Source organism: Suncus etruscus, chromosome 14 (assembly GCF_024139225.1).
Source record: "Suncus etruscus isolate mSunEtr1 chromosome 14, mSunEtr1.pri.cur, whole genome shotgun sequence".
NCBI classification, from domain to species: Eukaryota; Metazoa; Chordata; class Mammalia; order Eulipotyphla; family Soricidae; genus Suncus; species Suncus etruscus.
Genome location: NC_064861.1, coordinates 31,348,400 through 31,419,060, shown reverse-complemented (window position 1 = coordinate 31,419,060; position 70,661 = coordinate 31,348,400). Strand labels below are relative to the sequence as shown.

Here is a 70,661-nt window from a genome sequence, read left to right as displayed (position 1 = left end):
GCCACACCCAGTGGCACTCTGGGGTTACTCCTGGCTCTGAGCTCAGAAATCAGTCCTGGAAGGCTTGGAGGAGTTTATGGGATGTGGGGATTGAACCCAGGCCTATCCTGGGTCAGTCATGTGCAAAGCAAACACTCTAACCACTGTGCTATCACTACGGGCCCTAAGTTTAAAAAAAAAATTTACTCTAAGTTTGGGGGCTAGTTTTGGGAGAAACCCCCAAGGAAGATTATAAAGAAAGGAAAAATGAAAGAAAAGAAAAGGAAAGAAAGAAAGAAAGAAAGAAAGAAAGAAAGAAAGAAAGAAAGAAAGAAAGAAAGAAAGAAAGAAAGAAAGAAAGAAAGAAAAGAAAGAAAGAAAGAAAGAAAGAAAGAAAGAAAGAAAGAAAGAAAGAGAAAAGAGAGAGAAAGAAAGAAAGAAAAGAAAGAAAGAAAGAAAAGAAAGAAAGAAAGAAAGAAAAGAAAGAAAGAAAGAAAGAAAGAAAGAAAGAAAGAAAGAAAGAAAGAAAGAAAGAAAGAAAGAAAGAAAGAAAGAAAGAAAAGAAAGAAAGAAAGAAAGAAAGAAAGGAAAGAAAGAAAGAAAGAAAGAAAGAAAGAAAGAAAGAAAGAAAGAAAGAAAAGAAAGAAAGAAAGAGGGCCCGGAGAGATATTTGCCTTGCAAACAGCCGATCCAGACCAAAGATGTTGGTTCGTCCCGGTGTCCCATATGGTCCCCCATGCCTGCCAGGAGCTATTTCTGAGCAGACAGCCAGGAGTAAACCCTGAGCACCGCCGGGTGTGATCCAAAAACAAAACAAAAAAAAAAAAAAAAAAAAAAGAAAGAAGGAAGGAAGGAAGGAAGGAAGGAAGGGAAGGAAGGAAGGAAGGAAGGAAGGAAGGGAAGGAAGGAAGGAAGGAAGGAAGGAAGGAAGGAAGACTTCAAACTTTCCTCCCTTCATTTTATTTGTTTATTTAACTTCTAGGGCTTATTCTGGGTAGCTAATAGAGTCAGTGTCTTGGGCCCAGCAGAGATTTTGACTATCAGTATATCATCAACAGTGTCCAACTGGTGTTTTAGTGGGTCATGTGATATTGGGGGTTGAACCCAGAGTGTCAGACATATGCAGCACATGATCTACCATTGATCTACCCAACCCTCTCTTTCATTTATTCTTTTTGTTTGTTTGTTTGTTTAGGGCTCACATCTGGCAACTCTCAGGGTTTCCTCCTGGTTCTGCACTCAGAAGTCCCTCCTGGCAGGCTCCGGGGCCCATATGGGGAGTTGGGATTCGAATTGTGGTTTGTCCTGGGCAGCTGCGTGCAAGGCAGGGACCTTACCCCTTAGCCCATTTCCACTCTTCATTTATTCATTTTTTAATTAATTTATTGGCAGGAGGGGTGGCTGGACCATAGCTAGGGCTATTCATGGCTTGGTGCCTCAGGTATATAAAACATGTATTCAGGTTCTTTGAGCTATTTGCCTGCCTCCTCCTGTTTTGCATTATTTTTATCAAACAGTTAAAAAAAATTAGGGGCCGGTGAGGTGGCGCTAGAGGTAAGGTGTCTGCCTTGCAAGCGCTAGCCAAGGAAGGACCGATGTTCGATCCCCCCAAGCCAGGGGGCAATTTTCTGAGTGCTTAGCCAGGAGTAGCCCCTGAACATCAAAACGGGTGTGGCCCAAAAAACCAAAAAAAAAAAACCAAAAAAAAAAAACCCGAAAAAAAAAAAAACCACCAAACAAAAAATTAGAGAAAAAAATTATAGTTTGAGCCTATGGGACTTGAGTCTATGGAATTTGCAGTCTACAACCATTTTAGGACTCAGGCACTGACAGGGATAGAACCAGGCTCTCATACACAAAAGGCAAGTGTTTTACCTCTGAGTCATCTCCTCAACCATTTCTCCTGCTTTAATTTTCTCATTACTTGGGTGGTTTGGGGGGTCACAACTGGCAGTATTCAGGGACTACACTCCTGGGCTATGTCTCAGGGAACTGTGTGGGAACACTGAACTGGAGTCACTGGGGGGCAGGGGTTTGGGGCCACGTAGCAGTCAGTGCTCAGGGGACCATATGGGGTGTCAGGGATCGAACATGGTCAGCCATGTAAGGCACAAGTGCCCTGCCCACAGTTCTATTGCTCTGGCTCCTGTAATCATTTCAAAGGTCTAGTACCTTTCCCAGCGTGGTCAAATCAGAGGTTGTGTGTCTGCTGTTGCACATGTCACCAGTCCCTTCACAATGCACTCATGGACAGATACAGTTCAGTGAGACCAGTTTCCAGAGAACAAACTGTTTCCAGAGACAGCACCGTCTGCCTCTAAGCAGTGTGTAGGCTTTGCCCTGAAAACACAGGCTCCACAGCAAAAGCTCCTGAAGGAGCCGACAGCCCAGCCTCCAGGCGGCAGGCAGCAAGCCTGGACAGGATGCCCGACAGCCCTCGGGCGGGCAGGAAGAGACGCCACTTCGAACCTCTCCCGTTGTAATTTACTAAATCCATCAGGGGTTCCTTTGAGTCGTTTTCTGGAAATGCCACATTTCAAGGGTCTCCCTGTTAGTAAAGGTCAGCAAGTTCACACAGGCTTTTCATGTTAAAGGAACTTGAAAGAAAAGGAAAGGAAATGTATATTTTTGGCCTTAGCCTTGATTAAGTGGGCTCAGGCCATGAGAACATTTGGATGATTTACATGACGTTACATGAAGAGCCAATTAGCCTAACAACTTCCGAAAAATATTTAGCTCAAGAGCACCCATTTATTAGGGTGCTTGGAATGTGCCAGGTGTCGTGCTAAGCTCTGTCTTAGGAGCCTCGATCCACAGGCTTGGGCAAGAGACCCATTTTACCTCTAAGGAAGCTGAGGCTCAGACAGGGTCATGATTGGTGTAGGGTCCTTCGGCTGCAAAGTGGCAGGGAGGGCAGGGATGCAAACAGCTTCAACCACACAAGAATCGACTTGCTCTCACCATCAACTAAGAAGTCTGGCTCTCCTCTATCATCTTAGGACATTACTTTTCTATCTGGCTTATTTTCTTAAAGGAAAACTAGGGACAACATACCAAACTTTGGGGCTACTCCTAGCACAGTGCTTGGGGACCATGTGATATAGGGGGACTGAATTTGGAGCTCCAGCATGCGAAATATGTGCTCAGATCTTCCTTAAGCTATTTCCCTTAGCTCCCCATCTCATTAATTTGCCTGGTGAAGCCTCTCCTCTTGTTAAATCTCCAAGTGAGGGGAACAAAGAATTGGGTACTGCAGGGCCCGGAGAGATTAGCACAGCGGCGTTTTGCCTTGCAAGCAGCCAATGCAGGACCAAAGGTGGTTTGTTCAAATCCCGGTGTCCCATATGGGTCCCCCGTTGCCTGGCAGGAGCTATTTCTGAGCAGACAGCCAGGAGTAATCCCTGAGTACTGCCGGGTGAGACCCAAAAACCAAAACCAAAAAACCAAAAAAACAAAAAAAAAAAAAAAAAAAAAAAAAAAGAATTGGGTACTGTACTTGCCTTGCACCCCATATGGTCCCCTGAGCCAGGCAGCAGTAATATCTGCATGCACAGTAAGCACAGCCAGGTGTGGCCCTTGAACCAAAACCAACCAAATAAACAAAAAACTTCAACTGGTTTTTCTGCAGTTGGCCCTTGGCCCAAATTCCCCTGCTTTCCTCTACAGGGGTGGGGTGGTAGGGTGGTGGGTGGGGAGGAGCAGTCACAGCAGATTTGAATCACAGTTCCTACAGAAGAATTCCAGGGTTTACTGTCTTGGTGGCAGTCAGTCTAGAGTAGCCCAAGGAAAAGGTGGGACTGACTGAGGTCTCAGTCATTCTAGAACAGTGGTTCTCAAAGAGTGGGGCACGTCCCCCCCCCCCGGGGGGGGGGGGCTCGAGGCTCCTAAAAGGGGGGGGACATGTTCGACCTCAGCAAACATTGTCATAACAAACTAAGCCCCGTGTTTATGTCTCTGTATGTCTCTGGAGCTGAGAGTTGCTGTGTCCTGCTTCAAACCCCGCTTCAAAAAGCTATGCATTGCAAAACATGCTCATTGTAGCCATTCATCCAGACATCACCTCTAATTAAAAAAATCAGCTCAAATTTATTTTATATATTTTTTGTTTTGTAGGTTAAAGTTTTTCTTAAATAAAAATACTATTTACAGTCGTGCAGGGGGGTGCGAAAAATGTTTTCTTCTTCCTAGGGGGGCATGGCAGAAAATAATTGAGAAGCACTGCTCTAGAAGATGTTCTGGCCTTCTATCCAGCACAAGTTAGCTAAGTAGGACTAGAGCCTCTACACTTACCATGAGCAACCCAGAAAGTCAGGACTAATGACAACTCAATGATCACAGAGCAGATAAGGATTTCTCTCTGGGATGTCAGGGGCCAGAACAGAACACCAGAACACAGCAGTCAGAAATAGGTCTGATCTGGTACCCTGAAACTTGTTTTCAGCCCAAGATAATGGAAAACTTATTCAATTCCTCTGAGCTTCAGTGTTTTCATTCACAAATGTGGGGAAAGCCCTTATTATGTCATAAGGTTGGTATGATAAAGATGAAGTAGAATCATGTGCATGAAACTGTTGACATGATGCCTGGCATTTATCTAGTCAACAAGACGGAGCACCTGTGAAGATGATGATGACAAGAGAAGGTACCATTGCAGAGCTGTACCTGCTTCTCAGAAGAAACACAAGCTCCTTTTCTGCTCTGGCTCTTCCAGGCCCAAATGAAATCTCCACTTCCAGGAGATTTCCTGGAAGCAACCTGATCACTTAAGACGTTCCTCTCATTAAATCTGAATACCTTGTGCCCATATGCCTTATAGAGACTAACCCAGCAGCAAATTCAACTCAAGTGATTCCTCCATGTTTCAAGCAGCAATGCTTCCCGGAGGCCTGCTTCTCTACCTCTTCTCCAAAGCCAAACCCACAGCAATGTCCATAGTAAATGCTCCCTCAGCAGACCTTAAGGCTGATTTCAGGGGCTGTGGATGTCAGGACTCAGATCTTTTTTTTTTTTTTTTGGCCACACCCGGCAGTGCTCAGGGGTTACTCCTGGCTGTCTGCTCAGAAAATAGCTCCTGGCAGGCATGGGAAACCATATGGGACACGGGGATTCGAACCAACCACCTTTGGTCCTGGATTGGCTGCTTGCAAAGCAAACGCCACTGTGCTATCTCTCCGGGCCCAGGACTCAGATCTTCTTTTCCTCCCTTATTCTCCCCTTTCTAGTTGCCTTTTTCCCTACTTTATTCATCCTTCCTCTACTTCTATCAAGCAGGATAAGAGCTTAGAATCAGCAGTGGTTCTAGATTTTGGATTTAGATTACTATAAGATATCTAAAGAAACATGGAGATGACAGATTTGAGGGATCAAGGTTTTTTTTTTTGCCAATAAAAACATATTATAAAAAAATTATAGGGCCTGGCAAATGGCTCAAAATTCAGAAGTGACAGGGCCAGAGCGATAGCATAGTGATAAGGCGTTTGCCTGGCATGCAGCCAGTACAGGTTGAACCCTGGTTCGAATCCCAGCATCCCATATGGTCCCCAAGCCTGCCAGGAGTGAATTCTGAGCACAGAGCAAGGAGTCACCTTTGAGTGCTGCTGGGTGTGATCCAAAAACAAACAAACAAAAAGAAAAAATCAGAAGTGAAGGTTTTGCAAATTGAAGCCTCCGGTTTGATCTCGGACATGACATGGTCCCCTAAGTACTATTGGGAGAGATGCCAGAGCTCTAAGACAGGAGTAGCCAGGAGTAGCCCCTGAGCATCTCCTGGTGTCTCCCAAAATATATACCAGAAAAATCTATTTTCCTGGAAGGGAGCTACAGCATAGTGGTAGGGCATTTGCCTTGCACACTACATGGCAAACCCAGGTTCAACCCAGGTTTGATCCTTGACATCCTATATTATATTGGTACTCTAAGCCCTCCAGGAGTGATTCCTGAGGACAGAGACAGGAGTAAGCCCTGAGCAATACCAGGTGTGGCCTAAAAAACTAAACCAAAACCAAACCAAAAATCCTAATTTCCAGCTGAGAATGCCATAATTGTAAAGGGCCTGTCTTGAGAGTATGAACACTAAGTAGAATTACACCCACTATCATCACAGGGACCCTGGCACCCAAGACCCTCACACTAGTAAAATCACAGGGTCTTGGGGCAGAGTGATAGCTCAGCGGTAGGGGTTTGCGTTTGCCTTGCATGTGGCTGCTCAGGACAGACCTGGGTTCAATCCCTGATGTCCCATATGATCCTCTGAGCGCATAGCCAGGAGTAACCCCTGAGCGTCACTGGGTGTGGCCCAAAAACCAAAAAAAAACAACAAAAAACCCAACCCCAAAACCACAGGGTCTTGTACACCTACTACAATCATATAATCACAGGGACCCTGACAATTAGTATAAACATAAGGACCTTCACACCAGCACAAAGGGTCTTATACACCCAGTAAAGTGCCCTTGGTGAGCCCTCACATACAACTATATGTGACCTGTGTCAACACAGCAACAACAAAGGAAAGAGAAGAGAAAAAAATCTATTCTCACCATCATTTTTCTAAAGAAAGGCTGTTTTCACAGCAACAAAGCAGAAAGTTCCTAATATTTGATCAAAAGTTCCTAAAATCTGGGGCTGGAGTGATAGCATAGCAGCAAGGCATTGCCTTGCAAAGAGGAGGCCAACCCAGATGGACCCGGGTTTGATTTCTGGCATTCCCCTATGGTCCCTGGAGCCTGCCAGGAGCGATTTCTGAATGCAGAGCCAGAAGTAACACCTGAGCACCGCCGGATGCCCCCTCCGCCTAAAAGTTCCTGATGTCTGATTTTTAGCTGAAAAATGTAACTGTGGATCCGAGATAATTCATTGGGTAGGACGTTTGTCTTGTATGTAGCTATTCTGGGTTTGATCTCTAGGATCCTAACCTGAGCACAATCCAATATGGTCCCCCCACCCACCCACCCCCCAAAAAAAGGAAAATAAAGAAGAAAAAAAAGAAAAAGGAGAGAAAAGAAAGATGTAGGTTTGATGAGACAAACCCACAATTTCATGGCTATCCTATGTTTCCTGCTTTCTCCAGGAACTGCAGAAACTTCCACCTCATCTGGACCTCCTAGATCTTGGGACCAGTCTTGGAAGAGACATGGAATAAGCAGAAATCACCTTCAAAGACAAGGAGGACCTCCTCCCCTCTTAAACCTCTGGGTTAGGCAGATTCAGTATTTCTGTTCCGCTTTACTAAGGGTACCTCATCCCAAAACTGGTTTCCACAATCTCATAGGCCTGCGATGGGTGGGTCGGGGTGGGGTAGGGGGAGAGAGGCAGGGGTCCTTTCTTTCTCTCTCTCTCTCTTCTCTAGTAGGGACATTGGCTTTCTTGGAGTCCCTCCCCCCCTCACCCCACTTCTATCAGGGAAGGGATGAGGTGAGAGCTAGAGCAAGTCGTCCATTGCAAAGCAGACATGGGAGTCCTAACAGGCAAGTCCCTCTTCCTCCCCCACTTCCATGGGACCAGCTGAACTCTGGTGCCCAAGCTCCTCCAGCTCCCTGGACTGGCTGGGTAAAGGCGCAGAGGTGGGGGGGCCGCCGGCGCCCCGCTGGCCCGGGAGCAGATAGGGATCTGAATGCCGAGAAGGACCGCCCCGACTCTTTGATCCGCAGCCAGCCAGGCCCAGCCTGGACACGGAGGGGCGCGCGGCCCTCTTCCGCCTGGCTTTGGAGAGGCTGCAGGGGTCCTGGGGGGGCTTCTGAGCCAGGGAGGCGTCCCTGGCACACCCTGTGCCCCAGTGGCTCTCGGGGGGGGGGGGGAGGTCGGCCCACAATTCGGCCCAGAGACCTGCCCAGGGCTGCGGTCGGCTTCCCGGGAGCCCAGTCTTTCCTGGAGGCGGGGGTTTGGTTTGGTTGGGGGGGGGGGCTGAATCCAGTCCAGGCCTATGGTGGAGCAACACGTGGGCGCAATCCGGTGCCTGGAAGATGCTATGCTTTTGCATCCCCTTTCCTTGCTGTTCCACCCTGCCACTGGGGTCTTGCAGGGGCGCCGGGCTCGGGGGAGCCAAAGAGCTGGGCCTGAATGGAACTGAGCCTTGGGATGACCAATCCCCACCCTTCGGAATCTCCCTCTCCCACCTACTACTAAAGACTCGGAACTGCGCTGCAGAGTCCTGGAGGGGGGCCCATGACGTACAGGTTAAGGATGCACGTAGGAGGCAGCGGGGTGGGGTGGGGGCGGGCTTCCTCCTAATCTTGTTACTGTTTTCCTCATTCTCTCAACCAGGCCCAGGGTTGGGTCAGCCCACAGATGTGTGATGCCTGAACCCCACATACAACGGGCACTCCAAAAAAATAAAAAATTGCGTATGCTTGAGTGCTTTATAAAAGTCTTTAGAGGACGTCCCAGGATGGCACAGAACTGGACAAGGGGAATGAGACTCCGAATCTTTTCTGGAAGGGTGTGGGAATAAACCCAGAGGGTGCTCAGGCATGGAGGCCTGGCTCTGCACTCTGGAATCACTCCTGGTGGGTTTGGGGTCTGCCAAGGGATCCAGCCAGCCTAGGCCGGCCACATTGCAAGAAGGCAAGCATCCTACCTGCTGCACTATGGCACTATATGGCTCCGCTCCCAACTCTGAATAAGAGTCTCAACTCTCCCAAACTGTTTGTGAAAGCCCGGCTTGGAGCAACCCTCCCCAATGTCCCTCACCTCCCCAGTTGTAGCAGCAAAGGACTTTAGTGGGCCTACAGGCCACACTCGATTGACACTTTGACAGCTGCTGGGAAAACCTGGGTGGGAGCAGAAATTTCTAGTCGTTGGTAAAAATCGTAAAAGACCCAGGGACGGAGAGAGAGAAAGGAGGTAAAAAGTTTGCCTGGCATGCAGAAGGGTCGGTGGTTCAAATCCCAGCATCCCATAGAGTCCCCCTGATCCTCTTGCTAGGGCAATTTCTGAGCCTAGCTAGAGCCAGGAGGAATCCCTGAGCGCTGTCGGGTGTGACCCCCCAAAGCCAAAACCCCAAAGAAGAAGAAAGACCGGGGTCAGCCGCCTCCCTGAGGGCGGTCGCCTGTCGGATGAGTAATGCAGGGCTTTGGAGCTCTGGGGAAACCTCGTTTGGGTCACGCGAGCCCCTTTAAGAGCGGGTCCCTAGGGCGCGGCGCGGCCTCCCCGGGAGGGCGTGGCCAAGGAGACCACGCCCAACCGGGGCCACGCCCCGCGCCTCGCCACGCCCCCCCGGACGCTCGGCCGGCGGCGCCTTTGATGTTCCGAGCGAGCCGCCGGCCCCCGGAGCCGCTCATCCCGCGCCGCGCCCGCTCCCCGCGCCCCGCGCCGCAGCCCGCCAGGCGGAGTCCGCCCGCCCGCCGGAGCGGCTCGGAGGTCCGCACGCCGGCTCGCCCTCCGCGCCCCGCGCCCCGGCACCATGCCGCAGCTGGACGCGGGCGGGGGCGGCGCGGGCGGCGGCGCCGACCTGGAGCGCGACCGCGCCCCACGACCACGACCTCGGCGCGCCCGACGAGCTGCTGGCCTTCCAGGACGAGGGCGAGGAGCCGCACGCCAAGAGCCGCGGCAGCGCCGCCGGCCCCGAGCGCGACCCTGGCCGAGCTCAAGTCCTCGCTCGTGCACGAGTCCGAGGGGCGCCGGCGGGCGCGGCCGGGGGGCCCCGGGGGGCGGCCGAGGTGAGCGGGCCCGGGCCCCGACCCCCGCGCCTCCCGCTCCGACGCGTCGCGGCCCGGCCCGTCCGTCCCGCGCCAGGCTCCCCCGCTGCTGTCCTGGCGCCCCTCTGTCTCTCCTCTCAGTGTCTCTGTCTCTGTGTCTCCCTCTCTGTCTCTGCCTCTCCTCTGTCTTTCTGTGTCCTCTGTCTTTTTATCTCTCTGTCTCTCCTCTCTCCTCTGTGTCTCTATCTCTCCTCTGTTCTCTGTCTCTCCTCTCTGTCTCTTTCTCTCCCCACTCTTTCTGGCTCTCTGTCTCTCCTCTCTCTGTCTCTGTGTCTCCTCTGTGTCTCTTCCTCTCTCCCCTCTCTCTGTCCTTCTGGCTCTCTGCCTGTCTCTCTCTTCTGTCTCTGTCTCTGCCTGTCTCTCTCCTCTCTGTCTCTGTCTCCTCTCTGTCTTTCTGTGTCTCTGTCCTGTCTGTCTCTCTGTCTCTCCTCTCTGTGTCTCTCCTCTGTCTCTTTCTCTCCCCACTCTTTCTGGCTCTCTGTCTCTCCTCTCTCTGTCTCTGTGTCTCCTCTGTGTCTCTTCCTCTCTCCCCTCTCTCTGTCCTTCTGGCTCTCTGCCTGTCTCTCTCTTCTGTCTCTGTCTCTGCCTGTCTCTCTCCTCTCTCTCTGTCTCTGTCTCCTCTCTGTCTTTCTGTGTCTCTGTCCTGTCTGTCTCTCTGTCTCTCCTCTCTGTGTCTCTCCTCTGTCTCTTTCTCTCCCCACTCTTTCTGGCTCTCTGTCTCTGTATCTCCTCTCTGTCTCTTTCTCTCCCCACTCTTTCTGGCTCTCTGTCTCTGTATCTCTCTGTCTCTTTCTCTCCCCACTCTTTCTGGCTCTCTGTCTCTGTATCTCTCTGTCTCTTTCTCTCCCCACTCTTTCTGGCTCTCTGTCTCTGTCTCTCCTCACTGTCTCTCTCTCCCCACTCTTTCTGGCTCTCTGTCTCTGTCTCCTCTCTCTGTCTCTCCTCTGTGTCTCTCTCTTGTCTCTTCCTCTCTCCCCTCTCTCTGTCCTTCTGGCTCTCTGCCTCTGTCTCTCTCTTCTCTCTGTCTCTGTCTCTCCTCTCTGTGTCTCTGTGTCTTTCTGTCTGTCTCTCTCTGTCTCTCCCCTCCCTCTGTCTCTGTCTGTCTCTATCTCTTTCTCCGTGTCTCTCTCACTCTCTGTCCCTGCCTCTGCCCACAGGCTCTCGGGCGGGAACACCCTTCGCAGCGCCTTTTCCCGGACAAGCTTCCCGAGTCCCTGGAGGATGGTGAGTCCGGTTCCCCCTGCTATGCTATGCTAAGGCCGGGTGGGAGAAGGTGTGTGCGCCTGGGGGGCCCCGTGTGGGGTCTCTGCTCAGGAATGGAGGCCGCCGAGGGGTGCCGCCCCCTCATGCAGCCCCGGGAGGCGCTCAAATCCGGGGTGGGAGAGAGTGGGGGGCGGGTTTCCCGGGCGCTTCCGAGTCACTTCCGGTGCCCTGACCTTTATAGGGGTAAACAGACCCCCAGCGCAGCCGCCTCCCTCTGGCCCAGGTGATTGGCGAATCCCCCTGGTTCGGGTGGGGGGAGCCGCAGCGCCCTAGCCTCGCTGGACCTGCAGAAATCAATCAGAGCCTCCCAAGGCAAGGGCAGAACCTGGGGTCCTGCTTGCAGACCACTGTTACTGCAGACAGGCACTCCCTGCCAGCCCCTTCTTCAAGGCAGCAGCTAACTCGAAGGGCACCTCCTGGCAAGGACGTACTTTTTTTTCTCTTGGGTCCCCCAAGCTGCCTGGGCTGGCGAGGCTGACCCAGCTGTGGTTTTTCTAGGCCTGAAGGTTCCAGAGTGTGCCAGCGGCATGTACAAAGACACCGTCTACTCTGCCTTCAACCTGCTCATGCACTACCCACCCGCCTCGGGAGCTGCGCAGCACCCGCAGTCGCAGCCCCCACTGGTAAGTGGCCCCACACGCCAGCCCACCTGTCCCCCCCTCCTAGACCAGGTATGTGAAGCATTGGCAGGAAGGGGCTTTTGCCCAGAACAAACAGGGGCATGAGATTTGGATGCTGGTTTCCTGGAGAGGTAGGGTGAGGGGTGTTTCTGAACACCAAGGAAAACTTCTGCTAAAAGGAGACACCCTTGAGTCTCTCCCACAAATTCTTGACCTTTGTCTTTCTGCTAGTTCTCACGCAGGTGCCAGCCACTGACCTGGTGCCACAAGACCGGGCTGGGTTCTTAGGAATCAATGAGCAGAGTCTGATGGTATGGGATGGCCCTTGCTGTGAGCTTTTCCCTTTATCTTCTCCCACCAAGTCCCATGCCTTAGTGCTGGGAGGCTTGGACAGAAAAGCTTTAGATCTGGGGCCGGAGAGATAGCATGCAGGTAAGACGTTTGCCTTGCATGCAGAAGGTTTGTGGTTTGAATCCTGGCATCCCATATGGTCTCCTGAGCCTGCCAGGAGCAATTTCTGAGTGTAGAGGCAGGAGTGTAACCCCTGAGTGCTGCCGGGTGTGACCCAAAAACAAAAAACAAAAAAAAAGAAAGGAAAGCTTTAGATCTGGTTGTGCTGTAGAAACAAGTTCCAGTTTCCATGCGTGTGTTGGCACGAGCACGCCCGTGCCAGAGAAAGACCCTAAATACCCTGTGTGGAAAGAGGGGCTTTCTAAGCCCTGGTGGTGTCTTCAGCCCCTAGAAAGGTGTGTGGAGGAGTTTCAAAGCAGTCACGAGGATAAGAGGCAGGTTTCAGGAATTCGCAGATTCAGTGCTTAAGCACCCGAGGTCTGAAAAGATTGTATGTTCTTCCCCAGGCTGCTCTGCCTACTGCAGATGGTCTCCGTGGAAAGAAGAGCGAGTCTGAAGGCTGTAGTGCAAGAAAGCAGTGCTGAAAAATAAAAAAACACAGATAAGGGCATCAGAACCTTCATTGTTGGCCTGAGTGAGGTTAAATTAGGATGAGGTGAGGTTAGAGCAAGCTCAAGCACATGTGGGTTAGGGGACTATTGGGAGCAGATGAAGGCCTCTGCAGGTGGCAGGGGTACCCAGAGGAAAGGGGGGGGGGGCTGTCAAGCTGTCTCAGTCCAGGAGCAGGGAAGTGGATTCTGAGAGTCGTCATGCCGAAGCTAGTGGAGGTAAGAAGACAGAATGAGACTTCTGTGTAGAATCTCAGACAGAAAACCTGCTAGCTGGTTGACTGTAGAAAACAAGAGCCTTCCCTTTGGACCCCGCATCCTCCAGTGTGCAGGGAACATTGATTGGGCTGTGTGTGACAGACTGTCAGAGTCCTCCATCTCTGTGGTGTTTGCTTCCTCCTGTGTCTGGGCTGCACTTCAGTTCTCCCCCACGAAGCCTTTGCTGTGCACGAACAGGTCCTTAGCAAAGACGCTTTGTGTGCCCCATGAGAGGTTTACACTTAGATTTGGGGCTATGTTGACTGGACCCGTCACACTAGACACTGGCATAGCCCGAGACGGGTGATAATCCTGACCAGACTTCAGGGGTCCCAGCATGGCAGGCCTCCCTCCCATCTTTTGAGGTAGGAGAGACTGTGTCCCTCCCACCTCTGAGGCTTCAAAGATGCAGGAGAGGCCCTCTCTCTGAGTTCCCTGTCCAATTCAGACAGGCAGCCAGAGTGCTAGGGCTGGTGGGAGGGCCGCGTTCCTCAAGGGTGTGGTGAGGGGACCATTTGGTGCCCTTTTGCTCACAGTGGTGTGTTCTGGGTAGGCAGCTGGCTACCTCCCCCAGTGGGGAGTGGGGAGGGGCACAGTCTCTCCTGTGGCCCGATCATCCATGTTTCTTTTAATGCTTCTACAGATGTGTGGCTATGGAAACATATCCTTATACACACACACTTGCCCCCGGCTCCCGTTGTTCTTCAGTTTTAGAAACACAAGATATGTGTAGGCTCCAGTCCTGGCCCTCTGTGTCCTTATGACAGTTCCCTGGGACTGGGGACAAAGACAAACAGATGTAGGCCTCAGTTGGGATGACAGTGGGTCTGGAAGGGTCATGTGAAAATAGAGAAACCTATTTTGTTTGTTTGGGGGCTCTTCTGGGAGACCCAAGCTTCCTGCAGGCAGCACATGTGCTCAGCCAGTTGGGCCAGTTGGGCTCAAAGGAGACTGTCCCAAGCTGTCTTGATCTTTTCAAATAGCAGGTGAGGGTAGTTTCTTGTGTTACTTAAAGAGATGTCAATAGGGTAGTTGCTAGTTACACATAAACTAGAGCTGGAGATTTTTTTGGGGGTGGGGATGATTTTCTGGGGCGGGGGCATACCTGGTGGTTCTCAGGGCTTTCTCCTGATGGGACCCGGGGCCTTATGTGTTGTCTGGGATTGACCCATTTTTTTTGTTTTGTTTTGTTTTGATTTGTTTTTGGCTACACCCAGCAGTGCTCAGAGGTTACTCCTGGCAACCTCGGAGTACCATATAGGATGCCGGGGATTGAACCTGGGTCCATCTGGGTTGGCTGCATGCAAGACAAATGCCTTACCATTATGCTATTGCTCTGGCCTCTGACCCAGGGTTTACTGCCAAGATTGCATGCAAGGCAAACGTTTACCTGCTGTTCTCACCTTTGGTCTTGGAATGGGTACCCTCTCCAGGCTGGGGCCCGAAGGAAAGTGGCCTGTGCAGATTTTTTTCTTAAGCCCACTGCAGGGCCATGGCACCAGCTGCCCAACACTGTTTGTGGGCCACATCCCAGGACCTCATGCCCTTCATAGGAATAGCCCTGCCAGAGACCCCACTATTCAAGTGGGAATGGGATACCCATGTCGGGGACCTCAAAACACTATTCTTTTTTTTTTTTTTTTTTCCTTTTTTTGGTTTTTCGGGCCACACCATTTGATGCTCAGGGGTTACTCCTGGCTAAGCGCTCAGAAATTGCCCCTGGCTTGGGGGGACCATATGGGATGCCGGGGGATCGAACCGTGGTCCTGATCCTTGGCTAGCGCTTGCAAGGCAGACACCTTACCTCTAGCGCCACCTCGCCGGCCCCAAAACAGTATTCTTGAGCCCTGCCACGAAGAGAGACTAAGGAGCTAACCTCCAAGCCAGGTTGCACACACCACCGGAGATTTTGTTCCCCAATACCTGCTTTCTGGTCCTGGCTCCTCATGAGCTGTTGTTGGAAAGGGTATACCTAATGGAACTCTTGCATGCCTGGTGTCTGTCAGATGGTGCTGTTGGCTAGTGAGCCACTGCAGTTTAGTTCTATTGTTTTCTCTGCTCTGAGGTTTTAGGGGAGTTTTAGGTGCAGGGACATAGAGCTGCTCCTGGGCCAGATTAAGGGTAGTCTGAAACAAGTGGGATGTCCTCCTTCAAGAAGTACGTCCTTATTGTGTTGTCCCTACTGTCAGGTCAAGCCCTCATCTCCAGAAGGACCAAAGTCACAATGCTCTTGTTGTTTCTTCTATGGGCATCATCCAGGGCCTATGGACTTGATGACTGTGTGTTAGATGAACTTTCCAGAGAAGGTTCCTGGAGACAGAAGGGAGAGTGGTGTTGGCAGGGCCAAAGGAAGAGAGGGGTGACTGTTAGCGGAGATGGCATTTGGGGGCTGATGAGTAGATGCTGGATTTGGATCTTGGTAATAGTTGCACTGCCCTGTGAAAATACTGAAAGCCCCTGACTGTACAATTTAAAATGGTGAATTTTATGGTATGTGGATTACATTTTAAGGGAGAGCAGAGCAGAACCATGTGAGATCAGGGCCATGCCAGGGGATAGGCATCAGCCTGTTGTGAGGATCCGGGGTGAGGCAGTCTCCATGGCCTGAAGTATTTGTGCCGACTCTGTGGTAAGAGGGTGAGGTGTGAAGGCGGCATGTAAACCTCTATCAGAGGGAGGAAGTGCCGCTGTCCAAGCAGAGATGCTCTGTCCCCTGCACCCCTTTACGTAGGTCTGGTTGGGGAGGGCGAGTCTGTGGCAGTGTGCAGGAGGGATCCATGTCTGGCACCCAGGCAGCCTAGCGGCAGCTCCAGCCAAGACGGGCCTGTCTAGAAAGCACTGAGGAGATTGGTGCGGAGGGTATGGGCTCCCTGCAGATGAATGGAGGTGACAGCAGGCCCCAGACAGCCCAGGCATGTCTTTCCATCCCTCACCAAGACCATAGGGGCAGCCCCTCAGGCTCCTGTGTTCACCACTGTCAGTTCAGGTGTTCCATCGTGACCAGTGGGGTCCTCAGAAACATCCATCAGGTTGCATCTCTTTTGCTCCAGCTTCCCATTGCTTTTGACACTGAGTCCGAGTCCCTGGGCAGCCCCATCTCACCTGTAGCAATTCCTCCTGCCCCTGCATAGCAGCTCAGTGTCTCTGCAGGGGTCAGTGTCCATCAGCGGGAGTGCACGGCCCAGTTCTTCACAGCTGCTAGCCTTTCCTCCTCTCACGAGCCCCTGCAGTCTCCCATCCAGGGGAGACCCTTTTTGCAACTGGTCACTTCTCAGGGCCATAGCAGGGAGGGGTGTGCTTGGGAGTGTGGTCCCCTCTCCCCTGCTGTCCTGCTCCTCTGGGGTGGAGGTCCCCTGCTTGCTCCTATCTGTGAGGCTGTGTCTTTCTTTTGGGCCCCCAGGGCTTGGAGGGGTTAAATTCTGGAGGTCAGCCCTGGGCAGAGGGCCTCCAATGCCCCCCCTGCACCCCCGTCACTGTCCACACTTAGTCTCATGTCTTTGGAAGAGAGCCCGGTGGGAGCCATGGCTGTGTTCTCTATCCTGAGCACGAAGGTTCTGCCGGAAATAGCAGAGGCGTTGCCCACCACCCCTGCTGGGGCTTGGTTTAGCTAACTGGTAAGAAAGAAAGGGAAGGAGCCTGTGTGCCTTCACACCACCCTCCATCTCTTCTCCCTGCACCCCCTGTGTGGGTGTCTGTGTGCAGCAGCCTTGTATGGTGTCCTTTTTCAGCCCATGTGCTTATGGTCAGTAGTGACCCAGTCATGTGACTTTAGATGGCCCCCCCAGGGGCCCCCTTTTTCTGGATGCTGTTGTCATTTTCCTGGGTTGTCCTATTCTTGGGGTTCTAAGGGATTAAAAGGCAGGAAGAAACAGCCCTTTGCACGGCCAGCCCTTTGCTTCCACCTTGCCTGGGGCACCTGAGCAGAGCCATGTGGGGTTTCCTCTCTTCGGGGTTTTTATTTTGGTTTGAGCCCACATCCGGCAGGGCTTGTGGAACCATGTTGGGGTGTCAGGGATAAGTTGGGGATCCTATGTATGAGCCCCTTGAGCCTCAGCTCTGGAGCTCTTACTCTTGCCTCTGAGAGCTTCACTGTGCCACACCGTCCTACCCGGGAACAGGATTGTATATGGCATGCTCTGGAAGGTAGGGCCCTCCTGAGGGCCTTTCCCTTGAGGTTCCTGAAACCCCCAGCACTCAGGACCTGCAGCTGGAGGATCTACTGCCCACCTGGTGGGCCCTGGGCCCAGCTGCCTGCAGGGGTTCACAGCCCCCAATGATAAGTAAGGGCTCTACCCACTCTCTGTAGGGGGCTGGGAAGGGGGTATGTTTGCCGGTGGGGGGGGGGAGGAGGCTTAGCACAGTGGGAAGCTAGTGAGGTCTGGCTGGATTGGGATGAGCACCAGCCAAGGTTGGGGCCCTGCCGAGCTGCTGCCTCCCTGCGCCGCCTCAGCTCTGTGACCCAAAGCCTTAGTACTCTCACCCCCTCATACCCTGCGCCTGTGCTTCCTGCCACACAAACACTGCAGGCAGGAAACAGGTGTTTGTTGGCAGGTCGTACCCTCCCCCATGGTACAGAGCCCCCCACCCCACCCCCGCCCCGCCCCCGCTGAGGGTGGCGCATGGCCCAGGACCCTTCCAGGAAGGGAAGGGGGCAGTACTGAGTTAGATCCCCTCAACCAAGACAGCAGACCTGCCACTCCTTACAGTGGGCCACATATTGTATTTGTATCTGTTTTGTTTCTTCATTGCAAAATAAGATATATGCAGTGTGCAGAAGAATTTATTCATAAATTTTGTTTTTACTATAGTCAGACCCTCCAATGGTCTGAGGGACAGTGAGCTGGCCCCCTGTTTAAAAAGTTTGAGGACCCCTGCATCACTTAACCTCACTGAGCCTCCGTTTCCCGTCCAAATCCAGGGAATGGGGATTCCCAGCCATCTCCTTACTACGGAATGGGACCAGGGGGAACTCTGGCTCGAAGCTTGAGTCTCACAGAAGAGTTGCTCTGGGTGGCAGGGGTGGGCCACTTCTGAACCAAGAGTCTCCCTCCCTCCACAACCCACTGTGCATCGCTGCTCTCCTCAGCCCCTGGTTGGCCATTGCATCAGTTGTGAGGAGAATGTGCGGTTCTTCCCCCTTGTTGACCTTAGCCTAGCACAGAGCTGATGTTACCCCTCTCCCCACCAAGAGTGCAGTCCTGACAGTATAGAGACTTGGGGGTACCAGGAAGACACCAAGAAGGGAGACCTGCAGGGCCTCCATGAAGGTTCCTGACTGAAGGGCTCTGTGTGGGTGAGTGAGGTACTAGGGAGCAGCTTGAGCTGAGGAGGGGGACGGTAGTGTAGATTGGCACTGGAGAGGCGGGAAGGAGGGCCTGGCTGTGGCCTGTGTGCCTGCCCAGCCCAGGCTCTGGAGCCTGGGAGTGGCTGGTGGGCACAGGCCTTGTGCTGGCACTTGGAGGGCTGGGTGGTGCCCGAGGCAGATGGTTTGAGTTGGATGTGGAAGGCAGGCAGAGCTAGCAGCTGAGCAGGGCGGGGATGCTGCAGGAGTGTGGGGAGGGCCGAGGGCACGGGTGGTTGAGACACTGGAGACCCCAGTGTGACAGGGTAGGAGCTCCCTTTGCAGTCTCCCATGCCCCTTCAATGGCAGACCATCCTAGGTCAGCTCCCAGGGCCTTGGGCCCTTTGCCGAGGGATACAGTCCCAAGGTTGGGTCCTGGGTCTGTGGTGACCCAGCCAGGGCCTGGCGACAGGTTTGCTCACAAGAGCCTCAAGAAAACCACTGGATTCTTGCTTGCGGGAATTTGGTGTTGTAGCCCGCAGGCCCCTGCTTCAGGGCTCTGGGTCTCAGACCCCTGTGTTGGGGTGATTGACCTGTGGTTGGGGGTGCAGACTTCATGTGTACTGGAAAGACACCTGGGGGTTCTCCATCCTCATTGATAAAGTATCACTGGGAGTAACCTTCGCCCCCTTGAGTACCACTTGGAGGTACTCTCACCCCCCATAAAAAGCCCCACCAAAAATGTGTGACCAGCATCAGCTGCGGCCTACACAGCTGCAGCTGGTTTGTCCTGGTCAGACCCACCCTCCACCCTTCCTGGCCTGCTGGAAGCCGAGGCCCTGGCTGGGCGTGGGCCACCACAGGGGTGTGAGCTGGGCTGCGGCCCTAGGCTATGCCAGCAGACTCTGCAGGACACTGCCTGACTCTGCACTGCAGAGCAGCAGTCTCGCCACCAAGTATCCCTCCTCCGCACTCCTCAAGCCACCCATGCCTTATCTGGCACTTGGCTGTCTTCACGTGGGGCCTGTGCAGCCAAGGTAGTAGCATGCAGGCAGGCAGGCAGGACTCGGGGCAGTGCTTTGGGGTGGTCAGGGCTAGCGCTTCTGCAACTCCTCTTGGCTGGCCTTCTGATGCTGGAGGCAGAACCTCCCTTCCAGAACACCCAGTCTGGCCCCTCTCCTGGCTGTGACCTGGAACAACTCTAGATCTTGAAGGTTCCTTCTTTAAGGACATGTGGAGCTTAAGGGTCATGGGTGTAGGAAGCCTCTGGGTGGGCTCCGCTGAGCTCAGCAGGGACAGCTCTGGGGCCAGGTGCCCCTTTAGGGCCAGAAGCTTTGCAGGGAGGGCGGGTCAGGTGAGGGGTGTCCAGGCTGAGGTGATTCTGACTAACTCTGACCTGGCAGTGGTGGCAATGGGCCCAGCAACCCCTCTCACCCCCCCCCCCCCCCCCCCCGGCCTGCCGGGCCACCATCTGAAACGCATTACTGATGCTTTGTAAACTCCACATCATTTGGCCACATGAAAGACAGGGATCTAAAAATAGCCACTCCCCAAGGACTCCCCGCACTGGCAGGGCTCGGCTGACCTCTTGCACGCACGCCCACTACTAGGCTACTTCCCTTGCCAGGGAGCCCCGGCTGGCAGGCCCCACCTGCTATGTGGGCAGCCATCACGGAGCCATTTTATCTGGACACTGAACTCATCAAGCCAGTCCAAGTTCCAGGCCCTGAGGCCTCACCTCAGGCAGACTGTCTGGAAGAGCGAGGAGGAAGCACTCGAGGGCTGGTCGGTGGCCCCAGGACCCCTTCTCAGTTTTCATGTCCAGAATGTACATGGGCAAGCAGAACCATCTTACACATGAGGGGTGGGGGGCTAGCGTACCAGGACAGGGGCTTGCTTGACTGCACTGATGGTGGACATGAGGGCCAATGGCTGATAGGCTGGTTTAGGAAGAGTGGAGGCCTCCTCGGTCCCAGGATACCCAGTGGAGAGGCCACCCCAGCAGGAAGGCTGGGCGGCCAGGGGCCCTGGGCGGCCTGGCTGACTCTCTGCTCAACTATCTGTGGGTTCCCACTCCCTATAGTCTCTGTGACCAACTGCTAACCACTCTTTTCCCTAAAAATAAACACGCTTATGGGATTGGGGGAAGCTTTGTAGCTATCAAAGGAAATAATAGGGTGTTTAAGAAAATTGCATTGCGTTTTAAATATCCAGCATGAAAGTCATTAAGTTTGAAGTTTCATTCAAATCAGATGGCTCTGTGGCCAGCCTGGTGGCCAAGCAGGCAGAGGTGGGTGGGCGCTGGGGAGAGGCAGCTGGTGGAGGGATCTGTGGTGGCAGTGAGGTCTCTGCTCTTCACCGTGGGTCCCTGGGCAAGCCCATATGGGTGGGGCTGGGATGGCTAGTCCACAGGCGTGGGGACAGAGGAGACCACCCTCGGGGTTGAGGGACATGTGAAAGTGGGGCTTGGGGCAGCGGTTTGGAGTAGTGAGGTCTGGAGGGGTCCTGAGGGCCCCACAGGTGCTCAGTAGGTTGTGGAGTAACGGCGTTCAGAGATGTTCTCGAGTGCAGTGTCTCCAGGGCTTTCCATCCCATGTCAGACGTGACGAAAAGCTGAGCAGCTGCTGGGAAACTGAGGCCGAGACTTTAGAATGTGCTAATACTTGTATAATTAGGGTTTGGGCTAAGTTATTTGACTCGACTGTCTTTAAGGCTTGGGCCTAAAGCATGTGGAGGCAGTAAAGCAGTGTCATCCTCACTCCTGCCGGGTTCAGGAACTGGCCCGTCGGATGCTCTGGCACTGAAGCAGACTTAGGCTGTGTGGCTGTGTGTGTGTTACCCATGTTCCAGGCCAAGGCTGGGTGGGGCTCTCAAGCCCTGGTAGGAAGAAGCCCGGGCCTCAGAAATAAATGTGATCTGGAGCCAGAGTGATAGCACAGCGGTAGGGTGTTTGCCTTGCATGCAGCTGACCCGGAATGGACCCAGGTTCGATTCCCAGCATCCCTTATGGTCCCCTGAGCCTGCCAGGAGCAGTTTCTGAGCGCAGAGCCAGGAGTTACTCCTGAGCGCTGCCAGGTGTGGCCAAAATAACAAAAATATATTTAAAAAAAGAGTGATATGGAAAAGGGTTGCTGCTACCTTTTTTTTTTTTTTTTTTTTTGAGCCACACCAAGTAGTGCTCAAACTTACTCCTAGCTCTACACTCAGGGATCTCTCCTGGTGGTGCTTGGAGGATGGACTATATTGGGTACTGGGGATGGAACCCAGTACCAACCCAGGTTGGCCCATGCAAGGCAATGTGAGGCAAGCACCTACTGTACATCATTCCAGCACCAGGAAAAGGGTTTCTAAGGAATATTTCTGTGGAACCATCAGTGGGTGAGTCCTTTTCTCTGGGCCCTGGAGTTATGACACCTTTCTTGGGATCTGGTTGGGTTGGAGGGTTCCCAGGCTCTGATCTCAGGAAGGGTCTGGACTGAGTATCCCATGTCCATCTTCTGGACAGGACAGATTTCTCCTTCCTTCTTTCCTTCCTTCCTTCCTTCCTTCCTTCCTTCCTTCCTTCCTTCCTTCCTTCCTTCCTTCCTTCCTTCCTTCCTTCCTTCCTTCCTTCCTTCCTTCCCCCTTCCTCCCTCCCTTCTTCCTCCCCCTTCTTCCCTCCCTCCCTCCCCTCCCTTCTTCCTCCCTCCCTCCCTTCTTCCTCCCTCCCTTCTTCCTCCCTCCCTCCCTCCCTCCCTCCCTCCCTCTCTCTCTCTCTCTCTCTCTCTCTCTCTTTCTTTCTTTCTTTCTTTCTTTCTTTCTTTCTTTCTTTCTTTCTTTCTTTCTTTCTTTCTTTCTTTCTTTCTTTCTTTCTTTCTCTCTCTCTCTCTCTTTCCTTTCTTTTTTCTTTCCTTCCTTCTTTCTCTTCTGTTCGCTCTTATTTCTTTTCTTTCTTCTTCCTTCATCCTTTTTCTCTCTTTTCTTTCATCTCTCCTTTTTCTTTTTCTTTTTCCTTTTTTTGGTTTTTGGGCCACACCCAGTGACACTCAGGGTTACTCCTGGCTTTGTGCTCAGAAATCGCTCCTGGCTTGGGGGGGATGAGATGCTGGGGATGAACCGAGGTCCATCTTAGGCTAGTGTAGGCAAGGCAGACGCCTTACCACTTGCGCCATTGCTCCAGCCCCTCACTCCTTTTTCTTAATAAATTCAAAAAATGGGGAGTTGGACACACAGTATAGTGGGTAGGGTGTTTTCCTTGCATGTAGCCGATTGGAGTCAATCCCTGGCATCCCATATGGTTCCCTGAGCCCTCTAGGAGTGATCCCTGAGTGTAGAGCTGGGAGTGTGAGCACTACCAAATATGGCCTCCTCCAAAACCAAAAATATGTTCACAAACACAAACATTTGCTGGTTTAGTTATGACCTCCAACTCTGTGAGAGGTAGAGAAAACTGTACCTTGAAAGTACTGGAGAGGGATGAAAGGAGATCCCTGTCTGTCCCCATGTGGACACTTTCTGCAACTTGTCCCCTTACCCTACCCTATCCCCATTAATTGCTCCAAGGCTCTGCACTGCCACTTGGTGTGTTTCTCAGCTGTGGGGAAAATTATGCCCATCGAGCAGCAGCCCTGCCCCCCAAAACCAATGCTTTGGGGCTGGGTACAGGCTGAGTAGCTGTCATCTCCTTCTCACATCTGTTTCTCTCCCCTAAACTGCTAGGCCAAGTGCATATCCCCAGAACCTTTACTCTTGAGCTGGAATGGGAGGGCTGGGACCTGAGGGAGCTCCTGTGGCAGAAATTGGCAGCTGAATGGAGCAACTGACTGGGACCGCCTGATTCTGAGGAACAGACAGAACCAGACAGAACACCACATTAAGGCCTGACTGAGATCTGAGTCTCCTTCCCACCTGTAGGCCATGGTGACCACTAGCCACCACCTCTGGACCTGCCCTAGCTCCTCCTCCTGGTCCCAGTGTGGGATGCTCATGGCTGTCGTGGAGAAGGATCTCTCTGTCCCTGTCCCTTCCTTACCAACCAGGACAGCACAGACCCTTTGCACAGGCAAGGCAGATGCTGAGTCAGGGTGGTGGTCAGCTGGTTCAGAAAATGGTGGGAGGGGCAGGGGTTCTGGGAGCCCATATGCCCCTCTCCTTGCTAGCTGTATTCATACCTCTGGTCAGGGGTTGGATCCAAACGCAGTTCTGCAGAAGCTTGGTGTGAACTTGTTGAAGTCCGTTCTAATAGTGCTACTTTCCCTTCTGCCTAGCTTTAGGCAGGGAGATCAGATCTCCTCCATGGGAGGACCAAGGTACCCAGCCACTGTCCCCATTCTCCTGCCTCTACTCAAAGCCATTTACCCAGCTCCTCAGGGAACCCTCTGAACCTCTAATATGGTTGCCTCCTCCTCTTAGGGTGAGTCCCCAATGGAGTAGTCTCCTAGAAGGCCTGATGCTAGCACAGGGCTTGGGGTACCTGCTCCAGGTGGCAGCTGTGGCCCCAGTGTTAGAGCATTGGCCAGCTGCTCTAGGAAGCTCATATTTTCTTCTAAAAACATCCTGTCCTGAGGGGTGTTAACCACAGAGAGGAGGAAGGAAAATGCAGGTGCATGAATGCCCAACACCCCGGGAGGCCATGGTTGCATCCCTATGAGCCCTTATTTGATGGCAGCCCAGGAATGCTGTTACAGAACCTGCAAGGATCCAGGACCCCCATGGCATTTGCCCAACCTATTGGCCCCTGGTTTGTTGCCACAGTTCTGGCCTCTGCTCTGCAATGAGCGCTGGGTGCAGATCAATCCTCTCAGGAACACTGTCCTGGGCAGTGGTTCCTGGAAGGAATAGGCATGAACCCTGCTGGGAATGTAGGTCTGCAGAGGTGGGGTCTGTGGGAGTCTGCTGAGAACTTGGGGGCCCTGCCTCCTCCAGGAAAGCTCACTTTCCTGATCCTGGAGCTTTAGGAAGTGACCCACCCAGCTCCTGTCAGACTTCATAGCACTGCAGTGCGGTGGGCACTGGACAGTGAACACCTCCTTCAGAACACAGTCTGGGGTTCCAGGGATACCTGTTGGGCCTGGGAACAAGGATACCAGCCTGGAGGCACAGGCCTGGCAGCGTGGAGAGAAGGGAGGCAGGGAGGGCCCCCAGAGCAGGTAAGCTGACTTTGAGCCCAGGCTGCAGTTCTTCTGTCCAGAGGAAGGGACCCGTTTTTTTCTCACTAGCACAAAGACTGTGAATTGTGATTCCCAAAGAATTTCTGGCCAGTGGTGATAACAGGATGGCAGCAGTCTGGGCTCTGAGCTGTGCCCAGTCCATCTTAGCTACCACTGCCACCTTCTCAAATCCCGGCTCATACTGCATCTCACTCCCCACAGCATCCATTTACAGACCCATTGGAGGACCTAGTTTTCATTCGGTCCATAGAAACCATCTTATGGGCCTGGAGAGATAGCACAGCGGCGTTTGCCTTGCAAGCAGCCGATCCAGGACCAAAGGTGGTCGGTTCGAATCCCGGTGTCCCATATGGTCCCCCGTGCCTGCCAGGAGCTATTTCTGAGCAGACAGCCAGGAGTCACCCCTGAGCACCACCGGGTGTGGCCCAAAAACAAAACAAAACAAAACAAAAAAAAGAAACCATCTCAGATGTTAGGAAGGGCCGTTCAGTGTCCTTCATTGTTCTCCATGAGGTCCCTAGGGCCTTAAGGTCTGCACCCTTCTATGTTACCAGCTGTGTGACCTTGGGCAAGTGTGAGAACCTCTCTGCTTCAGTATCCTTAACTGTCAAACCTCGATCATTCTAGTCTTATTATTTTTTTCTAGTCTTATTATTATTTGGGGGGGGGGGGGCTCTTCCAGTGGTGCTCAGGGATTACTCCTGATTACACCTCAGGGGTGGCAGGGATTAAACCCTGGTTGGCCGCGTGCAAGGCAAACACCCTTCCCGATGTCCTCTCTCCAGGCCTGATGATTCTCCTAGAACAGGTTTGCATTAGAAATGATAAGGATCCTATCTGTACGGCATTCTGGAGAATGTTGCTCAGCTCCTGGCACACAGGAAGAGCTCAGCTAGCAACTGTGAGCAGAGAGACACACACAGACAGACTGTGGGGGTGTGAAGCAGCGTGCTTGCGCCTCACACGAGGCCCCCTGCCCCCAGGTTTGAGACCAGAGGAAGCAGCAACTTTCTTCGCTGGGAAAGTGTTGTGGGGTTCAGGCACTTGGGGGTTTTCGGAGTCAACCGTCAGAGGCGAGGGAGTTTCTCTGTGCTGGTGGCTGCGGTCTGTAGGGAGAAGGCCACTAGGCTGTATTTTCACCTGAGCCTGCAGGAAGTGGGGGGAGAAGGGAGGGGTGGAGGAGGCAGCACAGCCAGGCCTGGGCGTGACTTAGGAACAGAGGTGACCTAGCTCAGTAGTGGTCCTTCTCACCACTCGGGGCCCTTCCTGGCTCCAGGCTACTCCCCCAAAGTTCCCCCAGAGGAGGAACTTCAGCTGTGGGCTCAGAAACCACCCCAGAAGCATGAGGACTGCTTTGGGGAGCAGTGCTGGGACTATAACAGACACAGCCCCAGCCGGAGGGCCTGAACTCCAGACCCTTCTGTGGGGCTGCAGGCTGGGGGGCAAAGACCTGGGTTCTGCAGCTTTCCCCAGCAGAATGTGATGCTGCTGAGCCTATGGCTGGTTTGCACAGTCCACTGAGTCCTCAGAGGTAAGGAAGAGGATGTGGACCTCAAGAGGTTCAGGCAGGGCCTAGTGGAGACAGTGAGCCTGGCCTACAGACACGTATTGTCATCATCAGGGAGGAGAGGAGGGAAGCTGTAGACATTGGACTCCCCCCAGAACACCATGGCCCAAGCACCCCCCACCGTACTGTCTGTACCGCCTGGCCCTGGATGGCCTTGTGCCGGGTCTGTGGAGCGGGACGTTCCACTAGCTGCTACAGGGGCCTGGCAGACAGTCCCCACCCTTGCTCCCACCAGCAGGAGGGGGCTGGTGTAAGTAAAGACAGCGAGTGTGAACATGGGAAGGACAAAGACCCTCCATGCCCTGCCCTCAGCCACTAATAGCCCCCTTTCCCCAACCCCATCCATGCTCACAGCACTTCTGTAGCTTTTCTGCAGACTCCTATTTACTGAGGCTTTTCCCAATTCTTAGGGAAGTACTGATGGACAGAAGAGGACTCTTCTGTCACTGGCAACCCCCCTGCGCCTTTTTTTTTTTTTGGTGGTTTTTGGGTCACACCCAGCAGTGCTCGGAATATTCCTGGCTCCAGGCTCAGAAATGCTCCTGGCAGGCATGGGGGACCATATGGGACGCCAGGATTCGAACCGATGACCTCCTGCATGAAAGGCAAACACCTTACCTCCATGCTATCTCTCCGGCTCCCCCTGCACCTTTTCTATTGCACACATGCATGCACATGCACACACACATACATGTAGGCTTTACTAAGCCACACCTCTTCATCATGGCCAGGATGAATGGAGGCCCCTTAGTTGAGGGGTGTGGGGAGGGGGTGAGTGGACACTCCCGGACTTCCTAGACCCTTAGACCAGCTCTGCTGCTGAGACCACACAGTGCCAAACCTGGTCAAGTTTACTGTGCTGAGCTGCATATCAGAGCCAGGGCCCGCAAGCCTGGCTGCTCAATGCTGCAGCTCAGACAGGTCCTCAGTCACCAGGGCGCTGGCAGGGAGTTTGTTCCGCCTGCTTAGCCAGGCCTTCAGGCCTTTGTCCCCTTAGGTGGTGAACAGTGAAGGGTGGCAGGTTTCTGGAGGAAATAGGCCCTGTGTCTAGTCTCATGGTCATAGGTCATGGATGGGCTGTGCTGATTGACTCCCACTTTCCTGTAGCCTGTTGGGAGAAAAAGTACACAGAGGTGCCTAGGAAGTGCTATATCTGCATAGGTTCTGTGTCTCCACCCCCTAGCTCATGGGTGAAGTGGAATTTCTGCATCTGTGGCTTTGAGGTGTACAGGGCCAGGAGCCCTACTTGACAAGGGATATACCAGCCAGGATCTTATAGTGAAAAGGCCAGCAAGGCTGGGGCTTTCTCTCCAACTTGCTTTCTATCAGGGCAGACTTGATAATCGTTGCTGTGGGGTTTGGGGAGACGGCTCAAAGGTGGAGCGTATGCTGTGCAATGCAAGCAAGTGTCCATTGGGACCAAACCCCAGGCTGGGAGTAGCCCCTAAACAGTGGCGATTGTATCCCTAAAACAAATTATCCTTAGAATAAACAGGCAGAGGGCCTGGAGAGATAGCACAGAGGTGTTTGCCTTGCAAGCAGCCGATCCAGGACCAAAGGTGGTTGGTTCGAATCCCGGTGTCCCATATGGTCCCCCGTGCCTGCCAGGAGCTATTTCTGAGCAGACAGCCAGGAGTAACCCCTGAGCACAGCCGGGTGTGACCCAAAAACCAAAAAAAAAAAAAAAAAAAAAGAATAAACAGGCAGACTGGAGGCCACTAGTTGCAGCACCCCTGGGAGATCCTGTACATGCTGAGGAAGGAGGAAAGAGAGGGAGAAGTGATTTGATTCTAAATTCATCTTGAGAGTAGAGCCACAGGAGTTTGCTGATGAGTAGACGATGGTTGTGAGAAGTCAGGCTCTTGGGGTGACTGACTCCGAGATGTTTGGTCCTTGGAAAGCTAGAATTGTCCTTGTCTAGGAAGGGATGCTATTGGGAGCCAAAAAAGTCTTAGATGTCTAGCAAGTGAGCTACCTAGGAGAAGTGGCGGCTGCAGACAGAATGTCGGGTGACTGGAGGAAGATCTTAAAGGCCAGGAGCTCATGTGAGAGCACCCTGAAGAAGGGAGAGCAAACAGGGATTAGGTTAGGAAGAGGCCGAAAAGGTCAGGGACCTGTGACGTAGGAGGAAATCAGTGACTGATATTCTGGAAGCTGGGGGAAGAAACTATTGCATGGAGGAGGGAGAAATCAATTGTCTGATGTTGCCAAGATATAAAACAAAGGCTTTGAGTTCGGTAACATAAAAGGGAGCTTGACATGTCCTGCAGTGACCCACTAAGGTGAGAGATGGGCAGCAATAGGCAGACTCAGGGAGGATTGGGCTAGGCAGTAGCTGCCTGTTGGCCTCCCCTGAACCTTGAGATGATTATACAGCCCTGCTACATGGCAACTGCTCAACACAAGGACTGTTTCCCATGTGTCCAAACATCCTGCAGTTGTCTTGGCCCTTTTTCTGTCATACTAGCCACCTGCAGGCCTTAGGTACTGCCATTCCCCCTCCCAACTTCATGGCTGTCTGGGGTCAGGGTTGGGAGAATAGCAATTCTGTGAGTGGTATGAGCTGAGCTTTAGCAACAACGGTCACTGCACAAGAGCTAGGGCCAGCACTGCTCTGTCACTATCCTCCCCTGGTCATGCTGCCTAGCAAACCTCTGTTGCATAGTCAGCCCAAGTTATAAGGCAGGAGCTAGACAGGTACAGAATTCATTCCTTCCTGCTTTGAGCAGTCTCCCCAGGGTGAATGAGGCCCTTCCCTGCAAGCCCCTCCTCTCTACCCAACACCTGCACAGTGAGTTCAGGGCTATCTCTACTGACACCTGCCATCATCTTATTGGACAGAGGAAATGGGTATTCAACTTGTAGCAAGGGCTGAAAGGCCATGTGTCAGTATGCCTAGTATGCCTAGGTGGGTGATGTCGCCTCCTCACCTTCACACTGGACAGCTCCACTGCTTTTGGAGCAGACTAGCTGCTCTACCCTGGGTGGTCAGGAGAGGGTTTGAAGCAAACTTATGCAAGTTACCAAGCAGCAGTCTGAAAGCCTGAGGACAGAAGCGGCTGCTTGTCCTCATGTGTAGCTGGAGGACTGATGGGTGAGCTGACACAGGCAGTACTTGCCTCTTCCCAAGCTCAGAGAGGCAGCAGTGGGGGACAGGGAAGGTCAGGGCTGTTGTTGGCAAGTGTGGGAACATCATGGCTCATTCCATCGTCCCTATGTACCTAAATCCACATCCTCAATAAAGATGCCAAAGGATCTCTACTGGGTTTCCTCTTCAGGACCACCAACCCGGACTTGCCCCAAATTCAGTGATGAAACCGAGAGAGGAAATTCAATGAGAGGAAACCGAGGCACAAGGATGTGCAAAATTTCATCCAGGGGTGCAAAAGAATCCAAACATTTTGGGGGGACAAAACCCAGCAGTGCTCGGGGCTTACTCCTCGGGGTTCTGTCCTCAGGGATTAAAGCTGGGCCAGCCACATACAAGGCAAATGCCCTACCTGCTGTCTGTGTCTCTGTCCCTAGAACTGCCATCCTAAAACTACCCCATTTGGGGTCAGGGACATGGTCCAAAGAGCTAGAGCATGTGGTTTGTGTGCCGGACCAAGTTCCATCCCCAGGACCCCAGTGTGGCCAAATTCCAGAGAGAAATAATGACCAATTGCTTCTTTGTTTTTGGCCTATACCTTTGATGTCTAATTTATTCCTGGTGGGAACTCGGGGGTCCTTTGGGGATGTCTGGGATCAAACCTGAGGGTCAGCCATGTATAAGGCAAGCACCCTATAAACTCAAGCGCCAAATCCCAGTTTCTTCTGTGAAATGGGTCAGAACCTATTTATCTCTGCCTCCAGCTGGCTGCGTCCTCACAGATGGACTTTCCCAAGCCAGAAGCAGCTGTTGTTGCAGCTGACTCTCCAGTACAGGAGCTTGCATAACTCACTGAGCATGTGCAGTTGCCTGCCACCCGCCCTCTCACAAAAAATCCTTGTAATTGCACTGCATGCGCGACCCCTTCAGGCCTGAAGAATCATGACATCCGTGTGACTGAAAAGTAAAAGTCGTGCAGAGCTGGGGAAACAGAAAGTGCAAGGTCTGGAGGATAGGGGAGTTAGAGAATTGGGGTTGTGCTGGGCAGCTTGTGTCAACAAACCCATTTTGCCTGAGGGGTTCACTCAGGGCCTGCCATGGGGTCTTGAGAAAAGCAAGCTCCAAGCTGTCGTAGGAATTGGTGAGCAGGAGAGCAGGGACCCCGAACCTTTTGTGTGCAAAACATGCTAGTCCAGTTATGCCATCTCTGATCTCTTTTCACTTCTGATAGTTGGGCTGCCTGTATAGAGTTTACCAGCCTATGAGTCCGGAGAGGTGGCGCAAGCGGTAAGGCGTCTGCCTTGCCCGAGCTAGCCTAGGGTGGACCACGGTTCAATCCCCCAGTGTCCCATATGGTCCCCCAAGCCAGGGGCAATTTCTGACCACATAACCAGGAATAATCCCCGAGCTTCGCTGTGTGGCCCAAAAACAAAAACAAATAAACAAACAAAAAACAAAAAAGAATTTACCAGCCTAAAGACTGCTCCAGCCCTCAAATCTCCCCACATTTACCCTCCCCATCTCCTTTTTCAGCACAACAAAGCCAGCCAGCCCACCCACGGCATCCCCCAACTCTCTCCTCTTTATGAACATTTCAGCAGTCCACACGCCACAGCTGCACCAGCTGACATCAGCCAGAAGCAAGGTAGGAACTGGGATGGAGAGGGTGCCTGTGAGACTTGGAGCCTAGAGATCAAGTTCTGGGGGCTCTACAAAAACCCAGGGCAGGGCCCAAGAAATCAGGATTGGGGAGACCTGGTGCCAGGTCAAAATTTAAAGCTTCAGTAGCAGTAGCGGCTGCCGTTTCGGAGCAGACAAAGCTGCTGTTAACCTAAGCCCCTCTGTTCCCAGTGAGAAAATGGAAAGTGGTGGTTGTGGTGCTGCTGAGTCACCTCAGCCTCTGGCCAAGTCATTCTGAAATCAGCCCTAGTCATCTGTGGGCAATCTGCTGACTCAACTTTGGGGACAGAGAGAGGACCCTAGAGTCCCAGCTCCTCAGGGAAGCTGTCTCCTTTTCAGAAAGGCAAGCTCAGGACCCCAAAGGCCATCAGACCAGGGCATGGTATGCCCTAGGCTTCCACCTAAGTGTGTCTCTACCACACTAGCCAGCCAGCATACTTACACATCCTTGGTTTTGTGTGTATGTGTGTGTTGGGGTGAGTAGGCAAGGCTCCTGTTACCATAGGGGTGAGTATCTGTTGTGTCTGGTCCTCTAGGAAAAGGATGTGGTATCTTTGAGCCCCAAGGGAGGCCTTAGGGTACAGTGAGTAGAGTGCCTCAGTTCAGACTGGCTTCATTTACCCTCCCCACTGCAGGAGTCCACAGACCTCTGCAGACACCTGACCTCTCTGGTTTCTACTCTCTGACCTCAGGCAGCGTGGGACAGCTCCCCCATACTGTGAGCTGGTGAGTGTGGCCCCTGTGGGGGCAAAAACATTTTGGTTTTTCTGCCTGTCCTTTGCCCCATGCATCCTTTGCAAAGTGCTGCTGCCAGCTCTGAAGGTAGGAGTGCTGGCCGGGCTCATCTCTAACCTGACACACTCCCTTGGACAAGGCCCAGTTCTGCCTGATCCCGACCCTGTTGTATCTGACTTAAGCTGTATAAGACACTTGACGGAGAATTCTGTGCTGCTCAGGACACATGACTGGAATGAAAAGGCCTAGGAAGGAGTCTTGTGCAGGCCACAGAGGCTGCTGCTTCTCTGTATTCTGTTAGGTGGCTGCTTGCCATTGGCTCCAGGCCAGTTGCTCTCTTCCTCAGATGATGATGTTTGAATGGCAGACATCCCCTCCCTCTTCCACACTCCATGGTTCCTGCTTAAGCACACATTCCTGACTTGGAGTCACTTGGCCCATGAAAAGCCAGTGGAGACCCCTAGATGGTGAATCCAGCTGGACCAAAAGGACCTGTGCTCTGGTCAGGAATGTGGTACACTGAGAAAGGACAAAGGACATTAATGCCTTGCTATGTGTAAAGCCCTCGGTTCCATCGCTTACACTACAAACCAAGGAACAAGGCCGTCTTGTGTGCAGTGGAGTCTGTGTTCAAGCTTCCTGCCTTCGGTTGTCCACTTAGTACATAACCATGCAAGAAGTTGGAGAGGAAGAGAGCTCTATTAGTGATGCTTTGACTAGGCCTGTGGATTCAGAGATTACAGTATCCAGGCATGGGACCTCCAGGGATTTCCCGAAAAAGTGAGGTCAGTTACAGGAGATAGAGTAGAGCAGAACGGTCCCAATAGTGAGAACACTGAAGTAAAGGTTCTGGGAAGAGCAGGCATCAATTCTGCATTGACAAGGAAGTAATCAAGTTGGAGATATCAAGTTGTGATAACTTTCACTTCTACTTTTCTAGTACCAGAGGAAAATGCAGCACAGGCTGCCCTCTGGTGGCCAACGCCTAAATCACAGTGAATCTCAATCCAAGGCTCATCTCCAAACCATGGGTCAGATCTGGGCAGACCCTTCCCCACCAGTGTCCAGCATGCTAACAGCTGTCTTCTCCCAACCACAGGCCCAGCCCTCCTCTGTACCCCTTGTCCCCCTCCTGCGGATATAGACAGCACTTCCCTGCCCCCACCACAGCCCCTGGCGCCCCCTACCCCAGGTGAGTCCCCTTCTGTGCAGCCAGCCAGGCTCCTGCTTCCTGTTGCCCAGGCTTCATTGCCGTGAGGCCACCCCAGGTCCAAGCTTGCCCTGTGCTAGTTGCTTTTCCAGCTGTCTGTCTGTCCTTCATCCCCTGCTGATCTGTATCCAGGAAAGAAGGCAGTTGGAGTTTGAGCAGTCTAAGCCCAGGCCATGCCGTGTGCAACTGAAGGACAGCATGGCAGGGATAGTACATGGACACATGTGCTCGATCTACTGCTCTGCATTGAGTTAGCTGTAGTGCAGCTGTGTGTGCACTGTCACCTGTGTTCTATATCCCTGCTGAAAAGGATTCAAGATGGGGGCTGGCGAGGTGGCGCTAGAGGTAAAGTGTCTGCCTTGCAAGCGCTAGCCAAGGAAGGACCGCAGTTCGATCCCCCAGCGTCCCATATGGTCCCCCCAAGCCAGGGGCAATTTCTGAGTGCTTAGCCAGGAATAACCCCTGAGCATCAAACGGGTGTGACCCCCCCCCCAAAAAAAAAAAAAAAACAGAAAAGGATTGAAGATGGTGTTCCTGGGGATTCTTTGGTTCTGTCCAAGCTGAAGCACCAACTTTCACATGCATATTCAACTTCAGGCGCTTAAGGGTGCCTGCTCAGGGGTCTCATCCCTTTGGAAGCAACAGGGACATTGCGGCATCTACCAGAGAACACGGAAGTGAGATGGTGGTGTATGTGGGGACTTAGCTCACTCCCTGTGCCAAATAGGAAAGAGTGAATTCACAGAGTGGGAAATATTAGAGTATCCAGCACTTGGACTGTTTGGATGGTAGGGAAGTCCAGTGAGACCCAGTAAGGTGTGAAGAGTTGAGGAAGGCTTCATGCATGTCAAGGGAGAATAACTCCTGAGTCAGGGCAGACAGAACACCGTTGGGTAGGGGTAGGTATAGCTGAGGGAATAGATGGGGCAGGAACTACCAGCAGGGCTGTGAACCAAGGAAAGAGCTACTTGAGTTCTATCTTGGGGAAATTTCAGGAGTGGCCATAAGAATTTACTTTTAGAAGTCATTCTAGAGCTGGAACATAGTAGTGGGTAAGGGCACTTACCTTGCATGTGGCTAGGTTGGGTCCCTGGCACCCCTTATGCCTAGCCCAACAGGAGTATTTCATGAACTTTGCAGGTTGTCTTCACAGATCAAACATAAAAATTTAGTAGTCACAAGCTCATAAATGTAGAAGTGCAGACAACCAATTCAGTTTTGAGTTATGTCTATGTATGTTTTTGCAGTGTGTGTAATGTGCTAGAAGCAGGTATTTGTATGTGTATACTTGTTTGCAGGCCTTTGGTTGTGGTACCTGTTCCTTTTGTATCAGACCAGGGCCTGTGTGTGTTCAAAGGTCTGGCCTGTATTTACTTGCTCAGTGTAAACTCTCTTTCTGCCCAGGTTCACCCACCCATCCCTGATGCTAGGCTCTGGTGTGTCTGGTCACCCTGCGGCCATCCCCCACCCGGCCATTGTGCCTCCCTCAGGGAAGCAGGAGCTGCAGCCCTATGACCGCAACCTGTAAGTGGAAAAACACAGTAAGGGGATGCAGTGGTTGCGCGCGCACTGAGTCAGTTCTTAGCCAGGATACACGCTCTCCTTGTGTCTCTTTCCAAGACAGAGGTGTTCTCTGTCAGACAAGCTGTCTTATGACTTTGCCACTGGCCACTAATGTTTTTTTTCAGAGGAGGTGGCTAAACCGGGCAGTGCTAAGGGATCACTGCTGGTGGTACTTTAGGGGACTATATGTGGTACCGGGAATCAAACACAAGTTGATTGTGTACAGGACGAACACCTGACCTGCTCTAGTCCCTGTACTTTTTGGGTAGGGTGGGGAACAAGGAATTAGTATGAGTCAAGGGAGGGGCTGAGAAGACTTGATTAATTCTTTTCTGGTAAGGATTATTAGTTAAGATCTACCCATTTAGGAATGAGAGATAGCATGGAGGTAGGGCATTTGCCTTGCATGCAGAAGGATGGTGGTTCGAATCCCGGCATCCCACATGGCAGGCCCAGGGGACCTCTACACTATTTCTGAGCGTAGAGCCAGAAGTAACCCTGAGCGCTGCTCGGTGTGACCCAAAAGCCAAAAAAGAAAAAGAAAAAAAAAAAAGATCTACCCATTTGGGAACACAGGGTACTTTTTATTTATACAACCCTTAGTATTCACATGCTTCTTCACACAAGAAGAGGTAGATACATCAGGTGTACATTTTGAGGGTTTCTATATGATCTAGACATGTGCTTTCAGGAAGATGCAGGCAGAGTCCAAGACAGAGAAGGAGGCTAAGAAACCAACCATCAAGAAGCCACTGAATGCTTTCATGCTGTACATGAAGGAGATGAGAGCCAAGGTCATTGCAGAATGTACACTCAAGGAAAGCGCTGCCATTAATCAGATCCTGGGCCGCAGGGTAAGGCTAGGGGGCGCTAGTGGGGTTGGCGCCTCACTACCTCTTCTCTGATAGTCTGCTGTCTAACAGAACCTACCTAACCTTGTCCCTTGTTGCAGTGGCATGCACTATCACGGGAAGAACAGGCCAAGTACTACGAGCTGGCACGGAAGGAGAGGCAGTTACACATGCAGCTATATCCAGGATGGTCAGCACGGGATAACTACGTGAGTGACCAGTGACTTATAATTTTTAAGAAGCCTAGACCATAGAGTTAATCTCTAGGGAAGGCAGGACTATTGTTCTGAGGACAAAGTAAAGATGGGAGATAAATGTCCAAGCAAGGGGCCCACCTATCCCTAAACACTGGTCCATGTTGTTTTCCACCAAGGATGCACAGGCCTCTTGCCCAGTATTGGAGCACCTAGGGAAAAAGGGAAAACACCTGGGAAGGAAACTGGAGAGGAACAGGGCCAACGAAACTACTCAAAAGTGCATGCTTTGTATATAGAATCCCTGGATTTGATCTCTGATGCTCCATAGTCTCTTGAGCACTGAACCAGAAGCCCTTGGGTACCAGAAAAAGGAAAGGGAATATGAAAGCCCCTAGTTGTCCCCAGGACAAATGTATCAAGGAACACTAGAAGGGGTGAATCAGGAAGACACAAAGGGGCTGTTGGCATTGCCCTCATCAAAGGGTATAGCCCCAGAGGTCCCCAAGCACCGCATGAGAACACTACACCACCCCTCAAAGAAGGAAAAACACAAGTACACCAGAGCCCTCAGGAAGAAGAGGAACCTGTATGCCCAAAATCTTAGCAGCAATCAGGCTGGTGTGCCAGCCACTTGCTCACTGATATCCTTAGTATCTTTCAGGTAAGCGTATCATTTTGTTCCCTGCAGGGTAAGAAGAAAAGGAGGTCACGAGAAAAGCAGCAAGAATCCAACACAGGTGAGGCACTCCCTCAGTAAGGTGGAGGCTCCTCCTTAGGCCCCAATTTCAGCAGCCCTGCTGTGGCTTTGCCGCTAAGGGAGGGGCAAAGTACTTAGACACCTTCAAAGACTAGATGCCAGGCCACTGGAAAGACCTGTATAAACACAAGTCAAAGGCCTACACAGTGGCCCAACTCTTAAATCCCAGGGAGACCAGCAGAAGCCAATTTATGTAGCATGACACAATTTTCCCCAGTTGCTCCCAGCTAGCTTCTACCCAGCAACCAATAAAATAATACAGTGCTAAATTCAAACCATGCATCCTAATGTCTTGCTGAGGTGGATGCAGGTTATCTAGGCAGTGCCTGTTGGCTGGTTGTTGGCAGTTTATTACTCTGATACTCCCTCATTTTTCATGCTAGTGTAGAGTGCTGTTTCAAGAGCCCAGGGAGCACACTCTTTGCTGCAGATCTCCCTCTGGGTGAATTCCTGCCCCAGCTCTTCATTCCTGACTTCCTCAGATGTGTTACCCCATAGAGGAAAGCTGAAGGCTAGGGCAGGCACAGGACAGAATCCTTTGCTTGTTCTCTCATGTTGAAGGGGCCGTTATTCTAGAACAGGCTTAAGCTAGAATGAAAGGTATGGGTCACACTGGCAGAACTGAAAACCAACCAGCAGATAAAGGACAGCCTAATTCCAGGCTATATTCCATCCCTCGAAGATTCTCTGGACTCTTCTCCTCCCATAGGTCCTCTGCTGCCAGAGGTAATCATTCTTTCCACTGCCATGCTGGGGTACCCCATCTTTCTGATACCTTGGCTTTGGGCCCTAGAGCTCGCCCCGGGGCTGGCTGTGCCAGAGAAGTTTATTCTGCCTTTGGGGACTGTGGGGGTGTCTGTGACTGGCTAACACTGATGTTACCTCTTCTTTCTGGGCCCTGCTCTGCCCTGCTGCCTGCCTGCTCACCCTCTGCCCTGCTATGCCCCTCTGTCATTGCTGTGAGCAGACCCTGGCTCGCCTAAGAAATGCCGTGCTCGCTTTGGCCTCAACCAGCAGACGGATTGGTGTGGTCCGTGCAGGTGGGTTTGTCCCCACCATCAACCTCCCTTTGCTTCAAGCTGTTGCCCTGACTCTGCACATGTTCTGCTAGAATGCAGCCTTCCTCTGGCCCCCTACCATACGCAGGTTGAGGAGTCCTCTGGGACTGAACATGAATAGACTGCAGGGATCACTTGAGGTTAAGTAAATCATGGGGGAAGAGACAGAATAAAAGGAAAGGAAAGCCAGATTCAAGAAAATATCTAGGGGCTGGAGCTGTGGTACAGTGGGTAGATTGTTTAGTTTGCCTTGCACATAGCCAATCTGAGTTCTATCCCCAGTGTCCCACCAGTGATTCTTGAGCACAAAGCCAAGAGTAACTCCTGAACACTAGAGGTGTGTTCTCCCCATCCCCTCTAAAAAAAGGACGGTATCTATTCTTAGTGCCTTGGGGGAAATAAAGGCTTAAAGGGTCCTCAAATCTCACATATACCATTAAGGTGCATGATCCCTTGCTTCCACCTCTGAAAGGCTTCAGGACCTACCTCCCCATATGTTCATGTTAGGATCCCTACAAGTGCCAGCCTAAACCTGAAAGTCCAAGAATGGCCATATAACTATAGCAGCAAACAACCTGGTTGTCAAGTGGCTCTATGACTCATTGTCCTATTCCTACCAGAAGATTGGAAAGGTTGAGGAACAAGAGATCACTGAGCTGTCGAAGACAAGGGACCATATTTAGGCTCTGTAGTCTTAAACCTGTGTTCACCATACAACAGATTTATTTGTAAATGTAGAAAATTACAACGACCAACTAACTAAAATGGTCACATTAAGATCAGGCCTGAAGAGGCAAAGACTACTTTAGGCAGTTACTTCATTGGTTCTAAGGAATATTTTTCTGGCCTCCTGAATGCCCACCATGCTCCCTATCGAGGACAGAGGAATAGAAAGGGGATCATAAATGCGTGTATCCTTAGGAGGCAACCCTGTCCTCAGTCATGTATCAACCAATGCTTACTATTTAGGAACAAACTAGCCAGAGAACTGAGATGGTGAGAATGGATGAGTAGATTGTCCACTTCTGCTTTCTCTTCTCTGCCCTAATCTAGCCCTTAGCATTTGGATTGCTCACAGTTAAGAAGCCAGAAGCATTGCAGCCCATCCTTGCCTTAGTGCAGATCTAAGCAGGACAACCCATGAGAAACACAAGGCTTACAGACATAATTTCTGATTACAGGCCATCTTGTGGCTCTGCTGGGAACCACATATGCCCCTATATTTGAGCCAGGCATAGCTGAGTGGTGGTATTGGTTCTGTAGACACAATACAGTGCAAATCACTAAGTTATGGGTAGGGGACAAGAGGTCAACTATGCCTGTGCAAAGACAGTATTTTTTGGTTGTGGTGTATGACTGTGAATTCACCCTCTGTTTACAGATAACTCTCTTCACTATTCCTAGGAGGAAAAAGAAATGCATTCGGTACTTACCCGGAGAAGGCCGCTGCCCCAGCCCCGTTCCTTCCGATGACAGTGCTCTAGGCTGCCCTGGGTCCCCAGCCCCCCAGGACTCACCCTCATACCTCCTGCTGCCCCACTTTCCCACAGAACTGCTTGCTAGTCCTGCAGAGTCAGCACCAACATCACCAGGCCTTTCGGTTGCTCTCAGCCTCCCAGCCCCCTGGGCTCCCCTAGGCCCCCAGCAGCATCCTTCAGAGTATACAGGGACAGCAACAGGAATCTCAGATTCAGGCAGCCTAGCTTGCATAGGACATGTGGCCTCCCCTAGGGGTCCATCCTCTGAGAGGAGGCGACAGAGCCCCAAAGCACGTGGAAACCGGCCAGGAACCCTGCTAACTCCTTCGAGTCCTGACCCTGGAGATTTCCGAGGCTCTACAACTTCTGCCAGAACCTAACACCAACGATCAGATCTGTAGTATCATCTATCAAGGCATCTGTGCCTGTGGTAGTACGCAGTCAATTCATTCTTTTTACCATCTGTCTTCCCAGATGGCCCCGTATTCCTTGTTTTTCTGCCTACTGGGTCATAGATGGGCTGGATAGAGCCCAGCTGCTTGTCCTGCCCTTGCCCTCCTCATCCCACCTTGTCTTCCTACACAACACTTCATAGACCAAGAATGAGCTGGTTTAATCAAAAGCCGAGTGAGCATATTCTGACCTTGTATCATAAGAAAAAAGCCCCATTTACAGAAAAGCAGCTGCTTTTTGTAAACTGAACTAGGAAAAAACCTCTTGCTACATTTGTAGGAGCTTTTAAGAGGGAACGGAATAAATTTAGGGCTATCATCCTAGGGAATAAAAATAACCTGACACTACCTTAGCAGCAAAGTGAGGGTAGTAAGTAGTAGGGAATGACCTGGCTCTGGTTCATATTACTTGCAAACATTATGGAGAAATTCACCTGCCTTAAATATCCCAATAACAAGGTTCCCCAGACCTGTCACTAGTGGTTTTAGAAAGAAACTTTGCCCCCAATCCACTGCATTCCTCCCAATTCTGGGGCCTTTTTCATAGCTCCCATTTACAGCTTGCTCCCATTTACAGCTTATCAGTCTAGCCAACTCTTGAGTGGCTGTGAGCACAAACCAGTACCATCTACCAGTACCATCTTACAGCATGAAACCAGGCTACCTTTGGTTTCCTTTTGGGGCTGCAAGAAGGACCATTATAACCAAAGCACAGAGCCCAGAAGATGTCTAGTGGTAGATAGTGGGTTTTTACCACAGCCTACTTTAAACCATTTCTGAGCCAAGCTTCAACCCTGAGCCTTAAAAACAAATCTTTTAATTTAACCGTTTCTTTTGGGGGAAGGGGGCATGTTTTTGTTGTTTATTATTTTTTTTTTTTGGCCTATTCCTCATTGTATATAGCCTGAATCCAAAGAAAAGGGGTTCTCTGTGTACCCACCTCTCCCTGCAAATGAAAGCCTTCCTATTTTAGCCACTGGTTTTTCAGAATCCAAAGATATATATTCTAGTATAGTGTTACAAAAAGTCTTGAGGGGAAAAAAGGACCATTGTGTAGTGTTATAAAATATTTTTGTATTGCTAATGCATTATAGAAAAACTTTTTAAACATGAAAATAAAGATACTTTTTATTGGGTTTCTTTTTTAAAAGCTTAACTAGGAGAAATAAACTTTGGTAACAGTATGGAAAATATTATTTCTTTCCCTTCTCCATAGCCTTGGAAACTTGCGGTTTTATTCTGTATTGTGATAGTTTTAGGGCTGTCTATATAGAAAAGCCAGTGATTGCGCTCATCTCCCCTCGAAAGGGGTTTAGCAAACCTAAAAAGCTCACTCATGCCTTGTTCATAACTTTACTTCCTCAGTCCTCTGACCTCAAATGATGCGGGCCAGCCGGGGCTCAGAATAAATCAACTTAAACTGCCACCCAGAACCTTAGAAGTTCAACCTGAAATACCACTCGGTTCCATTTGGGTTCTCTGCCCATTTCCCTGAGAACAGGGCAGAGGAGACCAGCTATATTCCATCTGAAGGCTAAAGAGTAAATATTCTGACCTTGTATCATAAAACCATGTTAGTGGTACCTTTTTCCTCTAAATACTGAGTCCTCCCCCCAATCCCTTTCCTTTTTGCTCCACAGCTAGTGGTGTTCAGGTTTTATTCCTGGTAGTGTTCAGGGAGTTAAATGGGATGCTGGGGATTGAACCTAGAGTCACCCAATGCACTGGACCAGTTTGGCCTTAGACACTGTCTTAAGGTGCTTAAAGTAATATTTACTCAAGACTTCAAAAATCTGTGAAAAGAGACAAGCTACCTTTAGGGTTGGGTAGAGATGGGCTGTACCCAATAGTGCTGGCAGCGACTATTGGTTTGAGATGTGGTGCCAGGGAGCAGACTGATGTTGGTCATATGTAGAGACCTTAACCTAACCTGTATTCTCTCCCTGGCCCTATAATCTACTTCACACAGCAATTTTTATGTTTAAAAGCCATCTTGTTTTTTGTTTTTGGGCCACACCCAGTGACGCTCAAGTTACTCCTGGCTTGGGGACCATATGGGACGCCGGGAATCGAACCCAGGTCCCTCCTGGGTCAGCCTCGTGCAAGGCAAACACCCTACACCTGTGCTATTGCTCTGGCCCCTAAAAGCCATCTTTTGGACCAATGTTTATAGATTGCTGGGGAGGAACTGTTCTAATATAGTCACTGGGATAACTGCAATTTTCCACTTCACTACTCATCTTCCAGAGTAGGGTGTCATTAAAGCAGGACACCTGAAGTTGTAATCCCAGCTTTGCTTCTTTCTGGGAGGATGCTAGAGACCAGCTATTCTCTCTTGAAATCTGTTCCACTTAAAGAATTCAGCTCTGGATACTGGCCTAGCTTTTAAAAACTACATTCTAACCAAGGCTTAAGCAAGAAGAGGTTGGTTGCTGTGTTTGATTTGGTGTCTTATTTAAAGTACACGTGGTGCTTGAACAATGTAGCATTTGTGTGCTGGGGGAAGGGAGCCTCTGGCAACTTCCATAATCAGACAAGCCTTTCAAAAAAAAAAAAAAATCTTAACTTCAAAGAAGAAACCTGAATCCTCCCAAATCTCACTAGGCCTGAGATCAGAGTTCTGAGTTTAACTTGCCAAGTATGCCAGCAATCCTTTTTGTTGTTTTTTAGGCCACACTCGGTGATGCTTGGGTTACTCCTGGCTATGTGCTCAGAAATTGCTCCTGGCTTGGGGGACCATGTGGGATGCCAGGGATCAAACAGGTCTTTTCTGGGTCAGCTGCGTGCAAGGCAAACACCCTGTCGCTGTGCTGTCTCTCTGGCCCCAGCAATCCTACTCTAGAATTCCAGCCAAGTACCATATTTTCTGGAACAAGATGCCCCAACTTCCCAACACATTCTAAGGCAACTGGTAGATTTAAAGTTCATTAGTATTTTAATTCTTTTTTGGGTCACACTTGGTGCTTGGAAGGTCCACACATGGGTGCCAGAGCTATAAACCCAGGTTCTGGCTGAGTGGCTTTTTTTTTTTTTGGGGGGGGGGGGGTCACACCTAGCAGCACTCAGGGGTTACTCCTGGCTCCACACTCAGAAATCACTCCTGGCAGACTCGGGGGACCATATGGGATGCCGGAATTCGAACCAATGACCTGCATGAAAGGCAAATGCCTTACCTCCACGCTATCTCCCCGGCCCCCTGAATGGCTCTTGGCTCCTTTAGTAGAGATCTCATTTGGGTTGGCTACATGTAAGGCAAGTGCCCTACCTATCTCTCCACTCCGGTAACTTGATAAAGTCCAGAAACACTATCTGATTAAGAAGCTATTTCTCAGGTCTCTTCAGTCTTGAGTTCAAGAGTACTTGAAATGGTGGTGGTGAGAAGGGGCAAACATGATAGTACAGTGGATAGTTGCATGTGGCCAACCTGATTTGATCCCCTGGGATCTCACAAAGCCCCCTGAGCAGCACCAGGAGTAAATTCCCTGACCCCCAGTACTGCCAGGTTTGCCCCCCCCCCCCAAAAAATCAAATATAAATAAAATGTTGAAAGTGCTGTAACAGGCTCGATAGGTAATACAGTGGGCTAATGGCCCAGGTTTGAGATCCCCGACATCCTATTATGGTTCCTCCAACCCCACCAGGAGTAAACTGTGAATACTTGGGTTTTAGTGTGGCCCCAAAACCAAGAAATATTTGAAACAGCCACTTAAGCAATCCCTTGCTTTGCTTTACCAAATACTCTGACCCCAACTCTTCCAGTCACTTTTAGAACACAAATCACCTAGGGCCTCTTAAAATCAGACTCCTAAGCTGGAGCAGCCAACACAACTTCACTGGTCTAACTGCTCATGATGGATCTGAGATGTCGAACTTCATGTTCCCAAACAAGGAGTTTTGAAACAGAACACGGGATATTCTTACAGTTACTTCCCTGGAATAAAAACCTTAGTTCAGTAGAAATTTTAAAGGGATATAGCATGTGACTGGGACCTGAGTCAACTGGGAAGGACAAATTTGGCCGTGTGGTCAAAACCATCTTTTTTTTTTTTTGGTTCTTGGGTCACACCCCACAGTGCTCAGGGATTACTCCTGGCTCTGCTCAGAAATTGCTCCTGGCAGGCACAGGGGACCATATGGGATGTCGGAATTCAAACCACCGTCCATCCTGGATGGGCTGCTTGCAAGGCAAATGCCTTACCACTATGCTCTCTCTCCGGCCCCAAAACCATCAAGTCATTCAGAAAAAAATGACAGCAGCTGTGAATTATGTTGGAGGTAATCATCAGTTCAACTTCTTTCAAGATCACCAGGGCTGTGAACTTGTGTTTCATCTACTGTGCAAATTCCTCCTTTTGAGGTTGGGGAGCCACACCTGGTCAATGCTCAGTTGTTATTCCTGGTTCTATACTCAGGAAATAGTGAGCTCAGGAGATCATACTGGAAGCCAGGGATGGAACCAAAGTCAACAGCATGCAAAGCAAGTGCCTTACCCACTCCAGCCCCCCAGCCCTGTTTTTTTTTTTTTCCATTCTTCCCTTTTCATTCAGGTTTCTCATTTTTGTTTTGCTTTGTCACACCTAACTCAGTTGTACCAAACTAAGCTCACAGATTACTTCTGGCTCTGTACTCAGAAATTACTCCTGGTGGGCTAGGGGAACCATGTGGAATGATGGGGATTGAACCCAGGTCACTTGAGTGTAAAGCAAATGCCCTACTGGCATGCTATCAGGCCAGCCAGTGTCATTCTTTTCCCTAAAGTCTTACTCTTTCAGGTATGTGCAATGTGGAGAGATAAGGGAGAGAAATGTTATGTGTAATTAGGCTCCACCCTTAAAAATACGCAAGTTTGGGAACTCCTATTGAATATAGTTTCTGACTATAAAATTCTATTTCTACTTTCTTCCTTTTTTCCCCCTTTTTGGGCCACACCCATGACGCTCAGGGGCTACTCCTGGCTTGGGGGGCCATATGAGATGCCAGGGGATCGAACCAAGGTCCGTCCTAGGCGCGCAAGGCAAAACACCTTACCGCTTGCACCACTGCTCCGGCCCCACTTACTTTTTTCGTTTTGTTTTGTTTTTGGGCACATCCGGCAGTGCTCAGGGGTTACTCCTGGCTCTGAGCTTAGAAATTGCTCCTGGCAGCTCAGGGGACGATACGGGAATGGGATTGAACCCAGGTATGTCCTGGGTCGGCTGCATGCAAGGCAAATGCCCTACCACTGTGCTATCCCTCCAGCCCCTCTATTTCCACTTTCTATAAGCTTGCAAAGCAGTTGAGTCAGATATTATCAAATGACATTCAAAAGAGAAAGAACAGGCTGGAGCAATTGCACAGTGGTATAGAACATTTGCCTTGCATGCAGCTGACCCAGGTTTAATCCTCAGTATCCCATGTGGTTCCCTGAGTCTGCCAAGAGTAATTTCTGAGTGCAGAACCAGGAGTAACCCAAGCACTGCCAGGTGTGGCCCCAAAACCAAAACTAAAACAAAAAGAAAAACACCCACACATTTCTATGGACTAATTTGATCCTCACAGCCTGGTATGCTCCAATAGCTGAATAATAAATCAATATTATAATGCCACTTAGGGATTTACAACTTAAAGAGATGGCTTTGTGAAAATTGGGAAAAATATGACATTCTCCTAAAGTTTCACAAAAGCTTAATTTAAGCAAATCTATCTTGTATATATTAATGGTAGATTTATGAAGGTAAACAGTGGTAGAATAAACACCTAAAATATGAGAGGTCCTGGGCTCAATTTCTGGCACCAAGAAATAAAAGATAACAGTGGTTAGGCATTTGTCTCGCACACATGGCCAAAATAGGACAGCCTGGTTCAAATCTCAGCATCCCATACAGTCCCCCGAGCCTGCTAGGAGTGACTTCTGAGCAAATAGCTAGGCATAACCCCTAAGTGCCGCTGGGTGTGACCCAAAATTAAAAAAAAAAAACCCAAAACCCTGTAAAATTGGCTACTAGTACCAGGATAGGTTATTTGCCTTGTAGTAGCAGACCTGGGTCAATCTCCAGCATCACATTTGGTCCCCTGAGCCTGCCAGGAGTAATTTCTGAGTACAAAGCCCGAGCGCTACCAGTGTGGCCACCAAGCCAAAGATAAATAAGTAAATAAATATTGGGGGCTGGGAGGATGGCTCAGATAGAGCACATGCAAAACAGAAGAGCCCCAGGGTCAAGTCCTAGCACATGGTCCTCTAAACATTTCTGGGTATGCACCTACCACCCAATATGTTAACTAGAATTTGAAGGGCATGACAATGGAAAGGGAAAGCTAAGATTTACTCTAAGCACCAGTGACAGTCAATGAAATGTCAGAGTGGGGCTGGAGAAGCAGTACAGTGGCCCAAAAACAAAAATTCTACTGGAGGGAAGAAGTGAGAAATGATGACAGTATAGTTTTGGGGTGCCCAAAACTGAAGCACTGGATCCAATGAATTAGAAGATAATTAGAGGGGCCGGAGCTACAGCACAGTGGTAGGGTGTTTGCCTTGCATGTGGCCAACCGAGGACAGACCCAGGTTCCATATCCGGCATCCAATATGGTCCTCTGAGCTTGCATTTCTGAGCACAGAGCCATGAGTAACCCCTGAGCACTGCTGGGTGTGATCCAAAAACAAAAAAGACAACCAGCAGAGAAGTCTGTCAGTTCAATATTATGTCAGCTACTTCCATGAAGCTAGGATATTTAAATGTCTACAAATCTTTTCTAGCAAAACATCTGTTCATAAATTTAACTCTATATATTAAGCAAAAGACATTTAAATAAAAAAAGGCAAAGTGCTTACTACCTACTACGTAACTTACTTTTTATTGAAAGTATCTTGCATTCATGATGGATGCTTTCTGCATTTTGCCACACAATTTTTTTACATGCAAGTAGTGTATATAGTTCTCCATATGGGATCACTGATTATAAAAAAAGGACAGACCACATGGGTTAGGGGTCTTTAATTGAAAAGCTAACAAACCATTTAGATTGTTAGACAAAAACCCCCATAACCTTGAGTAATAGTGAGTCTCTAGCCAAAGCTAAGAGATTAAAATGACAAAACAAGTCCTCAAATTACAGGAGTCCTAAGACATATAATCATTTTCTATGAATCTGACTTCAGGAAGAAGTCCCAATCACCCCAACACAACATTTACCTTAAGTAGGTAGGCTTTTTTATACAGTTCTTAATTCATCAAAAAAATACTCTGTTAATTCTATTTCAGAAAACTTTTTGCAAGTTGCTTTTATTTACATCAACTTTTAATAGATCACTAATGTTTAAGACAGTAAGTAGGCAGAAATTGTTTTACAAAAAGGGGGAAAGCCGAAAATGCCACTTTCTATAGAGAAACCACCAGTTTTATTCAGAGCAAAAAAATAAAGCGGGGCGGCAAATCTTTGATCATGAGAAAGAACTCAAATATAGATATGGAATCTAAGCAAACTACACATGCAATGAGGACAATAGTCTGCTAATACAACTGATTTGCTGCTGTGTTTGTCTACAGTTTGTCTAATATTAACAATTATAAACAGAGCAGTGCAACTAGTATTTTGAACAATCCTTACAGTGTTACAGTGTCAGGCAGAGCATTTCACTTCTCTTCACACCACTGGTTCTCTTTGCGTACCTAGAAGAGAGATGATGGAATGCTGTAAATTAATCTTTCCTAAGATTGCTACCTAATGATTCATCAAGAGTCTGTGAGAGAGAGAGGAGTCTGGGATAGGGCTGGAGAGATAGCAGGTAGGGAGGGTGCTTGACTTGTCTGTGGCCAATCCAGGTTTGGTTCACAGAACTCCATCGGATCCTCCCAGCCCACCAAGAGTTATTTCCTTTTTCTTTGGGGGGGGGAGGGGGGGTGTTGGGCCAGACCTGGTGGTCTTAGGGATTACTCCTGGCTCTGCACTTAGAAATTGTTGCTGGCAGGCTTGTGGGACATATGGGATGCCGGGAATCAAACCTGGGTCTGTCCTGGGTTTGCTGCGTGCAAGGCAAACACCCTACTGCTGTTCTTTTGTTTTGGGGTCACACCCGGTGGCACTTGGGTTACTCCTAGCTCTGTGCTCAGAAATCACTCCTGGCTGCCTCGGGGGACCATATGGGATGCTGGGATTTGAACCACCGTCGGTCTGGAATGGGTTGTGTGCAAAGCAAATGCCCTACCACTGTGCTATCTCTCCGGCCAACAAGAGATATTTCTTTTTTTTTTTTTTTTTTTTTTGGGTTTTTGGGCCACACCCGTTTGATGCTCAGGGATTACTCCTGGCTATGCGCTCAGAAATCGCCCCTGGCTTGGGGGGACCATATGGGACACCGGGGGATCGAACCGCGGTCCGTCCTACACTAGCGCTTGCAAGGCAGATACCTTACCTTTAGCGCCACCTTCCCGGCCCCAAGAGATATTTCTGAGTGCAGAGCTAGGAGTAAAGTCCTGAGCAAGACTGAGTTTGGCCCAAAACAAAACAGGAAGAGATTAAAAAACAGGTTAAGGGGCCCAGAGAGATAGCACAGCGGCGTTTGCCTTGCAAGCAGCCAATCCAGGACCAAAGGTGGTTGGTTCGAATCCCAATGTCCCATATGGTCCCCCGTGCCTGCCAGGAGCTATTTCTGAGTAGACAGCCAGGAGTAACCCCTGAGCACCGCCGGGTGTGGCCCCAAAACAAAAACAAAACAAAAAAACATAAAAAAAAAAAAAAAAAAAACAGGTTAAGAACTGGTAGGGCACTTACCTTGCACACTCAATCCCAGCACCACAACCCCCTGAGCCCTGACCAAAGTGATTCCTGAACATGGAACCAGAAGTGTAACCCTGAATATCATCAGGTGTGGCCCAAGTTTTCTTTTAATTAACTAAAAAATAATAGATTCAGTATGTCCCTTCTTTGTCTCCTCATTCTCTGTTGGAACATCAAAATAGTAAACAAAAGCAAATAGCTATTGTAGCCTCTCCCACCAGAACTGAAAGCAAATTCAAGTAGTTCATTCTCAGTTTGTGGCTACTCTTAAGATCCTTCTAGTTTGGGGGCTGGAGTAGGGTAGGGTGTTTGCCTTGCACACACCGACCTGGGCTGGACCTGGGCTGGGTTTGATTCCCAGCATCCTATATGGATCCCCTGAACCTGCCAGGAGAGATTTCTGAGCGCAGACCCAGGAGTAACCGAGTACTGCCAATGAGGCCCCAAAACAAAACAAAATAAAAAAAAGATCCTTCAATTTTTTTTCCTTTTCCATTCTAAGTTACTATGAATACTATCATACAGATGAAATCATGCAATTTGCTGCTACATGGATGATCTGGAGAGTACCATGCTAAGTAAAGTCACTCAAAGGAGTAGGACACACTGGGGCCGGAGCGGTGGCATGGAGCGGTAAGGCGTCTACCTTGCTGGTGCTAGCCTAGGATGGACTGCAATGTGATACCCTGGTGTCCCATAGGGTCCCCCAAGCCAGGAGCGATTTCTGAGTGCATAGCCAGGAGTAACCCCTGAGCTTCACTAGGTGTGCCCCCCAAAACAAACAAACAAAAAAAGGAGTAGGACACAGAATCTCTCATATATGAGATATCAAGAAACAGGGGAAGGGGCCGGAGCAATAGCACAGTGGTAGGGCATTTGCCATGCACGCAGCCAATCCAGGACTGACCTGGGTTCCATCCCCAGTGTCCCATATGGTCTCCAGAGCCAAGAGCGATTTCTGAGCACAAAGCCAGGAGCAACCGTTGAATGTCACCAAAAAAAAAAAAAAAAAAAAAAAAAAGGGAATAACAAATATCTATGAAAACTGAAGGTGGAAAGTGGCAATGGCAGGAAGAGGACATTGGGAAAATGAAGGAGGCAAGTGTACACTCTCATAGATGGGCAGTGCTAGAATGTTTATGCTTGAACCCCTACCAATAAATCTAGTAAACTAAGGTGCATGCCTTAAAAAAGCCCCAGGGGCCGGAGTGATAGCACAGGAGTAGGGCATTTGCCTTGCACGCAGCTGACCCAGGACAGACCTGGATTCTATCCCCGGCATCCCATATGGTCTCCCAAGCCAGGAGCAATTTCTGAGCGCATAGCCAGGAATAAAAAAATCTGAGTGTCATCTGGTATGCACCCAAAACAAAACAAAACAAATTCCAGAATACAACCATCTGGAGATTCTACTTATTTGGGAATATCAAGGAACAACTTTTTATAAATTTTTCTTAGGCTTATAAAAATGTGATAATAGGCCAAAGAGACAGAATAGGTGACAGGGTGCTTGCCTGGCTTTTGGCCAACCCGGTTAAATCCCTGGCACCAAATACAGTCCCCAGAGCCCAGGCAGGAGTGATCCCTGTGTGCAGAATCAGGAACCTTGAACACTATCAAGTGTAATCCCTAAACCAAAACAAAATAATAAACGTGGTGGGACTGGAGCAATAGCACAACAGATAGGGTGTTTGCCTTGCATATGGCCAACCCAGGTTGGCCCCAATCCCCAACATCCCTGAGCATGCCAGGAGTAAACCAAGTGCCACCAAGTATGGCCACCCCACCAAAAAAAAAAGTGGTATCTTTAGAAGCAGGGTCAAATCATCTCTATCCAACAATATTTTTAAGATGTAGAATGTATATATATATATATTTTTTTTTTTTTGGTTTTTGGGCCACACCCGGCGGTGCTCAGGGGTTACTCCTGGCTGTCTGCTCAGAAATAGCTCCTGGCAGGCACGGGGGACCATATGGGACACCGGGATTCGAACCAACCACCTTTGGTCCTGGATCGGCTGCTTGCAAGGCAAACGCCACTGTGCTATCTCTCCGGGCCCTAGAATGTATATTTTTAAATTTTAAAATTTAAAATTATTTTTTATTTTCAGACTTTAATTTTTTTAACCAGTCAGGACTGATACAGTCTTGACATATTTCTTACTTTTTTTTTTGGGGGGGTGGGGGGCGCCTGATGGTGCTCGGGGGTTACTTCTGGCAGGCTCAGGGGATCAAGCCTGGTTCCATCCTGGGTCAGCTGCGTGCAAGGCAAATGCCTTACTGCTGTGCTATCACGCTGGCCCACCCTAGCATATTTCTTATAAAGCAGTAATCAAAGCAAAAGCTCTAGGCAGCAACTTACCTGGGCTTCCTCTTCTTCAGTAAAGTCATTTTTGATATTGAAGGTCTTACGAATCTCCTCAGGTGTTTTCCCCTTGATCATATTGGCAACAGTCTTGCATGTAACATCAAGCAAACCTTTGATGTCTAAGTAGTTTGCAGCCTAAAAAAACGTGATTGTTGATTTCATTGAAATGCGACATTTTAAACTAAATTCAATCTAGTAACTATATTCTAATGAAACTTAAAATGTCAATTAGGGGCTAGAGATAAAGTTTAAAAGGCAGAACACCCATTTTTGCTTGCATATAGCACCCCATCATCTCAGTATGGAGCCAAAGGAAGCTCTGGAGTACTGCCCGGTGTTACCCACAAAAGATTAAAAAAAAAAAAGCCATACCAGAATCAGTTCAAAAAGTGTTCCTTGGTCCACTTTCAAGAATTCTTGGTCCCAAACAGGGATATCATCTGTTCGCTTTTCTTTGTTCTCATCATCCTCAGGAGGAGGGGGGTCATCCTTGTGGTGGGTGCACCACTGAATAACCTACGAACAAAAGTTCATTCCTTTTAGGCATTCTGTCATAAGGTACTCATTGTACTTTCAAGCAGATTTATTTCTTAACTGGGCTAAAAGCTAGCAAGATGGCTTGAATAATAAAATTAGCAGTCAAGCTTAAAAACAAAAAAATTGGGCCGGGCGGTGGCGCTCGAGGTAAGGTGCCTGCCTTACCTGCGCTAGCCTAGGAGACGGACCGCGGTTCGATCCCCCGGCCTCCCATATGGTCCCCCAAGCCAGGAGCGACTTCTGAGCGCATAGCCAGGAGTAACCCCTGAGCGTCACCGGGTGTGGCCCAAAAACCAAAAAAAAAACAACAAAAAAACAAAAAAACAAAAAAATTTAGGGGGTCAAGCGATAGTACAGCAAGTAGGCATTTGTCTTGCAAGTGGCCAACCTGGATTTGATCTCAGGCATTCCATATGATCTGGAGCACCACCAGGAATAATTCCTGAATGCAGAGCCAAGAGTAACCCAACCACTGTTGGGTGCAGTCCAAAAATGTAACCAACAGAAATTGTCTAAGGAGGACAGATAGTACAATGGGATAGTAGATAAAACCCTTTCCTTGTACACAGTTGGTATAAGTTCGATCCCTAGCACCCATATAGTCCTTCTGAGCCTAGGAATGATCCCCAGGTACAAAGACTGCAGTAAGCCCCCAGTACCACTGGGTATGGCCCAAACCATGCCCCAAAATAAAATTATTTAGGGACCAGGGTGATAGTTCAAATTGTTGTAGAGCACATGTTTGCATACCAGAGTTGAACCAGAGACTCTCCTACTAAAAATGCAAACTATCACTACCTTGTGAAGGTATGTGATACATTATCACCAAGCAAATTAAATATCCCAGATATGTGCACAGAATTATTCAAAGAGTAAAGCAAGGGGGGAATCTGAGCAAATGTGTGGGTAGGAGTTCTGTCAACACATAGCTGACCAAGGCTCAGTCCCTGTCACCCCATATAGTTCCCACAAGCACTGCCACTGTTTATGCAGACTGGAGTGTTCCCTGAGCACTGCTAGACATGGCCCAAAAAGAAAAAAAAAAAGAAAAGACCCAAAGGTCCTTAGTAGAAAAGTAATTAGCACGATTATTATTACAATTGTTGTTATGATTATTGAGTTTGGGGCCACAACCAGCTGTGTTCAACAATGCCTTACCCCTGGCTTGGTACTCAGGGATCACTCCAGACTGCAAAAGCACAACTAGAGTATGTGACACTTCAGCCTACACCACAACTGAGAGACCCGTGGTCATGAAAAGCAACAAGAGAAAATAAAGGGGAACGTAATCAACAGGTTACTCTCTACCTACCGACCCACTTCTTCACCATTACTTTTCTCATTTTCCTAGCCTCTCAAGAAATTGTGAGATGGGGGTTGGAACGATAGCACAGCGGTCAAGGCGTTTGCCTTCATGTGGCCAACACAGGCCGGACCACTATTCGAATCCTGGCTTCCCATATGGTCCCATGAGCCTGACTTCTGGGCGCAGAGCGAGGAGTAACTCCTGAGCACCACAAGGTGTGACCCCCCACCTCCAAAAAAAAGAAATTGTGAGGTGGTCCCAGGCTACTTCTGGTTATCTCAGTAAAGTCGGATGGGTAGTTTAATACTAGGGCTGGCCCAAGGCTGTGATGAGGCTATGGACCCTGATGCCAAGAACCACCAGGTCTACTCTGCAGTACTTAGGGGCCTCCAGAATCATATCAATAATGTTTAGAATCATTTAGTGCCAGAGATCAGAATCAGGGTCGCATTACAAGGTATGAATCCTAACACCTATACTATTCGAGCAAACATTGTAGGCTTTTACTTTTCTTTTTCGGGTGTCCAGGCCACTCCCAATGGTTCTCAAAAACCTGTTACCAGGTCAGGATTCAAACATGGATCTTTTACATGCAAAATCTGAACATTGATCTGTAAGATGTTTCTTTGCCCCCCCACCAGATAGCTTTTTTTTAGGGTTATGGGAGGTATTGTTTGGGCCACACCCCATGGTGATCAGGGCTCACTCTTGGTGAGATATGAGGAACAGTATGAAGGATGCTGGAAACTGAATCTGGATAAATTGTGTGCAAGGCAAATGTACTATCTATTGTCCTATTGTTCTGTGCCCCTTAAACAGCTTTGCTATACAACAGAACTGTTCAATTTCCCTCACACAAACTCATTAGAACAGATTTTATATATTCATTTGCTATAGACCCAATACTTAATACTGGGTCAGAAGTGATAGTACGGTAGGTAGAGCATTTGTCTTGCTCACAGGTGACCTAATCTCAATCTCCAGCAACCCACATGATTCCTTGAGCATTTCCAGAGGTAATCTCCAAGCTAGGAGGCACCCTGGAGCATACCCTGATTGTGGCCCAAAACCAAAACAACAAAAATTCAATATGATCAATGTTTTGATGAACATATGCAAAAGCCTTTTAGAAGCACCATACATTAGTATAAAGATTAAATTTGGGGGGCAGGGGTGATGGCACAGCGGTAGGGAGTTTGCCTTGCACGCGGCTGACCTAGGATGGACCAGAGTAAGCCAGGAGCAATTTCTGAGCCCATAGACAGGAGTAACCCCTGAGCAGGTGTGACCCCCCCCTAAAAAAAAATAAAACCCAAACAACAACAACAACAAAAAAAAACACCTAAATTTGGGAGATAGAGGCTCCATACCTAGCAATGTTCTAATGCCATACCTGACTCAACCAGCTGCAGCTGCATACTAAGTAAGTGCTTTAACTTACATATTCTCTCTGGCACTAAAAAGACAAAATTTAGTAGCTTAATACCATTAATATATTTCACTAATAAAAACTATAGTATTTAGAGCCAGGATTGTATACTTCTCTTGCCTGTGTGAGGCCTGGTATTTAAGCCCTTAAAAACTCTAAGAAAAAAAAAAAATAAAGCGTCTGGGCTGGAGCAATAGCAAGCAGGTAGGGCATTTGCCATGCAAGTGATTGACCTGAGTTTGATTCCCGGCATCCTATGTGGTTCCCCAAGCCTGCCAGGAGCCATTTATAAGTGCAGACCAGGAGTTAACCCTGACCACTGCTGGGTACGCCCACCCCAAATAAACAAACAAACAAAAATAATAAGATTCTAGGTGCTAGAGAGATAGTAGAGAGTCTCTAAACCTAGAAAGCCAGCATAACATTCCTGGCACCCCAGTCTCCAGAGCCTTGCCAGGAATAATCTCAGTGTAAGTCCTGAGTACAGGTGTGGCCCAAAACCAATAAAAATAAGTGCCCATAAAAAAAAAAAAAAAAAAAAAGGGCAGGGACTGGACATGGAGGTAAGACGTTTGCCTTACATGCAGAAGGACAGCGGTTCCAGGAGTGATTTCTGAGCATAGAGCCAGGAGTAACCCCTGAGCACTGCTGAGTGTGTGACACACACACACACACACACACACACACACACACACGGCAAAGGACAATAATGTACAAATTATAAAAGGCCCATACATACACACACATACACGGCAAAGGACAAAAGACAAACACACATACACACACAGCAAAGGACAATATACAAATTATAAAAGGTCCATAACATAGAAAATGTTCAGGCTTAAAGAGTAACTTATTTTGTCCACACCCAGCAGCACTCAGTTACTCGTGGCTCTGTGCTCAAAAATCGCTCCTGGCAGGCTGGGAGGACCATATAGGATGCCAAGGATTGAATCCAGATTGGGTACATGCAAGGCAAACGTCCTCCCACTGTGCTATCGTTAGTCCATAAAGATTAACTTTTTTTTTTGCCCCTCCCTCCTTTCTGGTTTTTGGGTCACAGCTGGCAGCACTCAGGGGCTACTCCTGGCTCTATGTTCAGAAATCATTCCTGGCAGGCTCGGGGCGGGGGTGGGGAGGACGACCATATGGGATGCTGGGATTTGAACCACTGTCCTTCTGCATGAAAGGCAAATGCCCTACCTCCGTGCTATTTCTCCAGCCCCAAAATTTAACTTCTGACCAGAGACAGAACAAAGGGCAGGACGCAAGAGTTCAAAGTCCCTGGCACAGGGGGCTGGAAAGATAATACAGCAGGTAATGGCACTTGTCCTTACATGAAGCTAACCTGAATTCTGTCCTCAGCTTTCTAAATGGTCTAAAAAACCTGGCATAGCCAGGAAGGATCAACAATTAACTTGTCCATACCCAAGCACTGTAAGATACAGCCAACAAAAATATATTATTCCAAACCATCTTGCTATAAGTTAAAAAAAAAAAAGGTCATTGCATCTTTTTTCAGGGTCAAAAGAAACCATAAAAAATGAAAATGCGGGGCCCAGAGAGATAGCACAGCGGCGTTTGCCTTGCAAGCAGGTGATCCAGGACTAAAGGTGGTTGGTTCGAATCCCGGTGTCCCATATGGTCCCCCGTGCCTGCCAGGAGCTATTTCTGAGCAGACAGCCAGGAGTAACCCCTGAGCACCGCCGGGTGTGGCCCCAAAACCAAAAAAAAAAGAAAATGCTGGGGCCAAAGAGATAGCATGGAAGGTAAGCCTTTCATGCAGAAGGTCATCGGTTTGAATCCCGGCATCCCATATGGTCCCCCGTGCCTGCCAGTAGCAATTTCTGAGCACGGAGCCAGGAGTAATCCCTGAGCACTGCCGGGTATGACCCAAAAACTACCAAAAAAAAAAAAAAAAAAAAAGAAAATGCATGTGGCTGGAGAGATAGCATGGAGGTAGGGCATTATTTGCCTTGCATGCAGAAGGACAGTAGTTTGAATCCGGGCATCCCATATGGTCCCCCTAGCCTGCCAGGAGCAATTTCTGAGCATAGAGCCAGGAGTAACCCAAGCGCTGCCAGGTGTGACCCAAAAACCGGAAAAAAAAATGCAGGCCAGAGCAATAGTATAGCTAGTATACCATTTGCAAAGCAAATAGCCAGCCTGGGTTTGATCCCTGGCATCCCATATCTCTCCCGAGTCCACCAGGAGTGATTCCTGAGTGCAGAGCCAGGAGTAACCCCTAACCACTACAGGTACAGCCCAAAAATCAAAGAAAAAATATGAAATAACAACAACAACAAAAAAAAAACCATTATGATCAATAATTAGGAAACCGAACCATTCTCATCTCTAGCCAGCAAACTAGAAACTGATTAATTCTGTGGGTTTATTTTTCAGATTTAGCATTAAAACTAAGTTTTTATAAAAGCTATGAAGTTGCATGTGCATAGAACTTAAATGCTCAACACTTTAATTCTACTCAATGTAGAGTAGTTTATGCTACCAAGTTATTAAAATTTGGGGAGTGGGGAAGAGGAAAGATAGCACAAAGGCCAGACTAGGGATATAGTTCAGCAATAAAGCTCTGGCCTAATCTGTGAATTAAGTCCTGAGTATTGCCCAAGCCTAAATAAATAAAAATCCAGAAGAGGGGCCAAACTGATAGCACAGTAGGTAGGGCATTCGCATGCATGTGGCTGACTGGGTTCAATCCCTTACATCCCACATGGTCCCCGGAGCAAGCCAGGAGTAAATTTCTGAGCAAGAGTAACCCCTGAGTGCTGTCAGATGTGCCCCAACCCTCCCCCCGAAAATCCAGAAAATCGTATCTCCTGTTCTCAAGTTCACTTAAGGCATATCTTCTTTTCATGACCCCCAATTACACTTTAATTGTACTCTTATTTCAAAAATATCAGTAATGAAAGTGTAGATAACCTTAATATTCACAAGGGAATGGGTAAAAAAACCACAAAATACTTAGTCATAATTATGTCAAAAAAAAAGAAAGCTATACTCTAACAGTGGAAAATCATTAAATGAAAAAAGAAAAGTACAAATATAAGTATATGGTTTGCAAGTTTACCTTTTTTAATATTGCTGCATTAACATTTGGGAGAGGAACTGGGTCATCGTCTCCTTCATCATCCATTCCCAAATCTAAGATAACAAGAAGAGAACTGCTATAATTTCCTAACTTCATAACATTTATAGCAACCAGTTATATCTCAAACAAATAACTTCTAAGATATGTCTGGAAGACTATAAAAAATACTAATAGTTCTCTTAAGAACAGTTAAGGATCAGCAAGGAATGGAAAACTATAGTTAAGTTTGCTAAGCTACTGAATATGCAAATCTAAGAGACTAAAAAGAACTATAGGTTGAGGTCAGAAGAGTGGGTAGAACACTTGTACATGGCTGACCCGGATTCAATTCCCAATACCATATATGCCCCCCCCCCCAAGCCACACCTGAAATGATCTCTAAGCAGAATAAAAGATAATGCAAATTTGGAGTAATATAGTTTTTACTAAGTTTACAAGATAATTTCATAATTGGTATAGAGATCATTACGTAAGATGACTAAAGGAATCAATGAGTAGAGACAGGATTGAGGAATCAATGAGTAGAGACAGGATTGTCAATGACTTAAGTTCTGGGAATTGCAGGCTTTAAAGATGGAATAGATAGATAATGTCAGTGAAGCACATCAGAAGCCAAATGGAGAAGGGAATGATCAACTATAAATACTTCTGTCATGTGTAGACAAGAATGAACCAATGTACTTGACAACATGAGGGTCACTAAGCTTAGGCAGTACCCATATGGTCCCGAATCCTGCCAGGAATAATCCCAGTGAGCACAAGCAAGCACAGAGCAGCACTGGGTGTGGCACCTCCCCCAAAACAAAAGGTATTTTCTTAAGCTTGATTAATTTTTATGATTGATTCACTCACCTTCCTTCTTCCCATCACTGCCTTTATCTCATTGCAACCTAGAGTAAAACTATTGAATGGCTATATCTCAATTTAGATGAGACTAGTTATTTCTTTCCTGAATGATATAAAATACTGTAATCAAAGAGGAGAGAAAAAAATATCTACTTGGGGAAGATATTAGAGAAAAAATAATACAGAAGACTAGCTTGTTTAGATCCAAATGTTAATTGGGAAAATTTTTGGCTTAAGTACCAGTAAAAGTAAGAATCTTGGGCTGGATCCATAGTGAAGTGTATTGGTAGTTTGCCTTGCACACAGCCAACATGAGTAAGATCCCAATGTCCCAGAGAGACCTCTGAACATCAACAGAGTGATCCCCGATTGCATTGCATTTAAAGAAGGGGTCTTACTGGTTATAAAGAATTACTTCCCTAGCAATTAATCAAAGAATGTATAGGGTTTTTTCTTTTTTTTCTTTTTTTTTTTTTTGGTTTTTGGGCCACACCCGTTTGATGCTCAGGGGTTACTCCTGGCTAAGCGCTCAGAAATTGCCCCTGGCTTGGGGGACCATATGGGACACCAGGGGATCGAACCACAGTCCTTCCTTGGCTAGCGCTTGCTAGGCAGACACCTTACCTCTAGCACCACCTCGCCGGCCCCAGGGTTTTTTCTTCTTTTAGACATAATATAAACTGCTTATTACTCTTTCAAGTTACCATATTTCATTGAATAATTGGCACTACCATAATAATCTCATCCTATTTGTAAACAACATGTACAGACTTCACAAGTAAGTTATATCCCAGATTTTCCTTCTTTGTTTTTTTGTCTGTTTGTTTTTGGGTCACACCTGGCGGTGCTCAGGAGTTACTTCCTGGCTCTGTGCTTAGAAATTGAACTTGGTGGGCCCGGAGAGATAGCACAGCGGCGTTTGCCTTGCAAGCAGCCGATCCAGGACCAAAGGTGGTTGGTTCGAATCCCGGTGTCCCATATGGTCCCCCATGCCTGCCAGGAGCTATTTCTGAGCAGACAGCCAGGAGTAACCCCTGAGCATCGCTGGGTGTGGCCCAAAACCAAAAAAAAAAAAAAAAGAAATTGAACTTGGCAGGCATGGGGACCATATGGGATGCCAGGATTCGAATCACCATCTGTCGTTGGTTGGCTGCTTGCAAGGCAAACACCCTATCACTGTGCTATCTCTCCAGTCCCTTCTTTTTTTTTTTTTGGTTTTTGGGTCACACCTGGCGGTGCTCAGGGGTTACTCCTGGCTGTCTGCTCAGAAATAGCTCCTGGCAGGCATGGGGGACCATATGGGACACCGGGATTCGAACCAACCATCTTTGGTCCTGGATCGGCTGCTTGCAAAGCAAACGCCGCTGTACTATCTCTCCGGGCCCCCTTCTTTTTTTCTTAATGGTATCATGGGTCAATCCCAGGACTCATTCATATAAGGCAAATGGTTTATCTACTGAGCCATATCTTTAGCCCTTATACCCCAATTTTGAAATAAAATCATCATGAAATCTATAGGAATTATGTAGTAAAATGGGGCTTTACATTTGTATTTTATTTTACTTTTTTGATTTTTGGGACATACCCGGCTGCATCAGGGGTTACTTCCTGGCTCTGCGATCAGAAATCGCTCTTGGCAGGCTCGGGGGACCATATGGGATGCCAGGAATAGAACTCAGGTCATCCCAGGTCGGCCTTGTGCAAGGCAAATACAGTTGTGCTCTCTCTCCGACCCCTGGGGCTTTACATTTTAAAACTTCTCAAGGACACCTGCTTTCTGATGCCACAACCCTGGTTCTATACAAATCAATTCACATGTTTACCTGCCAAGATTTTCACTTGATTGTCCAATGATTAAGATTTGTCTTTTCCTAAGTCCCCAAATCAAACCCAGAGATACAATAGGTGTAAAGCAAAGGCATATATGGTGTGCAGGGTACTTACCTTGTACGTGGTCAACACAAGTTTGATCCCAGAATTCATTAAGGTCTCCTGAGCCCACTAGGAGTGATTCCTAAGTGCAGCCAGGAATAACCCCTAAGCACAGCCAGGTGTGGGCGAGATCCCCAAAAGGACTAGCATTCATATAAACCACTGATATTGGAGCCAGAGTGGTAGCAAAGCAGCAGGGCATTTGCCTTGCACGCAGCTGACCCAGGATGGTTGGATCCCTGGTATCCCATATGGTCCTCTGAGCCAGGAGCAATTTGTGAATGCAGAGCCAGGACCTGTGCACCACTGGTTGTGGCCCACAAACAAAAATAAATAAGTAAATAAATAAATAAAAATAAACCACTGATAAAAATAAAAGGCATTTCTCATGCCGAAAGGCTACAAGAAGAAAATAATTGCTTGGTACTGTGTTCTATCAGTTTACTTGCCTCCAAGATCAAAGCTGGGAAGGAAAACCTTCAAGGAGCTCTATGTTCTAATATTGGCAAATGTCCCCAAAGCAGATACCAATTAAAATGAAAAAAAAAAAAAAAAAGATGAAATAAAGGCAGCCCAGCTGATAGGGCATTTGCCTTGCAAGTGACCAACCCAGATTCAATCCCTGGCATCCCACCACCTGCCAAGAATAACTTCTGTGTGCAGAGCCAGGAGTAAGCCCTAAGCACATTTTGGGTGTGGCCCCAAAACAAAAACAAACAAAAAAGATTAAATAAAGAACCCATTCATTGTCAAAGCAAGTAACCAGGTTACTTGGATTACTTTCATACACTCTTAGTTACCATGCTATGGTTATTAACAGGCTCCTGATGGCAATGACTGTGGCATGTTCCAAGTGGATTTACAACTTAATAGATATGATCTATAAGTCTAAGTTACCAGGATACAGGATTGTAGTAAATGCCACAAGACTGTTACAAAAGAACTATAAATTAGCTTTATCAGCAAACAAATATCACCTTATTAGGAAACAGAGGACATACCCTTTACAGTTCACTTCTGCCTTTACTACATTTTAATGTCTGGTGTCCCCTGAATTTATTAACTATGGAAGTTTTAGTGTTCAGTCATTAGAATATTAATCTGTTTATCAATCTGGTCACCTGAAAATACCGCCTCTTTTCAGCAGCTTTCATAAACTCCACTGCACTCATTCTCTTCTGATTTCTGTACTCTTAACCCTCACCCAATATGGTTCCTGGGGCCGGAGAGATAGCATAGCGGTAGGGTATTTGCCTTACACGCAAGACAGATGGTGGTTCTAATCCTGGCAACCTATATGAACCCCCTAGCCAGCCAGGAGTGGTTTCTGAGCACTGAGCCAGGAGTAACCCCTGAGCACTGCCAAGTGTGACAAAAAAAAAACCCAAAAGCAATATGGTTCCCACTAAACTCATTTACATACATACATACACATATGTGTATATATATAGTTTTTGGGGACCACACCTGGTGGCGCTCAGGGGTTACTCCTGGCTCTTTGCTCAGAAATCATTCCTGGCATGCTCAGGGGACCATACGGGATACTGGGAATTAAACCAGGGTCCATCCCGGTCGGCCACGTGCAAGGCAAACACCCTACCACTGTGCTATCACTCTAGCCCCTAAATATATTCTTCTATAATACATGTAAGTCTATTTCTGGGACACTACAACTCAGGGACTAAGATCCACATATTTAAACACCCTCTAGGATTGTTATAAAGAACTAAAAAAACACTAAAAAACCTAGAGTATACTAAAGCTTCAAGTTGTTTTTTCATTCCTTGTTTGCTCTACCAACTATAATATCCCAATACAGTAAATTTCAACTAAAACCTTCAACTTCTTCTATCTACAGTACATCAGAATAGCCAAAAAAAAAAAAAAAAACACGCGAATTTTACTAATTTGAAACATCAAAAACACCGCACACTATAGTCTCTCCACAAGCCATCTCCACATCAGTCACGACATCCCCACAGCACCACTTGGTACACAATTTTATAATAGTCTAATTATACTATCTGAGTTAGCCTTGTTTGGTCTCTGTCCTCATTCCTAGTTTATAAATTTTTCAAGGACAAAGATCATTTTTCACATACCACATTCTCAACAGCCTATTGTTAGTATTTGGCACTTAACTCTTTCATATCTATAAAACTACAGATCTTTCCTACATAAAAACCTCTGGTATGTGAGTGCTGAAGGACATTTTTGCCTAAGCTGTCCATCTCTATTCCCTGCAACAATAGACACTGATTTATACCTCCATACATTATTGTCCACCATTCCACTGGCAATACTTAAAAAATAATCAGTTAGCCAGTAAAAAATTGTTTTACAGGGAGAGAGAAATAGCATGGAGGTAGGGCACTTGCCTTGCATGCAGAAGGACAGTGGTTCGAAATCCCAGCATCCCATTTGGTCCCGAGCCTGCCAGGAGTAACTCCTGAGCGATGCCAGGTGTGACTCAAAAACAATAATTGTTTTACTGTCTTTTGTTGAGCTGCAGTATGTTTTGCAGCAGTTTCAAAGGAGTAACAAAATAGAAGAAAAAATTGACTTAAAGAAGAAAAAAAGGCAGGGAAGATAGCTCAATAGGCAGGAGTGCATGCTTTACAAACATGAGACCTGGGTTCTCTGATACCACATGGTTCATTCTTCAACCACTCCAAACATCACTGTTTTGCCCAAACACCAAAATCAGAGACATAGAAGTGTGGGAAGCCCAGGTTTGGTCCTCAAATGGTCCCAAAGGCACCCTTGGGAACAAACCAGTGGCCAAAGCTGAGAGTAACCTCCAACACACCAGTAAAGGTTAAACCAAAAAAACAAAAACAGACTGAGGCCAGAGTGCTAGCACAGCTGGTAGGAATTTGTCTTGCATAAGGCCGACCCAGATTCAATCCCCAGCATTCCTTATGGGCCCCTGAGCCTAGCAGAAGTAATTTCTGAGTTTCAAGCCAGAAGTGACCGCTGACCACTGCTGGGTGTGGCCCAAAACCAAAACCAAAAAAAAAAAGACATTGAGACTGAGGAGGTGACTCACTGTAAACTGATTGTCCATGGAATCCAGAGTTCAAGACACAGCACAAAAAGAAAGCATCTATTTTTACAATCTATTCAGCTTGCTCCCTTTTATTGCAACAGGATACTGTAGTTAGCTATTACACAGGAAGATATCCCTTTTCCAAAAATTTGTCATTATTTATCATTAGAAATTATGAATTCTCAGCAACAAACGTGGTTCCTTGAGCACTGCAAGGAGTGTGGCCCCAAAACAAAAACAAGGTCTACATGGAGACACAGGTTTTAATAGTGGAGGGATTCTATTAGAACATTGTATACCTGAAACCCAGCCAGGAATAATTAATTCACGGTGACTCAATTAAAAGAAATGATCTTACTATTTACCAAGAAAAAAACTAATTTGAACAACACAGAAAAATTATTCTGTATCAATCAAAACAAACAGCTAGTATGAAAAAGAAATGTCAGGGCCGGAGAGATGGCACAGCAATAGGGTGTTTGCCTTGCACGCAACCGACCCAGGATGGCTGATGGTCGAATCTCGGCATCCCATATGGTCCCAGGAGCCTACCAGGAGTAATTTCTGAGCACAAAGCTAGGAGTAAACCCCTGAGCGCTGCAGAGTGTGACCCCAAAACAAACAAAAATCAATTATTGTAATACTTAGACAAGAGAGATGAGGGCTGGAAGGACTGGCCCACAATAGAAAGCTTACCACAGAGTGGTGAGTGCAGTTAAGAGAAATAACTACATTAACAACTATCAAGACAATGGTAATGAATGAGAGAAGTAGAATACCTGTCTCGAAAACCAGCAGAAGATTGGGGAGAAGGAAGATGGGGACATTGGTGGTGGAAATGTTACACTAATACAGGGGGGATGTTCTTTTTATGACTGAAACCCAACTACAAACATGTTTGTAATCATAGTGTTAAAATAAAGATACCATTAAAAAAATAATAAAGAAAAGAAAAAGAAAAGTTGGGCTGGAGAGAACACAGCGATAGGGCGTTTGCCTTGCACAGGTGACCCAGGATGAACCTGGGTTCGACTCCCAGCATCCCAAATGGTATCCCGAGCCTGGCAGGAGCAATTTCTGAATGCAGAGCCAGGACTAACCCGAGCGCTGCCAGGTGTAACCCAAAAAACCAAATGTCAACCCACATGAACAATTTTGTAACCACGGTGCTTAAATAAAGCAATTAAAAATGTCAATTTTTATCACATCACCCATTAGAACACTTTATGATAGTTACAATTTTGATATCCAGTTACCTAAAACTACTATTTTTCATCCCCTTTCCCCTGACACCAATTTTCTAATAAACTTACCTTCCAACATGGTTTTGATAGTTACAGACTGTTTGGCAATTTCCACATCAACTTCAAATATCTCTCCATCAGAACTCTGCAACTTAATAGAAGGCATCTACAAAAAAGACATATTGATTCTGAAATTTAAGAAACATATACCAATACCCTAAAAAAGAATGAAACATAGTGAGCCCTCTGATTTTAATTATAATATCCTAAGGAGGAATTGAAGAGATGGCTCATTAGGCTAAGCACATGCTTGAATTGCAGGAGCTGGAGTTCAATCCTGGATTCTATCATAGTACCGTTTCAAGTCTAGAAGATTCTAACGACATGTAAAAGTTGTCATTAATGCTTTCTCATTTGAATTCTTCTACCTGGCCAAGGAATATACACAGATTAATTTTTGTTAGTTTTGTTTTGGGGCCACACCTGGCAGTATTCAACGGTTACTCCTGGCAGGCTCAGGGGACTATATGGAATGCCAGGGATTAAACCTAAATCGACGGCCTGCAGGGCAAATAAATGCCCTAGCTGCTGTGCTATTGCTCCAGCCCCACACAGATTTATTTCATTTAAAAGAATATCAATGAGGATTGGAGCAATAATAAGGTGGGTAGGATGCTTGTCTTGCAAGGGGCAGACTTAATGAGCTCAATATCAGCAACCCAAACGGTCCTCTTAGCATGCCAGGAATTATCCCGAAGCAGAGCCAGAGTGCCCAGACAAAACAAAAAAAAATTTCATTGAAGCATTCCTACTGCTTTTATTCAAAGTAGATATCTATGGAGCTACTGTTCTTAAGGAGAGATAATACAGGGGTTAAGGTCTACAACACTTTTTTTTTTTTGGGGGGGGGGGGGTTTCGGGCCTCACCCGTTTGATGCTCAGGGGTTACTCCTGGCTAAACGCTCAGAAATTGTCCCTGGCTTGGGGGAATCGAACCGCGGCCCTTTCTTGGCTAGCGCTTGCAAGGGGCAGACATCTTACCTCTAGCGCCACCTCGCCGGCCGCAAGGTCTACTACACTTTTCCTGGCAGGCTTAGGGGGAACATATGGGATGCTGGGATCTGACCCACTGTCCTTCTGCATGCAAGGCAAATGCCTTAACTCCATGCTATCTCTCTGGCTCCTTAACTGGGAAACTTTTAACTGAATGTTTATTTTAACTAAATTTAAGGCTTTAATTTAAGGCTTTGAACCTAAAGCAGATGCAGTGAATGTGTTAAATATCAAAAATTTATGCTTTCAAATTAATGATCCTATCTTAAAAAGTTTTTTAAATTGAATTATCATGAGATAGTTAAAAAGTTGTTGGTTGAGTTTCAGTCATACTATTCTTTTTTTTTTTTTTTTTTTTTTTTTTTTAGCAGTTGTATCCTTTATTTTGGGTCACACCCGGCAGTGCTCAGGGGTTATTCCTGGCTCCAGGCTCAGAAATTGCTCCTGGGGGCCGGGTAGGTGGCGCTGGAGGTAAGGTGTCTGCCTTGCAAGCGCTAGCCAAGGAAGGACCTCGGTTCGATCCCCCGGCGTCCCATATGGTCCACCCAAGCCAGGGGCGATTTCTGAGCACATAGCCAGGAGTAACCCCTGAGCGTCAAACGGGTGTGGCCCAAAAACCAAAAAAAAAAAAAAAAAAAAAAAAAAGAAATTGCTCCTGGCAGGCACGGGGGACCATATGGGGCGCCAGGATTCGATCCGATGACCTCCTGCATGAAAGGCAAACGCCTTACCTCCATGCTATCTCTCCGGCCCCTCAGTCATACTATTCTAACACCCATCTTGTTTTCTCCTTTTCCTGTTTTTTACTTCCCTCTCCCCAGTCTGCCTCTATAGCAGACATTATCATTTTATTCATCATGCTCTCTTCCCCCACCCCAACCACTTTTAGGCACTATGGTTTGCAATACAGTTACTGAAAGTGTATCATGCTATCACTTTACCTCCTTTCAGCACCCAGTTCTTGTCCAGAGTAATCATTTCCAACTATTATTGTCATAGTGGTCTCTTATGTTTCCTAACTGCATTTCCCCCATTGTCTTTGGGTATTCTTACTATTGTTTTTCTTTGTTTTTATTGTTTTTTTTGTTTTTTTTTTTTCCGTTTTTTTTTTTTTTGTTTTGGGGCCACACCCGGTAACGCTCAGGGGTTACTCCTGGCTATGCGCTCAGAAGTCGCTCCTGGCTTGGGGACCATATGGGACACCGGGGTATGGAACCGCGGTCCATCCTAGGCTAGCACTGGCAAGGCAGAGACACCTTACCTCTAGCGCCACCATGCCGGCCCACTATTTCTTAAAAATAACTGCAAATGAGTGCAATAATTCTGTCTGCCTCTCTCCCTCTGACTCATTTCACTCAGCACAATACTCTTCAAGTCTACTCATGTATAAGCAAATTTCATGACTTGGTTTTTCCTAATGGCTGCATAATATTTCATTGTGTAGATATACCTTAGTTTCTTTTATCCACTCCTCTGTTAGGGCATGTTTCAAGATTCTGGCTATTGTAAATAGCTCCAAAATGAATACAAAAGTGCAGATTCTTTTCTACATTATGGTGTTTTTTTTTTTTTTGGGGGGGGGGGGGTCTCTGGGATATATTCCCAGGAGCAGTATTGCTGGGAAGCTCAATTTCTAATTTTCTTCTTTGTTTTTTGCTTTTTGGGCCACAACCGGTGATGCTCAGGGGTTACTCCTGGCTATGCGCTCAGAAATAGCTCCTGGCTTGGGGGACCATATAGGACGCCAGGGGATCAAACGAGGGTCCGTCCTAGATTAGCGCATGCAACGCAAATGCCCTACCACTTGCACCACCGCTTAGTCCCTCAATCTCTAATTTTCTGAGGAATGCCTATATTGTTTACCAAAAAGGTTGGATCAACTGACATTCCCACTAGCAGTTAAGAGTCCAGAGAGTCTTGCATAAGGCCAATCCTGGTTGAATTCCCAACACCCCAACCCCCAATACCACCAGCAATGATCCCTGAGCTTAATGCCAGGGAGTAAGCACTCAGTAGCACCAGGTTTGGTCCCAAAAACAAAGTAAGCTTTAAGTGTGTTTTGTTTTGATTTTAGGCTGACTGCCTTACAAAATTCATTCAATAATGCTCAAAATTTATACTTTTTTTGTTTTCTTGGGTCACACCCAGCAGCGCTCAGGGGTTATTCCTGAATCTATGGTCAGAAATCGCTCCTGGCAGGCTTGGGGAACCATATGGGATGCTGGAATTTGAACCACCGACCTTCTGCACCTTGCCTCCATGCTATCTCTCCGGCCCCTTAATTTATACTTCTTTAAAGTATATAAAAACCACACTCACTTTCTGTTTACTGATCATGACTGTTCAATTTAAATAGTTAATAACCACAATTAACTACCTCCAAGTGTGAGAGCAGGTGGGCCAAATCTTATTTAAAAAAAAAGTAAGATAGTAATTGTGCCGTAGTGAAACCTAGGAGCAAAAAATAACCTCAGATTCAGAGAGCTAAATCAAAAATTATCTATTTGGATCAAAACAAAGCCATATATAGAAGAGAATAAAATACTTAAGGGTAAGTAATGATCAACATAATTACCTAAAACAAATAAGGAGCCTAAATTAATGTTTTTATTCTTCTTCACTGACTGCCCATGTATCCAAGTATGAAATCTTTAGACAAAATTCTTTTTTTTTTTTTTTTTTGGTTTTTGGGCCACACCCAGCGATACTCAGGGGCTACTCCTGGCTGTCTGCTCAGAAATAGCTCCTGGCAGGCATGGGGGACCATATGGGACACCGGGATTCGAACCAACCACCTTTGGTCCTGGATCGGCTGCTTGCAAGGCAAATGCCGCTGTGCTATCTCTCCGGGCCCTAGACAAAATTCTTACAGTAATAACCTGTTTCCCCAGAAATGTATTAATTTAGATGAGACACTAGGAAAAAAGTCACTTTGGCAATGAATGAGTTAACTTAACAATTAACTAATTAACTTCAAAGGACTGAAATTCAAGCAAAGAAAATACTTTATTTTCAGGACTGGAGCAGTGGCGCAAGCGATAGGGCATTTGCCTTGCAGGTACTAACTAACCTAGGACGGATCATGGTTCAATCCCCTGGTGTCCCATCTAGTCCCCCAAGCCAGGAGCTATTTCTGAGCGCATGGCCAGGAGCAGCCCCTGAGTGTCACCAAGTGTGGCCCATAAAGCAAAAATAAATAAATAAATAAATAAATAAATAAAATAAATTTTTTTTTTTTTTTGGTTTTTGGGTCACACCCGGCTGCAGTCAGGGGTTACACCTGGGTCTATGCTCAGAAGTTGCTCCTGGCAGGCTTGGGGGACCATATGGGATGCCGGGATTCAAACCACCGACCTTCTGCATGAAAGGCAAACGCCTTGCCTCCATGCTATCTCACCGGCCCCAATAAAATTTATTTTGACTAAAATTTCTAAAATGCAATTTCTTACCATCTTCAGGCCACAGCCAATACCTAAACATGAAAAATTCAAGAACTTTTCCGTTTCATGGATAGCTTAAAGGCCCAAGCTTCTGAGACATTTATAATCTGGTGATGTGACTATTAATTTGAAAACATAAATTTCAACATTTAAGACATTCACTGTGTACTAATTCAAGTTCAAAGCCTTACAAATCATTTAAATTAGTTAAAATATTTATTCAGTTAAAAATTCCCCAGACCGGGCTGGAGAGATAGCATGGAGGTAGAGCTTTGCATGCAGGCTTTGCCTTGCATGCAGAAGGACGGTGGTTCAAATCCCGGCATCCCATATGGTCCTCCGTGCCTGCCAGGAGCGATTTCAGAGCGTAGAGCCAGGAGTAAACCCTGAGCGCTGCTGGGTGTGACCCTCCCCCCCAAAAAAAAACCAAAAACAAAACAAAAATTTCCCAGACAACTATTATTCCCCAAACGTTTAAGGAAGCAAAAGACTATATTTGAACCAGAGAAATGGCTCCAAGGACTGACTGTAAGCTTTGCAGGCAGGATTCCTACTCACTACAAGGTACCATCAACTGCCAGGGGCTGAGTGATCCAGACCATGGACAGGTGTGGTTGTTTCCCCTTGAAACACAACAGATAAGAAACTGCGTAAAAAGCCAACAGTTGAAATTAGCTGCTCTCCCTGGGCAGGAGAGAATTCCATTTCACAAATGACACTTCTGCACCATACTTAGTGTTTATCAATAATGCAGAGGAGAAGAACACGGAGAAGAGCCTTTCCCTGTGACAAGGCAACAAGAGTTATCTTGGAAAGAAACCATTTTAATGGAAAGTTATTATACTCCACAGTACTAGAGAAAAAGAAAACCAGCAGAATCACTAGTGTGGCTAATTAAATTACTAGCCAAACCACTATTTCATATTACTCTCAAAGAACTCTTGAAAAACAGCAAGACCTGCTTAGTCATAGTCAAATTGGTATATTAGGTTACTCCGAAGGGAGCTGAAATCTAATTAAAAGGCAGAAAGGCAATCGGTTAATCTGTAATTCAATGCACTTGGTAATCCTAGACTTGATACTAAAAAAAAATAATAATAAAATAAATAAAAAAATAAAACGAGGACGATCTACCAAATCGACCCTTTTGGGAAATGTCAGCCAGCTTAGTGCTCTATTTTCCAGGTCATAGATGAAAGTTTGGACTTCACAAGCCTTCGAGACCAGACGTGATCCTAGCTAGATCCTATACTTGGGGTGGGAACCCTCCTCCGTGGCCGGCAGGTTGTGGGTTAGATTACGTCATTACAAAACCCCCCCCAAAAAAAACAACCCCAAAACAAAAACAAAAAAACCCTTGTGTTGTTAAGCGACCTGAAATTTTGCAACCTCTTTAGAGAGAGCGAGCTGTTAAGTAGTCGACATGGCTCTGATCCAGATCCGTCCCTTCCTTTGTTGCGTCCTGATGAAAAAAAAAAAAAGCAAAACAAAACAAAACACGCCACGACCCCCCCCCAAAAAAAACAACCCCATGAAGCAGGTGAACGCGCCTTCGTGCGTCCCCATTAGCAGCCCAGGTGGATCTGGGGGTGGGTGGGTGGGTGCATGGATGGATGGAGGAGGCTACTGGGGCGAACTCAAGCCACTCCCGAGCCCGATGGCGTCGTTGCCTACTGGGGGGAGCATAGAAGGGTCCCCCCAAAGGCGAGCGAGGCGGGCGAGGCGAGGGAGCCACACGCAGGGGAAGGCGCGGGCTTTCCCTGGGAATCGGCCTCCCGGGGTCGGGCGGGGACGGCTCCATTCCAAGCGGGGCGCGGGTGGGCCGAGAGGGGGGGAACTCCCAGTTGCCCAGCTCCGTCTTCCAAGCACCCCGGCAGCCGGCTCAACGACGCTCCGTGGCCCCGGAAACCTCCGCCACGGGGCCTGCTCCCTCGCAGCCGGCCCCGCTCCCAGGCGGCCAGGCCCAGGCGCAGGCACCGAACGCCCGCCCCGAACCAGCCCTGCCTGCCCCCGACGTCGCCGCCGCTCTCCCCGCGCAGCCCCGCGGCTACTCACGATGTTCCTTCCGTCGGGAAGAGATGGCGGGCCACGGGCAGGGTAGACGGTCCTCGCCCACGCAGCGCGGAGAACAAGGCCACTCCGGCAACGCCGAGCGGCGTCGGCTTTTATAGGCGCGGCCGCCGGCGCCGAGGACCCCACCCCCCCCCCCACCCCGGAGCGCTGACGTCACCGAGCCGGCGGGGCTGTCCGCCGAGATCGCCTGAGGGAAAGGCGGAAATTCGGAGCCACGGAGAGCTTGAAAACGTGCGCGGCGCGGGGAGGCGGCGCCTCAGCTTTCCTTCACTTCGAAGTCGGGGTTGGGGGGGGCGGTTCGCGCGCCGCGAAGCCGAGAAGTTGTGAAAGGGGCTTGAAAGGCCTCTGCGACGCGACTTGCGAGGGTCCTTCAGGCACGAGGTGTCTTTCGCGAAGCCCAGTGTCCCGGATGCAAAAAGCCTAGAAACGACGAGCGTGTGGGCGGGGCCGGGGAGCGGGGCCTGGGAGCAAGCAAGGGCGGCAGCCGGGCTCTGTGTTCAATGAAGGCCCCCGAAGTGGTGCTCATCAGGGCTTCAGTGCTCGAAGCTGCTTCACCTCGCACGCCTCCACTCACTCTCCACCATTCCTTTTTTTATTCTCTCGATGGGTTGGGAGGCCGGGAGCAGAGCTTTTTCCCAGTCCGGGCAGTGGGGAGCCAGGGGGGGTCCCTTAAAGCCCTGA

The 70,661-nt window shown here is 48.4% G+C and overlaps 2 protein-coding genes across 2 annotated transcripts; one reads left to right on the top strand and one right to left on the bottom strand.

The window, feature by feature from the left end:
* The first annotated feature begins 9,379 nt into the window (after positions 1–9,379).
* TCF7 (transcription factor 7) lies at positions 9,380–38,538 on the top strand. Its single transcript, XM_049786765.1, is given in 14 exon segments — positions 9,380–9,422; positions 9,454–9,551; positions 9,553–9,593; positions 9,595–9,650; positions 10,827–10,898; positions 11,436–11,560; positions 30,393–30,504; positions 31,178–31,265; positions 32,374–32,466; positions 33,889–34,008; positions 34,739–34,901; positions 35,000–35,107; positions 35,784–35,832; positions 38,315–38,538. Coding segments are annotated over 14 exon segments (1,248 nt in total). The 3' UTR covers positions 38,395–38,538.
* Positions 38,539–45,655: 7,117 nt separating this feature from the next.
* On the bottom strand, positions 45,656–70,054 carry SKP1 (S-phase kinase associated protein 1). Its single transcript, XM_049786800.1, has 6 exons — positions 69,963–70,054; positions 63,484–63,580; positions 56,323–56,396; positions 50,335–50,478; positions 49,957–50,097; positions 45,656–46,486 (listed from the first exon to the last, which is right to left on the bottom strand). The coding sequence occupies exons 2-6, from the start codon at positions 63,578–63,580 to the stop codon at positions 46,451–46,453; spliced, it is 492 nt and encodes a 163-aa protein (XP_049642757.1). The 5' UTR covers positions 69,963–70,054; the 3' UTR covers positions 45,656–46,450.
* Positions 70,055–70,661: the final 607 nt, after the last annotated feature.

Excerpts from the sequence above, each read along its gene's own strand:
- SKP1 (XM_049786800.1), bottom strand. The coding sequence starts at position 63,580 with ATGCCTTCTATTAAGTTGCAGAGTTCTGATGGAGAGATATTTGAAGTT. Across the intron at positions 56,397-63,483 it reads TATCAAAACCATGTTGGAAG|ATTTGGGAATGGATGATGAA; the intron begins GTAAGTTTATTA and ends TTGTTATCTTAG. Across the intron at positions 46,487-49,956 it reads CTGAAGAAGAGGAAGCCCAG|GTACGCAAAGAGAACCAGTG; the intron begins GTAAGTTGCTGC and ends TCTCTCTTCTAG.